Source organism: Triturus cristatus, chromosome 11 (genome assembly GCF_964204655.1).
Source record: "Triturus cristatus chromosome 11, aTriCri1.1, whole genome shotgun sequence".
NCBI classification, from domain to species: Eukaryota; Metazoa; Chordata; class Amphibia; order Caudata; family Salamandridae; genus Triturus; species Triturus cristatus.
In genome coordinates, this window is record NC_140594.1 from 504,214,154 (window position 1) to 504,286,242 (window position 72,089).

Sequence of the window (72,089 nt, forward strand, 5' to 3'; positions counted from 1 at the left end):
TAATATGTGGTTCTAGCCCAGTGAATCTTTTAGGTCAAGACCTATTGTGCAAGTTGAATTGCTCCATTTATTGTACTCAGACATTGGGCTAATCAAAGAAGTAGCTCCAAAACGAATTTCATTGAAAGTAAATGCAGAATTTCCTCAAACTCCACCATATAATCTGAGTACTGAGACCATCGCAAGTATTCACCCTTTGATCGAGTCATTGATTGAACAAGGAATCTTGATAGAAGTCACAAGAAACCCAGTAAATTCACCTACTATGGGAATTTGGAATGTATTTATTTAGTAGTTTTCTATAGCGCGAACATGCCCCTTGGGGGTATCAGAGCGCTTTACAGAATTTCACATGCGGAGCAGTAGAAACATTAATATCACTTTCAATGCAAAAACACTAACAAACTAATAAAACAGAGTATTTGTTAATAACAACATATTGTCATATTTCATGCCAGTGAAAATACCAGGCAGAGGAGAAAAGCACTGGAGTGAAGTCAGAACTGTGTGGGAGAGTGCGTTAGGTAGCTAGAATAATCGATCATGTGAGTGACTGGGGAGACAGGAGACATGTGATCTAGGTAAAAAATTTGCTCCAAGGAACTTTCTGACTTTTTTCTTGAATTAAATGACCAAGGAATTCCATCTAATTTCAGGAGGTAATGAGTTCCAGATTCTTGGGGCAATCCCACAGAAGGCACGGTTGCAGGTCTTCTTCTTGTGGAATCTCTAAGGTTTCAGACGAAAGGTGGTGGAGCTTCTGGATGCTCTGTAGCCACTAAAAAGTTTAGGTATCTGGGAAAGATAATTAGAGGTATTGAAGTGGAGGGCTTTATGTGTCATGCAGGCAATTTTTTGGTGGATACTTGCTTCATAAGGCAACAAGTTGAGGGATTTAAGATCCGGAGTGACGTGGCTGTATCTTTTTGAGCAAGTGATGAGTCTAGGGGCAGAGTTGAGCAAGGCCTTTAGAGGAGCAAGTTTGGATATGGGCAATCAATATAGGGTTGTGCTACCGTAATCCAATCTGGGGATCACTAAAGCTTGTACAGTATGTTTGAAATCGTTGAGGGGGAGGAATGGTTATACTTATCCTAAAGAACTAATTTGGTGATTTGCTGCTTTTGTGGAGGCACTGATGTGATTCTGCATGTTGAGATTCTTGTCAAGCTTAATATCCAATGCTTTTGTAGAGTTAATGATTTGTGGAGTGCATGATTAGTTGTTAGCCAATTTTGAGTTTCCATTAGTGTTTTGTTGAGGGAGCTGATGTCATCTAGGGAGGAGACTTTTAGGTATAGCTGGGTATCATCCACATACATGTGGTATTGGATGTTAGTTGAGCTCAGAAGTTCAGTTAGGGGTTCCATGAATAAGTTGAAAAGGGTAGGCAAAAGCGATGATCCCTGTGGTACCCCAAGAGAGATCAGCGGGGACTGAGATAGGGAGTGATTCCGCTTCACTCTTTGAGATCTGATAAGGAAGTAGGAGGAGAATCATTTAAGTACTAGACCGGTAAGGCCATTACAGTGTTCCAGAAAGTCTAGGAGATTTGCCTACTTCACTCTATCGAAATCCAATCATAGGTTGAGGAGGACTAAAAGACAAGCTTGACTCTGGTCCAGGTTTTTTAGTGCATCATCTACAATGTGTGTCATAGCAGATTCTGTGCTATGCCCAGAGTGGAAGCCGGATTGAATCTGGTCTAATAGGTTGTTAAACAAAAAAAGAGAACTACGACTGACTACTAGTTTGGCACTTAATATCCCAAAGTCTCTCATTAAGTATTTAGATCCTGTGCACAATGCTTCCGGAGTGCGTCGTAGAACAACCCCACTGGCAAGCAGTTACAGATAAGATAAACAACAAATGGAAGGTGCACCAGTCAGTAGATCGATCTGGTTGAAGAGCTGTGTGTGAACACATTTTTGCAGGAGTTTTGCCTGGGTATGTATATTGGAAATAGGTCAGTAGTTGTTAAGATCAGTTTGATCCCCTTTTGTTTTTTTCAGAAAGGGGGGGTAACTTGGCCTGACTTAAAGCAATCAGGGATGGAACCTTGAAGGAGGGAGGTGTTAATGATTTTGGTCCAGAGTGGGAGTATTGCGGGTATGAGTTTCTTGAAGAATTTCTAGGAAAGAGGGTCATTGAAATGGTTTGAGGGTTTCAGTCTGATAAAGATTTTACGAATTTTGTCTTCATCAAATGTTTTAAAAGAGTTCCATGGTTTCTGCCTTCCATAGACTGAAGGAAGCGAATTCCTCACCATTTGGCAGTGAATTGCCCCCCCCCCCCCGAGATTGAGTGGGTATGCAAATTGATTGTGTTTTAATTAGATCAAATAGTTTTTGGGATCGGTTACTGACTTGATCAAGTTGGCTTCTGAAGAAACTTACTTTAGCGGTTCTGATGTCTTTGTAGTAGCTATTCCTTAGAGATCTAAGGTGTTTAATAGATGGGTCAGATCTCCATTGACGTTCGGCTAGTCTTAAATTACGTCTTTGTGTGTTGAGATGAGACTACCATTGTACCAAGGTGTGGAAATTTTGGTGGGTATAATTTTTTGTTGGAGTGGAGCGATTGAGTCAACAACATATTCCATGGAGCCAGTGTAGTGATTCATAAGATTAAGGACATCTGAGAGCCCTTTCAGGGGGAGTCAAGATGTTGTGGCAGAGAGAAGACATTGCATTCTTTTTGATGTTGTGCATGTTCCTTTTCCAGATTTTGGACTTGGACCGTTGTGCTGTGTTGTTTTTCATGACATTCGAAATGTGGAATGTGATGCGATGGTGGTCAGTCCATTTCCATCTGAATTGAGTTTGGCTTTGCAATGATGAGATCTAATCTAGATCCTTTGTTGTGAGTGGGTTGGTCACAGAATTGAGTCAGGTTCAGATCTGCAAGAAAGGTTTTGAAACTGTTGATTGCTGGATTATTCATGTCATTCCAATGTTAATTAAAGGCTCCAAGGAAGATTTGAGCTCAATGTTGATCTGTGTTTGTTCCAATGGTTTCCATGATTTGTTCAATGAAATCTAGGTTGTCGCCTGGAGGGTGGTTTATCATGTGCAACTTGCAAAGGGGTCTGCTTTGAGATCTCAAGGCAAAGTATTAGAAGGTGGGCAAGATAAGAGATTGTGCGTGTATGACTGATAGGCTGAGGCTGTTTATGCAGGCGATGCCTCCACCTGCTCTGTGTGGTCGATTCAGTCTGGTAATACCATGCTTAGTGGGGACTAGAATGTCCCTGACCGGTGCAGAAGTGTCTTTTAGCCAGGTTTCCATTAGGATTAGGACATCAAGTTCATGTGCAAGGATCAGGTCAGCAATATCTCTTGCATGTTTTGAGACTGCATTTGATTAGCATGCATTTCATTTGGGTTTTGTGGGTAGCTGGGTTAGAGTGTGAGAGGTTAATTTGTCTGAGGTTATATTTGTTGACCGCTCTGTGGTTGAGTCTAGGAGCTCTGAAAGGGTTAGTCATGATGATCTGGATAGTTTCCTATCTGAGTTCTCAGGTTAAGAGGAGTTGTATGATAAAGGTAGGGTTTGGAGCTTGCTGTCTGATAAGGGAGCTTTACATCTAGTGGGTTGTGATGGTGCATTGGGGGAGCGGGCACAGGAAAGGGTGGGCTGTGGGTTGAGTTAACATTAGAAATAGGACGGGGAGAGTTTGAAGGAAGGATGCTGGGGCATGCTACCGGAGAGTCAACGGGTGTATTAGGAGGAGCACCATTTGCAGGAGATCGAGTTCTAGGAGGAGTATCATTAGGGGGAGAGTGAGATTGGAGTGTAGTGAGGAAATGGGAAAGAACAGCATTGTGCTGGATTTGCACAAAATTAACTAGATTGTGATACCATGTTGTCCAATCGTGCCAAATACAGCTGTGATACCATATCAGATTTCTTGTAAAGCTGAGTGGTTCTCTGTCATTGATTTGTGTCAAGCCTTCTTTTCCATCCTTTTGCACCCAGATAGCCAATTTTTATTTGCATTCCAGTTCAGAAACCATGTCTTGGCATGCCGAGTTCCACAAGGGTATACAGAGAGTCCTTCCATTTTCAATCAAATATTGAAAAGGAATTTGGAGTTAATGTTCCGATACAGTACTTAAGGATTATTGGTAGTGTCAGGTACACAAGCGGCTTGCACATTTGACACCATTGCATTACTTAATCATCTGGCAGTAAGTGGGAATAAGGTGTCACCAACAAAGATACATGTTTGCAGAAGAGAGGTCTATTATCTAGGACATCACACTGAGAAGTGAGTCAGGAAGGTGTCAGAAGATCGGATTACTGCCATTCTGAAGATGAATTCACCAAGAACTCAAAAAGAGGTTTTCATGTTTCTGGGAAAGATCAGTGTTAGAAATGGGGGTCTCTAGTTGGCACAGGTATGCACTTGCGACAAGCAGGGACTCTCAATTTTAAGTCAGGATAAGGGGATTGTGGAAATGTGGATTTTCCTGATCAGTTATGTCCCCTATCTTGGACCCCAACGGTTCTATATGCATGTTACAAGTACATGTATGTTCCCTCCAGTTCCAGTTTCTAAGACGCAAACATATGTGTGTCTACCGTCAACATGTTCTCTGTCAGATCCGCCATCAATGGGCTGGATATTCGATTCCTAAGTATGAAAGGCCACCGACTTTAGATGGCTAAATTACTCCATTTTTACAGTTCAGGCGAGTAGGCCCGATTCTGTCCTCAAAGCCTTTCCCTGCTCTCTGTCTCTGACAGCTTCAGCTTGAGCTCGCATCTGTATCCATGAACTTTGTCCTACTCCCTGTGCAGCTAACGGTGCCTGCCTCGGCCAGTTTTCGCCTGTCTGCCAAGAAGTTGTATTTCACCTTCGAATTATCTATTTTGCTCTTCAGCCGATGCATTCCTGCCTAGTAGTTTAAGTAAACATTCCTCCAGTTACCAAGCAAAAGGCCAGGCTTCTCTGTCTTCATGCAAGTGATTCATAGCCCTGTTGCTATGGAAAGTTTTCTGCCCCTCGCATCTCATATAGACACTTAGACGCTTGTACACGCACACAGTCAGTATAGAATAGATTCTGTCCGAGAGTCTCTTCCTTGTGGATAACATAGTTCTTTAAACATAGGATGTTAGATATGATTTGGGATTAGGATGACTTGACCCCAGACTTCTCGTCTCCACATGTAGAGCTAAATGTCAAGTCCCCTTCACCCCCTAGTTACACGTCAAATACACGTCATGCTGCCGCGCGCGCATCTATGCCAAGTATTATCTTATAGATCCACCTATGTCTGATAATTCTAACCAATCATGTTTCTTTTATTCCTTATTACGCCTAGTTTCGATTATGTCACTGTCACGTCATTTTTCTTATCAAATGTTACGCCTTCTACATTCGTTTCATTGTAATGTACTTATTATAAAAATACATGTCTGTTAATAAATTATTGTACTTCACTTCCTGAACCTTCGTGGTGACGGAACCTGAAGGCCGCGACTCGAGTCGGCCATTTTGAATGGAATAAAGCCCATTAGAGAACCTCTTATACCACGGATTCTGCCTCTTGTTATTTTGAGCTATTTTACTTTAATTTAAGATTCCGCATGAAATTCAGTCAGGTAATATTTATTTTATTTACCACATAATGGCGCCCGAACAGGGACACTTTCTCATCTCACGCGCCGGCGGTGCGTTGCAGGCCCGGTCTCCTGCCACAGCTGGACGGACCATAAACGCGTACCAGCAGGATTTCCTGTAAGCTCCCTCCGGTCAAGCGGGGGCGACTGAGGCTGCGATCAACCCAGACGAGGCGGTGAGAAGTGCGAAGTATCCCGACCAGAGCCTAGCTGAGAGAGCAAGATCCGAGGTATACAGAGGCCCACCAGGTTTTCCGAAATTCCGACGTCCAGAGGGTCCGATGTCCGCAGTTATCGAGTCCTGTCCATTCTCTGAGGCCTTCCGTTTCAAGGAGCTACTCGGTGAGTACCATCGCCGGGGAGGCATGTTGACGTGCACATAGGTTGTGCCGGTCAAGACGGATTTGGGTACACAAATCCGGTCTGCACTGTTTAGCAGTGTATATGTACTGTTTAGCAGTATATCAAGTATTCCGAAGTATTCAGTTATTGTCAAGAATTCAGCGTGGTGATTAGTTAAGCAGACTGTCATCATTGTCGACCATTATTAAATGTTTAATGTTTAATGTTTAAAGTATTCAGAAAATGTCTTGCATATTGTGGTATGAATGACTGTTCATTGTTCACTGTTCACTATTGTGTTTCTCGTATTAAGTAAGTTCAAGAGTAAGTATCAGATCAGTTGTTAATATGCCGCTCTTCTCGAAGTTAAGACAGATTACTACCAGAAAAGGGGTGCTTGAAGAAGCAGTTCCTATTCCTCCTAGAGACACTCCAGGACATTTCATGTACCATAAACATGGCTTAGATGCCATATTGTTTCTTGATCTATGGGTAGATTATACCAAAGGATTACCGGAAAGTCAAAGGTGGCCCATAGCGGGAACCTGGGATGCAGAGTGCATCATGAAAGTGGAGGAAGAGTTATGGAAAAGAAAGGTCAGACAGTCACAGAAAGACGCCGTCGAGTTATGGCGTAAAGAATCTCATAGACGAACAGAAAAAGCACGTAGACAAGAAGAGAGGAGTAAAGAAAGTTCAAATAAAGTTCAAGAAAATCTATTAATTGAGGAAGGTATCCGAGTGAAATCAGAACAAGTAAATAGACAAAGAAATGCTCTTATGAATGGTATGTATCCCCTTCTAGCCGAAGGACTACCTAAGGCTGTTACGGAGGTGCCAAAAGACTTGCCACCCCCGTTATTTCCAATTAAGGTACATCCAAAGGGGCATCCCAGAACCGCAGAAGATGTTTTCCTTTCCTCATATCTAGACGATGCAGCCCCCGAGTATGCTAACGCCACACCACATAGACCGTCTGGCGGAGGGGTTCAACGTCAGGATCAGGTATCTGTCCCCGTGCAACAGCAAGTCCCGATACAAGCATCGACAAGCACATCTGTTTCCGCATCTGTCTCCGCAGTCGACTCTACAGGGGTAACAACACCCATAGTTGCTGTATCACGTTCAACGAACCCTTTCACACCCGACGCCCCAGATGGGGCCACGGGAGGTGCTAGCAGTATTTTTACACCACCTAGAATAAATAAACTTGTTTTTCAAGAGTCAGCACATTCACGTACACCTAAGTTCGTAAATGAACGTACGCTTAAGGAACTTCTTGTAAATTGTAGATATGACCCGGTGGTTGGTAAAGAGGACGAAATGGTCCTGGCATCATTACGTATCAGACGAGCCGCAGAGTATTTAGCAAGGTTACCAGGGATGGCTACGCATCTAGATAACATATATCATTTTGTTCAAACAGGACGAGATCCAGGATGTATTAACAGAGCTATGGAATTCCAGAAAGTAGAAATACAGGGGGAACTGTTACGTTTCCTCATAAACTGTGTGATCAGAAATCAAGATCGTCCGGGGGTAGACATGAACGTAATGCTTACTCTTACAAGATGGAGTCAGAATATATCAGAAGGGAGACACGATAAGCAAAATTGTATAATAGCCATGTGCCGAAAAATACGTAAAGAAATAGAGCGTATTCATGAAGAGAGATTGGGAACAGACGAGTTTGAGCAAGATGAAGTGTCCGAATCAGGGGACTCTGCAAGACAGTCAGAGACCATAGCCTATGTAGGCAGAGGAAGATCTTGTGAAAATACTAGATGTTTTTCTGATCCAATACACTCTGTATGTCCAAATAATAGCAGAACGTATCCAACGCCTGTAATAAATCTGAAGTCTCCTGAACATTCGTTTCAAGCCGTAGATAAAATACTACGAGAACGAAGAGGTTACCACCTCCTCGATTCCATGGATGAGCAAGAATTAGCCAGATCAGCCGTTCACTGGATCGTTAGTCCTGAAAAATATGGTGATGAGACCGTAGCACACACGTTTCTCAACCTCAGTACAGATGAACAACGTTTAGCTGGAATCTATATGATTCAGCAACTCCTCATATTATATAAGAGCCAACATGCTGATCCTGGTCCTTTACCTGATATATTAACGGAACTACTCACGAACAGATGGAGAGGTTCTAGTAACAAGCTAATTAAAGAGATATTAGTGTCACGTAAGCAGTACGTCCTTTTTGTAAATCCAGATTCTCTCTACTTGCCCCCCAGAGAAAGAGCACCGTACTACATGGATAGACAAAATCCTCTACGAGAAGTGCACCCAATAAAAGGCGAAGACAATGAGTTTCACCGTGTATTTGTTTACACACCCATATCAAAAATGGAATTATTAGAAATGAAAAAAGTAGTACCTAGTCATGACAAAGACCCAGCAGGTTTCCACCGAGAAATTAAAGACATGTTACTGATGGGAGAGTACACCTTTCCTGATATTATGACGATTTTAAAAGTGCTTTTGCCTGCTGGCATATATGAAAAACTGAAAGAAAAAGAGTGGGAAGTGGGAGACCAAAAGATAGACTGGACAGCATTAGCAGAGGAAGAAAGGGGCCGAGCCGCAGGTTCGGGGCTCGGGGATAAAGTTAAACTATTACCAGGTTTACTAGTACAGGTACTGCCACGTTTATTAACTACAAAAAAGGAAGATTGGGGTGCAATCACAGCCTGCAAACAAAAGCAAGATGAAGACACAAGCGATTATTATGCTCGATTTGAAAAATGTTTTGGTATAAATAGTGGTATAAAAGCAAGTAGTGACTCATATCCACATTTATTTGTGACAAAATTAGTGGAAAATGCATTGCCTCCAGTGAAGAATAGAATATTGAAATTCGAGAGTACCTGGCAAAGTAACACTCCGTCGCAAATGCTACAAATGTTACAGTATCATCACAATAGAATTAGGGATGAACAAGAACACGAGCATAGACGCATGAAGGATACAAAAATGAAAATGCTAGTTTCTCAGACAGTACCAGCAGATGGTCACAAAAAGGGTGTGACACATTCTGGTGATTCTGCAGTTCCTGTAAAAGGAACCTGCAATTACTGTAAACAACTAGGCCATTATGTACATGATTGTCAAGTCCTGAAACGAAATATAGCTACAGGTATTGCAAAAGAGAGACCACGATTAGTTAGACAAGATCAGAATGAAAAAGGAGCTATGCAGCATGGACAGTCCGTGCCAGTTCAGCAACAGTCTATGCCAGCCTCACAGCAACCCATACAGTTTGTGCCAGCTGCACCACCGTTGCCTGCTACTGCCACACAAACCACAACACAACAAATGTATCAGACTGCACAGTATGAATACCCTGAGTATCAGCGTTACGCATGAACCAGCCTAGAGAGGGAAGTTGACTTACCGCTTATCGAGATTCCGGTAGATCAAGAAGGACCTTATGTACATAGTGAATTATTAGGTCAAGATAGAAAATTCTTACTCGATACAGGGGCAAGTCGAACAACAATAAAACGTAGTGAAGTTCCAGGGGCACCCCTCTCAGGCTCTAAAAATGTTTCCCTTGGTTTTTCAGGAAAACCTATTGTTAATGAAGTATCACAGCCTCTACCACTTACGATAGGACCTTTGACACGAACTACAGATTTATTGCTTACTAAATCATGCCCAGAAAATTTGTTAGGAATAAAAACTCTGAAAGCACTAGGAGCCATAATATGTTGTTCTCCGGAAGGAGTAAGGTTGTTTTTGCGTGATTTTAAAGGTCACTATGTGTCTAGAGACATGGATCCCCGACTACAGACTTTACCAGTACATCTATGGGCACAAGGCCCTACGGATGTTGGCTGCATGAACATTACACCCTATCGAGTTACATTGAAAACAGGAGTGGTACTACCACGAATGCGACAATACAAGTTACCGCATGATGCTGTAGTGGCTTTGTCGAAAATCATTGATGAGTTAATTGCCCAGGGAGTAGTTGTAGAAACAGACTCCAATGTATGTAATTCACCGATAATTCCGATTCTTAAACGAACTGATCCTACTGCTCCACCAGTGTACCGATTGGTTATTGATTTGCGTGAACTAAACAAGTGTATTGTACCACAATTCCCTGTGGTCCCTGATATATCATCATTGTTGACAGCAATTGATTCCGAAGCAACATTCTTTACTGTAATTGATCTCAAGAATGCCTTTTTCAGCGTCCCAATAGATCCGGAAAGCCAATACTTGTTCGGATTCAGTTTAAATGGGCGCAGCTTTAAATTCTCACGCGCTCCCCAAGGATTCACAGAAAGCCCCAGCATCTACAGCCAAGCACTGAAACGAGAACTTGACAGTATCCACATGCCAGTCAATACTGCACTGCTTCAATATGTCGATGATCTGCTGATCACCGCGAGAAGCGAGCCAGAATGTGAAAAAGCTTCTCTGACAGTTTTACATTTCCTAGCCGACAAGGGGCACAAGGTGTCCCCTTCTAAGCTGCAATTCTGTGTTCAGCGAGTTATTTATCTTGGTCACTCGCTGTCCAAGGAGGGAAGGCAGCTTACACCAGATCGCATCCAGTTAATTGCTAACATGTCAATACCCCAGACACAAAAGGAGGTGCGGGCTTTCATAGGCCTCACTTCATATTGTAGACAGTGGATCCCTCAGTACGCATTTCTAGCAAAACCACTCATTCAGTTAACCACACAGGAGGCAGCCACATCGACTGTTCTCCCTTGGACTCAGGAACATACACAAGCTTTTGAAAGCCTAAAGGAAGCTTTATGTCAAGCACCTGTTTTAGCAACACCATGTTATAGCAAACATTTTACACTCTTTGTTACAGAACGCGAAGGTACTGCCTTGTCAGTACTCACTCAGGATCAAGCAGGATCACGCAAGCCATGTGCTTATTTTTCCAGTACATTAGATCCCGTAGCTCAGGCTTTGCCTGCATGCCTGAAATCAGTGGCAGCGACAGCTTTAGCAATCAGACAAAGCGATGCCATAGTTTTAGGACACCCATTGACAGTACAAGTACCACATGCAGTAGAGGTTCTTGTGAACCGAACACAAACACAACACTTGACCATAGCAAGACTTACCAGTTATGAACTGACATTGTTTCAACCACACATAGAGATCCGACGGTGTAATACATTGAATCCTGCTACACTATTACCTGTAATTGGAACAGACCCACTAGCTCATGATTGTGTTGAAATCATTGAAATAAAGACGAAACCTAGACAAGACTTGACAGACGTTCCATTGTTAGATCCAGACCTGACGTTGTATGTAGACGGATCATGCATGAGAGCAAGTACAGGAGATTTAGTGGCCGCGTATGCAGTCACAACAGACACTGAAGTTATTGAAACAAACTGTATAGATACTCTGTCAGCCCAAGCAGCAGAACTTGTTGCTCTAACACAAGCCTGTATTCAAGCCACGGACAAGAAAGTCAACATATATACTGATTCACGTTATGCATTTGGAGTCGTACATGACTTCGGAGTGCTTTGGCGGGAGAGGGGTTATTTAACTTCTCATGGAACACATATTCAACACGGGTCCCTCATTCATGCTCTGTTAGACGCGATTCATTTACCGACTGCAATATCGATTATGAAATGCAAAGCACACACGAAGGTTACTGATATCATTTCTCAAGGCAATGATTTAGCTGACAGAACAGCCAAACAGACTGCTCAGAATCGCACATTAGACATGACAAAGCCAATAGTTCAGACACCAACACAGTGTATGACAATTAAGGATCCCGCACTTGACGTAATTGACATACAGACACATGCCACAGCAGAAGAAATAAAGAAGTGGACTGAACTAGGAGGGATCCAGACAGATCAAGGATGGATGACGAAAGAGAAATCCGTGTGGTTTCTCCCTGATTCCATGGTTCAAGCCATTATAGCTACAGTTCACAGTCCAGCACATTTAGGAGAGAAGGCTATGCTAGACAGCATTCAGCACATTTGGTTCAACAAACATTTACGAGCAGCAGCTAAACAAAAAGTTCGTACCTGTATGATATGTTGTCAGTTTAATCCAGGAAAGAGTGTTCCCGTAGAGCAGGGTGGATTTCAGCCTCCTGACCATCCTTTTGAAGTCCTCCAGATGGATTATATTCAGATGGAACGTTGTCGAGGATTCAAATATGTCCTCGTAGTTGTCTGCGCTCTCTCCCGTTGGACAGAGGCGTATCCCGTATCAGATTACACTGCCCCGACTACTGCCAAGCAGCTAGTTCGAGAATTCTTCCCACGGTACGGTTTACCACGTGTTGTATATTCAGATAACGGCCAGCCTTTCTCATCCGAATTAATGAAACATGTCTCACTTTTGTTGGGATATCAGTGGAAATTCCACTGTGTCCGACACCCCGAGGCAGCAGGTCTCGTGGAACGACATAATCAACTTTTGAAAATCAGACTGTCCAAAATATGTAGAGAGAAAGGTGTCGACTGGATAGTAGCATTACCAGTTGCACTCTTTTACATGAGAATGGTAGCACACTCTCGAACAGGGCTATCCCCGTATGAGGTGATCTTTGGTAGACCACCGAATATGTGGGGGACGCCTATACCCCGTAAAATAACTGATGTTGACTGTAATATGCTGACAGATTACCTGGCTTCCTTGATGTCTGCACTACAATCTTCTCGTTCACAGGTGGTCGCAGCTTTTCCTGACAACACTGAGGTGAAACCCCATGACGTGGTCCCCGGGGACTTTGTCCTGGTTCGGAATTTTGATAGGAAAAGCCAATTGGATCCTAGGTGGAAGTTGCCTAAGCAGGTCCTGCTGACGACCAGAACAGCTGTGAAGATCGAAGGACGGAAAGGATGGGTGCATTCCACCCATATAAAAAAATTTCATGGACTACCTTCAGATATAGACACTGTGCCCTGCACTCCCTCACAGACTGATTCAAAACTTCTTTTTGTTGAACTGAATGACTCTCAGTGCTATAAACAGAAACTCAGGTCCAGATCTAAACTGTCGGACGATTTGATTGTTTAAGTCCTCTCCAAGGTGAAGCGGTTGAATCTGTCCCGACATGTATCCCTTAGGTCTGAATCATGTAGAGTCCAGAATCATAATGAAACGACATGCTTATTGTAAATTACTGCGTAACCACTGTATTGTGACATTATTAATTTTGTTTTTATTGAATATTTTAGTAATTATTACGAGTATGATTTTGCACATATATCATCCTGTTTCTAAGCGTGTTTTCAATATAACTGATGAACATTCTTTTAGTGACCTACCGCCACATGAGTTGTCCTATAGACTTGCGCTGCGCAATAACACATTCATTAGTATGTTACATCATTCCCATCAGACTAGTAATGCGACCAATTGTTGGGTGTGTGGCAGACTTCCTCCCTATCAGAATAACAAAGGAGTTCTGCCATTCTTTCCACATCCGTTCACACACAATGGCTCCTGTGGAGCATGGTTTAGTTTATTAAATTCCATAGACCCAGACACAGCAGTTTATCAACAACATTGGATATGGGGAAATCTGAATCTAGTTTTATTCAAAGTCTGTCACCCTAATAATCTTATGATTTTGAATGTCAAATCCGAAGTTGAACTAATTCTGCCCACTATGTCAGTATTTCCAGTAAAGGGTGAATTATGTGTAAGAAAAGTTGGTTCCATACATATGGGCCATAGCCAATGTGTTACTACAGTAGAATATAGTGATCAAGGCAAATCTTCATTTAGAGCTTCTCGCCATTCTTACTTTATATGTGGTCAGACGGCATATATGCGTCTGCCTCTAGATTGGGATGGTACCTGTTATATAGCATTCCTTCTGCCACCTGTTTTCCTAGCTCCCCCTGATTATTATCGAAATGTTCATTTAGTACACAATAGAGAGCGAAGAGATCTCCCAGTTGTCGATTATACTGAGACGGCATGGGACAAGTATGTAGATTTCAATAAAGGTATCTTTCCCTATATAGGTACTATATCAAATAGTAAGCTGATACGCAGACTCACCAAGACTCTTGAAGCTGTAGTAAACGAGACTATAGCCGCCCTAGGCAATCTGACAGAGGAACAATCAGTGATGAGAATTGTTGTTCTCCAGAATCGTCTTGTCCTTGACGTCATCCTGGCCGATAGGGGCGGAGCTTGCAGGGTCATCGGATCCAGCTGCTGCATATTCATACCAGAAAATTCGCCATCTGTATATAAAGCTATAACACGCCTTCATAAGATTGTAAGCCAGATACACGAGAATCCAGGCACTTGGACGTGGTCCGGGTGGTTTTGGAGTGTGATATCAGCCTGGGGATGGAGAGTTCTATCCTTCCTAGGTATTGGCCTTCTTATGCTCTTCAGTTGTTGTCTATGCCTGCAATGTGGACCAGCGATTTGTGGTCTGTGTGCCACATCGTGTATTCCACATCAAGGTTTTGGCTCAAGATCCCGGAAGAAGAAAGAAGAAGAAATGATGCTCCACGAGCAAATCGATGGAATGATGAAGATTGATATCTCTTGAAGGGCAAGAAGGGGACAAGGAGGGAATGTGGAAATGTGGATTTTCCTGATCAGTTATGTCCCCTATCTTGGACCCCAACGGTTCTATATGCATGTTACAAGTACATGTATGTTCCCTCCAGTTCCAGTTTCTAAGACGCAAACATATGTGTGTCTACCGTCAACATGTTCTCTGTCAGATCCGCCATCAATGGGCTGGATATTCGATTCCTAAGTATGAAAGGCCACCGACTTTAGATGGCTAAATTACTCCATTTTTACAGTTCAGGCGAGTAGGCCCGATTCTGTCCTCAAAGCCTTTCCCTGCTCTCTGTCTCTGACAGCTTCAGCTTGAGCTCGCATCTGTATCCATGAACTTTGTCCTACTCCCTGTGCAGCTAACGGTGCCTGCCTCGGCCAGTTTTCGCCTGTCTGCCAAGAAGTTGTATTTCACCTTCGAATTATCTATTTTGCTCTTCAGCCGATGCATTCCTGCCTAGTAGTTTAAGTAAACATTCCTCCAGTTACCAAGCAAAAGGCCAGGCTTCTCTGTCTTCATGCAAGTGATTCATAGCCCTGTTGCTATGGAAAGTTTTCTGCCCCTCGCATCTCATATAGACACTTAGACGCTTGTACACGCACACAGTCAGTATAGAATAGATTCTGTCCGAGAGTCTCTTCCTTGTGGATAACATAGTTCTTTAAACATAGGATGTTAGATATGATTTGGGATTAGGATGACTTGACCCCAGACTTCTCGTCTCCACATGTAGAGCTAAATGTCAAGTCCCCTTCACCCCCTAGTTACACGTCAAATACACGTCATGCTGCCGCGCGCGCATCTATGCCAAGTATTATCTTATAGATCCACCTATGTCTGATAATTCTAACCAATCATGTTTCTTTTATTCCTTATTACGCCTAGTTTCGATTATGTCACTGTCACGTCATTTTTCTTATCAAATGTTACGCCTTCTACATTCGTTTCATTGTAATGTACTTATTATAAAAATACATGTCTGTTAATAAATTATTGTACTTCACTTCCTGAACCTTCGTGGTGACGGAACCTGAAGGCCGCGACTCGAGTCGGCCATTTTGAATGGAATAAAGCCCATTAGAGAACCTCTTATACCACGGATTCTGCCTCTTGTTATTTTGAGCTATTTTACTTTAATTTAAGATTCCGCATGAAATTCAGTCAGGTAATATTTATTTTATTTACCACAGGATCACCCTTTCAAATAACCCCTGCTCACCCTTTAGGTAGTGTGGCGCAAGCAGTCAAGACTATTCTCAGGGCGTCATAGGTTAAGCATTTGTGAACACATGCAGTAATACAAGGACACACCACAAATGGACACCAGTCAAGGTTATATCAAAAATAGGTTTCTTTATATAAGGCTTAGCACAAGACCAGAATAACGATTAAAATGACCACAGTATTATTTTAAAGTTCAATGTCCTTGCAAAAAGGCTTAAAATGCAAAAATAGGCTTCTTTTACTCAATTCTGGCTTTGTACGGTTCTTACCTGGGTGTACGACTCGTCCGCATTAAAAACAAAGAAAGTACGAGTCAAACAATCGGTGCAGACTCCGGGGTCCGGGACGTGCACACTGCGGTGCGAACAGAACAAAGTACCTTAAGTTCGTGGGGTCCGTGACGGGCAGTGCGGGACAAGTTGATGGGTCCGGGTCGTAGTTCGGCAGCGTACTCGGTCTGGTCCGGTCGCGGCGTCGGGACGCGGCGTTGGTACGGGACCATCAGGGATACGTGCGGATGATCCGGATCAGCTTGCAGAGTCCGTGGCGTCGGCGTTCGGGCCGTACCTTCGGTGCGTATCGGCGGCGACATTTCTCGGCGCCGTACAGTGTACGGGGAGGATCAGCGTACTGCGGCTTCTCGGCTCAGAGTACGGCTCGGTGCAGTACGTTAGCAGCGTACGGGCCGTACCTGCGGGACGATGGAGCTGGGGTCCGGCGTACAGGCTTCGGCAGCCAGGGATGTACGTCTCGAATCGGCGGGGAAGGTTAGGTGCAAGGCAGCTGGGAGGGATACGGTGCGTACTAACGCTTTTGGATCAGCGTAGACACATGGTGCCGGGCAGCAAAGACACGGCTTCGCGGCTGTCAGGGCTCACCTTCAGCTTCTTGCTGATTTTCTGTTGTCTTGCACAGGAACAGAAGTCGCTAGCTTCCCAACTCCCACTTCCAACCACTCAGCCCCAAGTTATACTTAGGGGGCTAACTGGTTAGTGAGGGGGAACGGGGAAAGTGGATAAAATAATAAATTTAAGAAGAGACTGGTTCTGGACCTTCTGGTTTTCTATCTGGATATCTTCTTCAGCCTTCGCACTGCCTACCGAAGACTCCTAAGGAAAACTGAACACACAACAATTTTATTCTTTCCCTTCCTCTACACTATTCTATCTCTTTTCTTCATTTCCCTTGTGATTTGCTACCTACCCATAATCCTGAACTCTGTGCTTCTCTTCCCGACCAACTCTGTTTTCTTCGTTCCTTGTTATGGATGTCTTTATTTATCTGTAAAACAGTTACCTTTTGATTATATCCTATTTAGTTCCTGAACGTTTATCTAATAACCTTTTTATATATATATATATATATATATATATGTAACCTACCAGCCGTTGGTTTTTACTGGGCTTTCTCTTTAATCTCGTAGTCTTTTCTTTTTCTGTTCTTAAAATCGTCTAACTCTTGTCTTCTAGATTATTTCTTCCTGAGTTTAAACCCTTTTATCTCTGTTCTCGTTTTCTCCTCAGGTTAATGCTGTGGTGGAATTGCTCTGGAAAATCTTTCTCCTCACAACTCTTTTCCCTGCGCGTTTACCGCTTTTATTTGGCTATGGTTCTGCACCTCTCTAACTCACTTCTCTATAATCGTTTTAGTTCTCTTTTTTCTTTTACAGGACCCGGTAATCTTATTAATGCAGATACGTTAAGTTTTAATTACTTTCAGCTGTATTGCATCTCTTGGCATTACTTGACATCATTTATATGCCTGAAAACCTTTCCAGTAATTCACTTAGCTTTCTGCTTGTTCGCTGTCAGGTGTAGCAGAATCTTCACTCGGAACTGAAGAGACGGGCGTCTCCAATCTCTACTCAGGTAAGTCTCTCAACACGAACTCCAAGCGTCTTCTTTTTTCTTCAGGTAAGTATTGTTTCTTTGACTAAGGGATTGGTCTCGAAGGGGTAAGACACTGAAAACTTCGTACTCTAAGGTAATACACTTCAAACTGGGAACACTCGGAAAACAGTCTTCTCTGAGGGAAAGTCTTTAGTGAAGTGCGCAATACTTCAGGTGTGCGCGCCTCACATCAGCCTTTCCGGATTGCAACAACTAGACCGCCGACCCCAGCGCCTTAGCGGCCATCTTGGAATTGCGGACATGCCACCAACTCGACCATTGATGCCTGGTCAATCCTGTAGCACCACTTGAGTTTAACCCCTTGCGCTTCACTTTGAAACTCGCATTAGGGATCCTGACAGTACCCCCCACCAAAGATGGTCCTCCCACTCTAGGTTTGGTTGGATTGGGCTGATAAAAAGTTTTATTAGTCGAGGAGCATGAACATCTGAATCTAATTCCCAGGACCGTTCCTCTGGACCATAACCTTTCCAATCAACCAGAAAATACAGTCTTCCTCTAACTAATTTTGTGTTCAGAATTTCTTTTACCTCAAACTCCACTCCTGTGTCTAGCTGAATAGGGTTTGGAATCGATTCTTTTCTCAAATTAGGAACTGCCTTCTTCAAGAGAGAAACGTGAAACACTGGGTGAATCTTGAATTTGGAGGGCAAGGTCAATGTATAGGTCACTGGATTCATCTGCTCCACAATTGGGTAAGAACCAATGAATCGGGGTTGGAATTTTCGGTTCCCTTTTAGTCTTAAATTTTTTGTATTCAACCAGACTTCATCTCCCATTTCTAAAGGGGGAGGTTTCTTTCTTTTCTTATCTGCATACTTCTTATACTTTTCCTTAGCCTGTTCTAGATTCTTTGATGCTAATTCATGTACAGAATTCAAATGAGTCACCAAATCCTTGACTGCTGGGACTGAGAGCTCCACATCTTGTACTGCGGAATTTGGATGTCTACCATAGTTTAAATAGAACGGAGAGTAACCAGTGGACACATTCTTCGCGTTATTATGAGTGAATTCAGCTGTCCACAAGTAGTCCGGCCATTCCCCATCCTGTTTCAGCGAAAACAATCGCAAATATTGCTCCAATTCTTGGTTCACTCTTTCCGTTTGTCCATCCGTCTCCGGATGGAAACTTTTGGAAAAACGAGTTTCTACTCCTAACCCTTTCATAAATGCCTTCCAGAAATGTGAGACAAATTGGATTCCCCGGTCTGATATTATGACCTTGGGTATTCCGTGCAGCCTTACAATCTGTGCACTAAAATGACTTAGTGCACAGATTCTTTCCCTTCCTCTACACTATTCTATCTCTTTTCTTCATTTCCCTTGTGATTTGCTACCTACCCATAATCCTGAACTCTGTGCTTCTCTTCCTGACCAACTCTGTTTTCTTCGTTCCTTGTTATGGATGTCTTTATTTATCTGTAAAACAGTTACCTTTTGATTATATCCTATTTAGTTCCTGAGCGTTTATCTAATAACCTTTATATATATATATATATATATATATTTATATATATATATATATATATATATATATATTCACTGAAAAAACCATAGGTTTCACACATGTTATAGTTAGCGGAAATTTTACTGATAAAAAACCAATGAAATTCCCCCGTTATAGTTAGTGCAGGCAACTATAACTCACGCGACCGCAATCCTCTGCTGATGCTAATACTGTATTTAGACACTTATTTGCCCATGTCTTCTTCCATACATTTTTAGCTATACATATATTACAAATATTTTTTTTTCATAAAGACACATATGTCATCAGCAGAAGATTGCGGTCGCGTGAGTTATAGTTGCCTGCACTAACTATAACGGGGGAATTTCATTGGTTTTTTATCAGTAAAATTTCCGCTAACTATAACATGTGTGAAACCTATGGTTTTTTCAGTGAATTTGCAAGGTTTTTTAAATGCTAATTCCTAACTATAACGTGTGTGAAACCTATGGTTTTTTCAGTGAATTTGTACGGTTTTTTAAATGCTAAGTTACTTTACGCCATTCGTGGCGTGCGCGCCCACTTAACGCAGTTCGTTCCGTGCGCGCACGGCGCGCTTCGCGCACCGTGCGCGCACAATGAGCACGCGGTGCGCTTCGCGCACCGCGCGCCCACTTTACGCAGTTAGTGCCGTGCACGCACGGTGGGCACGCGGTGCGCTACGCGCACCGGGTGCCCACGTTACGCTAGATGGGCCATGTACGCACGATGCGCTTCGCGCACCGTGCACACATGGAGGACATATGATGCACTTCGTTTTGAAAGGTAATATTTTAATTTTTCGTATATGTTATAAGCCATGCACAAATGGAGCCCTTCGGGCACCATTTGCACACGGGGTGGAGAGAGTGTGGATAATTTATTTTTTTATTATTATTTTTTTTATATTTTAGTTTAACTTATCGTTAATAAGCCATGCACTATTGGTGCCCTTCGGCCACCAATTGCACACGGGGTGGGGAGAGTATGGATAATTTTTTTTTTTTAATAATTTTTTACTGTACGCGTACGGTAAGCGTAATCGGCGAAATTAGCAAAAAAATAAAAATTCCGTTTTTGGCCTTGGGGGATCTTTGGGGACTCCCTCAACATTGCTATGTGTGTGGGAGCTGTCTAAACAGCCCCTTTACATGTTTTTGTGCTTTATATTTTAAACATCACTCTCAGTGCGAGAGAGAAAATGGCGGCCGCCGCTTCCTGGTTTCGGCCGATTCGAATGTTTACTAAGATCTAAGAGCCAATCAGAATCGCGCTTGCGCACGCCACCGTACGCGTACGGTAAGCGTACCGTAAGCGCACCGTAAGCTGGCTCAGATATATATATTGATTTAAAGGCTATTTTCTCAGAATCTACTGAACAGATTTACACCAAACCTACAAAAGGCACTTCCTTGACCTGAGGACTACCTCTCTGCCAAATTTCTAGTAATTCTGTTCAGCCGTTCGGGCTGTAGCCCTGTCTAAAGGTCCTATGGAAAAATGCATGGGAAAAACGCGTTTTGGGACCCCCCTTTTATCTCAGCCCCCGCTTGACGAATCTCCTCTAGACTTTCAGGGTAGGAGCGGAGCGTAGCGCCCCACCTATTATGAAAACTTCGCGAGGATTTGTCGACCGGCGCCAAAGTTATTCAAAATAGAATGTTGCGGATTTCCTATGGAAACGTGGTCCTAACTATAACTACCTACTGGCGACCGCCAGTAGGTAATATATATATATATATATATATATATATATTACCTACTGGCGATAGCCAGTAGGTAGTTATAGTTAGGACCACGTTTCCATAGGAAAACCTCAACATTCTATTTTGAATAACTTTGGCGCCGGTCGACGAATCCTCGCGAATTTCTCAAAATAGGTGGGGCGCTACGCTCCGCTCCTACCCTGAAAGTCTCGGGGGGATTCGTCAAGCGGGGGCTGAGATAAAAGGGGGTCCCAAAACGCGTTTTTCCCATGCATTTTTCCATAGGACCTTTAGAACGAGCTACAGCCCGAATGGCTGAACAGAATTACTCAAAATTTGGCAGAGAGGTAGTCCCTAGGTCAAGGAAGTGCCTTTTGTAGGTTTGGTGTAAATCTGTTCAGTAGATTCTGAGAAAATAGCCTTTAAATCAATATATATATCTGAGCCAGCTTACGGTACGCTTACCGTACGCTTACGGTAAGCGTACGGTGGCGTGCGCGAGCGCGATTCTGATTGGCTCTTAGATCTTAGTAAACATTCGAATTGGCCGAAACCAGGAAGCGGCGGCCGCCATTTTGTCTCTCGCACTGAGAGAGATTTTTAAAATCGGAAGCCCAAAAACATGTAAAGGGGCTGTTTTGACAACTCCCTCCCACATAGTCATGTGGAGGGAGTCCCCAAACATCCCCCAAGTGCAAAAACGGTTTTATTTTTTTTTCGGCAATTTCGCGGGGTACGCTTACCGTACGCTTACGGTAAGCGTTCGGTAAAAAAATAAAAATAAAAAAAACACTATCCACACTTACCCCACCCCCTGTGCTTTTGGTGGCCGAAGGCCACCAAATGTGCTGGGCTTATTACAATGGAAAAAAACACTATCCACACTTACCCCACCCCCTGTGCTTTTGGTGGCCGTAGGCCACCAAATGTACAGGGCTTATTATAAGGGAAAAAAACTTAGCATTTAAAAAACCGTACTAATTCACTGAAAAAACCATAGGTTTCACACACGTTATAGTTAGGAATTAGCATTTAAAAAACCTTGCAAATTCACTGAAAAAACCATAGGTTTCACACATGTTATAGTTAGTGGAAATGTTACTGATAAAAAACCAATGAAATTGCCCCGTTATAGTTAGCGCAGGCAACTATAACTCACGCGACCGCAATCCTCTGCTGATGACATATGTGTCTTTAGGAAAAAAAAATATTTGTAATATATGTATAGCTAAAAATGTATGGAAGAAGACATGGGCAAATAAGTGTCTAAATACAGTATTAGCATCAGCAGAGGATTGCGGTCGCGTGAGTTATAGTTGCCTGCGCTAACTATAACGGGGCAATTTCATTGGTTTTTTATCAGTAAAATTTCCACTAACTATAACATGTGTGAAACCTATGGTTTTTTCAGTGAATTTGCAAGGTTTTTTAAATGCTAATTCCTAACTATAACGTGTGTGAAACCTATGGTTTTTTCAGTGAATATATATATATATATATATATATATATATATATATATATATATATATATGTAACCTACCAGCAGTTGGTTTTTACTGGGGCTTTCTCTTTAATCTCGTAGTCTTTTCTTTTTCTGTTCTTAAAATCTTCTAACTCTTGTCTTCTAGATTATTTCTTCCTGTGTTTAAACACTTTTATCTCTGTTCTCGTTTTCTCCTCAGGTTAATGCTGTGGTGGAATTGCTCTGGAAAATCTTTCTCCTCACAACTCTTTTCCCTGTGCGTTTACCGCTTTTCTTTGGCTATGGTTCTGCACCTCTCTAACACACTTCTCTATAATCGTTTTAGTTCTCTTTTTTCTTTTACAGGACCCGGTAATCTCATTAATGCAGATACGTTAAGTTTTAATTACTTTTAGCAGTATTGCATCTCTTGGCATTACTTGACATCATTTATATGCCTGAAAACCTTTCCAGTAATTCACTTAGCTTTCTGCTTGTTCGCCGTCAGGTGTAGCAGAATCTTCACTCGGAACTGAAGAGACGGGCGTCTCCAATCTCTACTCAGGTAAGTCTCTCAACACGAACTCCAAGCATCTTCTTTTTTCTTCAGGTAAGTATTGTTTCTTTGACTAAGGGATTGGTCTCGAAGGGGTAAGACACTGAAAACTTCGTACTCTAAGGTAATACACTTCAAACTGGGAACACTCGGAAAACAGTCTTCTCTGAGGGAAAGTCTTTAGTGAAGTGTGCAATACTTCAGGCGTGCGCGCGTCACATCAGCCTCTCCGGATTGCAACAACTAGACCGCCGACCCCAGCGCCTTAGCGGCCATCTTGGAATTGCGGACATGCCACCAACTCGACCATTGATGCCTGGTCAATCCTGTAGCACCACTTGAGTTCAACCCCTTGCGCTTCACTTTGAAACTCGCATTAGGGATCCTGACAGCGGCGGATGTAGTACGAGGCGTACTGGGGCCAAATCCAGCGGGAAACAAGCACAGATCGTCAAAGCAACTCAATTTTTGAAGGCAGATGAGTCCAATGGTCCTGGGACTCAGTTCAGGGGGCAAGCTCTTCATTGAAAAACAAAGTGCAAAGTCTCTCCTAGTCTTTTCCTCTCCTTTCTCAGCAAGGCACCAACTGCAGGCCAATCCCCCAGGTTAGGGAAAGTTACTCCTCCTTCAGCTTCTTCCAGGTCCTTCTGGTCAGGCAGAGTTTCTTCGTGGTTCAATCAGGATCTGATTTCTTAGGAGCAGGGCTCCTACATTTATACTAAGTTTCTTTTGTCTTTACAGGCCAGGGGGGCCTTTTCATAATCCCAGTCCAGTTCTTTTCAGTGAGGAGCACTTTGTTGTTGGGATTCTGGCTTCTTCTTTCAGCAGGCAGGGCAGAGACATCAGACGCTCCCCAGGGGGTAGAGCCAGCATTGTGGTGGCAGAGCACTGCCCTATTCAGAGTCAAGGTGCACTCCTCCCACCCATCCTGGTGTAATCTTTCCATTCACCACCTGGCAGCCCCAGCCTGTCTCCTGGAACTTCCCAGCCCTGTCACTCAAGCTACATAAAAAGAAGATAGCCCTCCCCTCCAGAGGCGGACTGAAATGGTTAGGCACGCAAAGGCTAACTTTCTAAAAGTAGCATTTGCAAACACAGGATATTAAAATAAACTTTACTAAAAGATGTATTTTATTATTCTGAGTTCAGGCATACTAAACACGAATTTCTACCATGCTTCCTGAGCCTGCTAGGATTATAGAGTGTTATAATCTAGCAGCCCATTCTGGCCTATGGAGAGCAGGTAGTCTTACAATAGTGAAAAACGAAAATGGCTGTAATTCACTATTAGGACATGCCACACACCTCAGGGAATGTCCTACCTTATCCTTACAATGCACCCTGCCCTAGGGCCTACCATAGGGGTGACTAATATGAAGGTAAGGGAAAGGTTAGGGACTGGCAAGTGGGGACACTTGCCCAGTCAGCATGACAGTACCAGACTGCATGCAGGTTCTGCAATGGCAGACCTTAGACACATTTTACCATGCTGCTTTTGTGGGTGGCACAACCAGTGCTGCAAGCCCACTAGCAGCATTTGGATATACAAGCCCTTGGCACCCCTGGTGCACTCTACTAGGGACTAATAGTAAACCAAATAAGCCAAACATGGAAGTCAATTCACATAATACATTTTACCATAGGGAGAGCATATGCACCTTAGCACTGATCAGCAGTGGTAAGGTGCCCAGAGTCATAAAACAGCCAACACCAGGTCAGAAAAAATACAGGAGGAAGGCAAAAAGTTTAGGGATGACCCTGCAAAAAGGGCCAAGTCCAACAGCCAGCAACTGCTGTCAATGAATTCCAAATTCCTCGGGAGAAATGTGCATGCGCGGGCGCCCGCGCATGCGCAGTCGTGAGGAAGAAGCTATCAAGGAACCAGCAAGATGGAGCCGAGGAATACGGCAGCTCAGGTAAGTAATTTTCTTTATGTAATATTTCTGAGTAATTTTAAAATGAGGGCGGGAGGGAGGTGGGCGGCGTGTAGTGGGGCTACGCGAAGTGTGCAGGTGGGTGTAGATTTGCAGTTCAGTTCGAACGACAGGGGTGGATCTCTTTGGAACCAGATAGAGGGACACATTTTAATAATGAGGTGATACGAATGCTTTGTGCAGTATTCCAAATCAAACAGAAGCTAAACTGTGCATATTGACCAGAGGCATCTGGAGCGGTTGAACAAGTAAATGAAACACTAAAGTCAAATTAGACAAAGGTGTGTGCGTCCACATCCCTGAAATGGGCAGATGCTTTTTGTCTTGGTGTGGATGAGTTTGAAAAGTATCCCAGACAGAAGAACTGGACTGTCCCCACAAGAGATCATAATGGGGAGGGAAATAAGACAGGCGACAGTCCCAGCCAATCAGCTAGTGAATATAACTGATGATTTGGATCCCGATTACAGGGAATGATTGGCTGACGTTGTCCGTTCTGTGTCTTACTAGGTTGGGGAAGCTGCCAATTCATCACAACAGGAGCAGTGCCATGATCGGTGTCCCAGAGCCTGGGTACTAGTAAAGAAGCACATGCGCAAAACATGTTTCAAGCCTCATTGGCATGGGCCATATCAAGTGATTCTTGTTACTACAACTGCTGTAAAATGTGGTGGTCACTTACTGGCTACACACTGCCCATACTCGCCAAGTCCCATGTTCCCTTGAAAATGCGGTACCTGCAGGAGATGTGCCGGTAGTCACAGTGAGATGTCCAACTCAGGTCAGTCACAAAGTAGAGGGCATGCCAGCAACTGGGTCTCGAAGCACTGGTTCAGAAGAGGGTTTGAGAGAGTCAGTCTCGGGTTGGTAACAATGGTCACATGAAGAAGGAACTAACTAAGGGCAAAGTAATTACTTATCCATTGTGAACAGCGCCAGTAAACAGTGAGTAATAGGTGGAGACCACTGGCCCAGAAGCACTGGCAAATAGAGGCAAGTCTTAGCAGAAGGCAAAATACCCCCCACTGTAATCAAAGTCACAAGTCAAACTGAACTAAGAGATACAGATGATGATGAGACTATAGTGAGAAACTGGAAAAGAGCTAAGGTACCAAGTCAGAGATATGCTGCACCAGAGTGGACTTATTTAGCAACAGCAAATGATTGGTATAGAGAATATCATGCTTTTTGCTTCAAGAATCTGAACTTACAGCGCGCAACCAAGATGGCCGCGTAGGCTCACGGCTCTCGAGGGCCTCCGCAACCTCCCACGTCTATTCTGACTTAATCCTGGTTTACTCGACGGGCTTTTGCAGATGAACTAGCGCTGAGGTGCCACCCGTTTTCCAAATTCGGATCGGTCACCGGGACCCGGAATGGCTGTACTCCGAAGTTTGCGGCCTGCTCTTGCCTTGGTCCCGATCTCGAGCTGGTGAAGTGCCCGGGTACGAAGTGAACAACAGCGGCTGGCAGGGCTTGACCTGCCACGGACCCCGCACTTTCACTTTCGCTTTCAAGATTGCTCTCTGATATCGGCCGAGAGGCTCTGGTGTTTCAGAGGGGCGCGGACGGCGAAGTGTCTGGCCTGACTCTCGGATTATACGTGGGCCGACTGTCGGCGACGGCTGTGCTCAATTGGATTAGCCACTTGTCCCCCTTTTTCCTGGTGCGGGCGGGTGCCGGCCTTGGTGGCCTCCGGACGATGACGGGGAGACTAGACGGAGACAAGTCGAAACCCAAGTCAACCCAGAGGGGTGCCTATACTCAGGTCAATAACATGGATCGATATGCGCAGGCAAAGGGATCCCCTGGTGGCCCGCATAAATCGCCTGAGAGGTCTAAGGATGTCTCCGGCCCATCGTCGGAATTGACCCTGCTGGACATCATGGGCGCCATTGAGGAGATGAAGACCTCTGTGGGTCAGCAGTTTGATACCCTGGCTCAAAAACTGGACGCGGTCCTGATTGATGTGAACTTGGTCAGGGCAGACCTGTCCAAAACTAACGAGCGGGTCGACTCCTTGAGTCAAGCGGCGTCGAGTCTAACTGTGGACGTGGCCGCCCTGCAGACGGAGGTCCGTAGGTTGCGGCTAGCCAGTGATCTGACGGACCGTCGGCTTGAGGACTCTGAAAGCAGGGCTAGACGGAACAATGTCCGTATCATCGGAGTGCTGGAAAGATCGGAGGAATCTGCCGCGGATCTGTGTGTTGAGGATCTGGTGACCAATCATCTCGCGCCCAAGGGACTGAGTAAGTTCTTTGCGGTGGAGCGGGCCCACAGGATTCCGGGTGGTGCGCCCAAGGTGGGTGCTCCCCCGCTGCCTTTAATCGCCCGACTCTTTAACTTTCGGGATAGGGATGCTATCCTTCAGGCGTCGAGGGTTGCTGGGCCGCTGAAGTTTGAGAACTCCAATGTCAGCTTTTACCCGGACTTCACGCAAACGGTCCAGAAACAATGGATGGGATTTTTGGGTGTCAAACGGTGCTTGAGGGACATGGAGCTGAAATATGCGATGTTGTTCCCGGCGACGCTGCGGGTTGAGTTCCAGGGTCGTTCCCACTTCTTCGACCGGCCGGAGGCGGCTGGCAACTGGTTGGATGCCCTGCCTCGGGGACAAGATCGAGACAGTCGGATGGAGAAGAGCGGACGGGATTTGGTGAAGCAGGACTAGAACTTGGTTCCTGGTGATGGACTGAACTGGTGACGTTTTGTACCTTGGCGCAATTGAACCCTAGATTTGCACAATATGCCCTTCAAATGCCCGGGGGTTGTGGGGAGCTTATTGGGGTCCTTTCCTCCTTCTGGGGTTCTTTTTGTGGTATACGTTAGGGCGACAGGCACACTGCGAGTTGGGGGGGCTGTTTGGGCTTAAGCAGGGGTGCAGGGCGGGGGGAGTTGTTGTTTTGGGATTGTGGGGGAGGGGGGTTGTTGGGGATTGTTTGTTTGTTTCGCAAGGCAATGTGAAGTTCTTTGCTGACTTATCCGGGTTGTGCTTTCCGAGATGTGGGTATCATGCAGGGGAGTGGGATGGGGGGTAGGGGATTGAGAATCCTTTCGTGGAATGTGAATGGACTTGGGGACAGGATCAAGCGCGGGGTGGTGCTGCAGTTTTTGAAGCGGATTTCGCCTGACATTGTTTTTCTGCAGGAGACACACGTGATTGGGAACTCCTTCCATGCCCTAAATAGGAGGGGCTATCGCCTTGCCGCTCACTCTGGTTTCACTTCTGGCTCTAGGGGAGTGGGCATTTTGGTTAGGGCCTCTCTCCCATTGGAAGTTGATGAGGTGCTTCACGATGATAGGGGGCACTATGTGGCACTGGTGGGGAGATGGGAGGGTAGGACTATCTCGCTCGTCGCTGTGTATGTGCCACCGGGGTTACAGACGGCTACATTTGCTGATTTGGGGCGTTTGGTCCTGGGACTCCCTGGGGGGTTTTGGTGTTGGGGGGTGACTTTAATGCCGTTGTCTCCGGGTTGGAGGACCGTCGCCCCCCCAGGGATCTCCCTAGGGCTCAGGCCTGGTTGGGTGGCTTCTTGGACACTTTGGGACTTGTAGATTGCTGGAGATTGATGCACCCGGGTCAGGCGCAATACACCTTTCACTCAGGGGCCCATGGGAGTCTCTCGAGACTTGATTACATGCTTATGCCGGCGATCCAAGCCGGGATGATTGGGGAGGTGCGTCATTTAGCCCGAGGTATTTCTGATCATTCCCCTATATGGTTGCAACTGAAGGTTGTCCCTGAGGCGGAGGGGAGAGTGGCACCCATTAGCCCCTGGTATCTACGTAAGCCTAAGATCCGCGCGGAACTGGTCAAGTCAACTGATCACTACTTCAATGACAATGTGGGGTCGGTGCCGTCGGCCGTCTCCCTATGGGAGGCTTATAAGGTGGTGGTCAGGGGGCAGGCCTTTTCCCTTATCTCCCATGCTAAGAGGTGCGAGAGAGCAGAGGTGGTTCGCCTGGAAACTGAAATAGCTGAAATTGAGGAGGACTTGGAGCGGGGAGTTACTGATGAGAAAGTGCATGTTCTCAGCCTCAAACAATCAGATTACAGAGCGCTGGTCACGGAAGCCGCTAGAGGGATGAGTAGAGAGCCGCAAGGACGACTGTATGATGTGGGGGATAAGGCCGGAAAGCTGATTGCTTGGTTGGATAAGAAGGAGAGAGCGAGCGGGGTGGTGCCCGTTGTGGAGAGACTGGATGGAGTGTGTGTGACTGACTCGGTCGAAATCGTTGACTGCTTCGCGGCTCATTTCCGTGGGATATACTCTCCGGTTTCTGTGCGTTCGGAGGAGGATTCTCATCTGTTGCTTAGAGACATAGCATTGCCAACCCTGTCGGATGCGGATGCAGTATCGATGGAAGCGAAGTTGTCGTCGGATGAGATTGCTCTGGCCATTCGCTCGATCGCATCGGGTAAAGCTGTGGGTCCTAATGGTCTTCCCATAGAGCTCTATAAGTTGCGTCCCGATAAGATAGCGCCGCATCTTCGGGACATGTTTTTCGCGGCATGTGCGGCGGGCTTCCTCCCCCCCGACCAGCACCTCGCCACCATAGTTGTGATACATAAAGAGGGGAAACCGCGAGATAGCTGCGCCTCCTATAGGCCATTTCGCTGTTGAACGCAGAACCCAAAATTCTGGCCAAGGTATTGGCTAATCGACTGGTTCGGGTCGTGGGCGACTTGATTCATCAGGATCAGTCCGGTTTCATACCTCATCGGAATACCGCTCTAAATCTGAGGCGGTTGCACGGCGTGCTTGCTAGAGCGGAATTTATACGTGAGCCGGCCATCTTGGCATCTTTAGACGCTACTATGGCATTCGACACTTTGGAGTGGCCATATATTTGGGCCATGTTGGCGAAATTTGGGTTCGGCCCTGAGTTTATTGGTTGGGTTAAATTATTATATGCGGACCCTCTGGCTCAGGTGGTGGTGAATGGGAGGGTATCGGCTCCCTTCGCACTGGGGAGAGGTACGCGGCAGGGATGTCCATTATCACCCCTTCTCTTTGCACTTTCTTTGGAGCCTCTCGCCGCCTGGTTGCGTTGGGAGCCGTCGTTGAGAGGCATTAGATGGACGCCGGAGTTTGAAGATCGTGTCTCTCTCTATGCGGACGACATCCTCCTGTATCTCACCTCTCCTCGACAGTCGCTAATTGTATTGGTGGACGTGCTGAATTCTTTTGGTCGCAACTCTGGCCTGGTCATCAACTGGGCCAAGTCATGTGTTTACGTCCTCTCGGGCGAGGCCCCCCTCCTGCCACGGGATTGCCCTATCCAGATTGCTACCCTGGGGTTTAAATATTTGGGAATCTTTATTTCACTGAATCCCGCGGTCCGCTATGAACGAAACCTCCTCCCTCCCCTCCAGCGATTGAAGGCCGACGTCGCGAGGTGGCGACGACTCCCGCTCTCGCCACTCGGACGTGCGACATTGTTTAAAATGATGTCGCTACCTCGCTTCTTGTACGCTTTGCAAAACACGCTAGATGTCGTGCCAGCCCGTTATTTCCGGGAGTTGGAGGGTCTTCAGCGCCAATTATTTTGGGACGGGCGGCCGCGGATTGCTCTCGCCAAGTTGACGCTCCCTTGGTACGATGGGGGGGTCGCCCTCCCCGATATTAAACGATACTATTGGCCGTCCCAGTTGCCGTCGGTAAACCACGGAATATACGGTCCTGCTTTGAATCCGGCCTTCGAGATGGATACATTTTTGCTCCCGGGTGGGGACTATAATAGAGCGCTGTACTCGGTGACCCCAGACTCACGGTTGACAGGACCCACGCAGGTTGCGGTGCGTGTGTGGCATGCGGCGAACGCTGCGATGGGGTGGAGGGATCGCTTGACTCGGGCGACGCCGTTGTATGCCTCTGCGCGGTTGGGCTGTTTGTGGAGATCGAAAGGCTTTGAGAAATGGGATATGATTGGTATATGTAAGGTGGGTGATCTTTGGGCGAAGGGGTCTTTCAAAACGTTTGAAATGCTTAAAACGGAATATAAATTAAACGATAGAGAGTACTTCCGGTATGCTCAAGTCTACCATGCACTGAGTTCGGCTTTTCCGGACGTCGCTGCTATCCCCGAATACTCCCCACTGGAGGATAAAGTGTTGGATGGCTACGTGCCTGACAGCACTATTTCTCTGATTTATAAGAAACTCATTAATGATCGCGCGGACTTGCTGCTCCGTCTGCGGGAGGCGTGGACGGGCGATGGCTTGGAACTGGACGATGAGGATTGGGTATCGGCGGTGGCCTCCCCGAAAGAGGTGGCGATCCCGGCCCGCTTACGATTCGTACAGCTGAAAATCCTTCATAGATTGTATGTCACGGGGCCCGGTTTGCTGCGCATGGGTTACTCGATGGATGGATTGTGTAAGCGTGGATGTGGCCTGTCGGGTACCTTTCTCCATATCTTATGGGAGTGTTCGGAGGTTGTGCGATTTTGGAACGGTATCCACACCGTAATGGAGGAGGTCACGCACGTTGCTCTGTTGCCAGAGGCTAGGAGGTGTTTGTTGAATGTCTGGGAACCGAATGATTGCAATGCGGCACAGACACAGTGGGTGACCTTGGGGTACATGGTGGCTAAGCGTAACATTGCACAGCTGTGGGGCTCCCCGAGGCCGCCCACGATCGAGGTATGGAAGGAGAATATGGACTGGTGTATGTTCAGGGAAAAGACGGTGTATGTGGCGAGAGGCAAACCAGGGAAGTAGACTATGGTATGGGGTCCATGGAATTTATATCGAGGACGTATCTGCACCCCACCTCTGCCCTTAGAGATTGATATTGCTTTGTCCACCTGACCGCGCATTCTGCGGGATGGTGTGAAGTGTGTTCCATGCGTTGTTCTCCCGTTGCCCCCCTGTACCGCTTCCAGACACGAACTGTTTTTGACACTGTACGTGGTCCCCCGTCCTGGGAAGAGCACGCTGTTATTTAGGACTCTCATTGCCTTGAGTGTGTTTTATATTTGATAAAAAATGAAACTGTTTATTCTGCTTGCTATTGGCCTATGGCCACGGCCTGTTGCATGGGCTCACAAACTGCCGGGAGCTTAGCTTCTGGTCCATTTGAAGATGTGGCGTTGCACTGCGGGCCCTCGGGCTCTATAGCGGCCGGCCCTGGTGGTTGTAGGCCCTTGTCTGTATTTTACTGTGTACCAACGGTTTCGAATAAAAATATTTAAAAAAAATAAATAAAAAAATAAAATAATCTGAACTTACAAAAACCACCTTGAAGAACTGTTATGATAAGAGACATTTTTGCAAAGCGGAAGAAAAATTAGAAAATGGCTTATGAATAACTGAAGAGACAAAATACACCGATTGTGCCAAACCATTGAAACTTGTGAACTGTGACAGTGAAAGAAGCAAAGAAGATTTTGTTTCCTGAGCTTAAATATATAATTGCTGTAAAATCCTATGTTATAAAGCATTCCCAAAAATTTAACGGAAAATGTGAGTTCCTTTTGGTGAGATATGGAAAATCCAAACCCATTATCATTAATACGGAAACTTATATTTGCTTGCTTTTTAGCTGCTTTTTCTATAATTATCGTATTGGTACTGATTTTTCTAAACCTTCCTCATCATGTCTATGTGAAGCATGACATTAACCAGAATGTATGACATTACAACACATACATTTACAATGCATGCCTTTACAACGCAGTTTTTACATCGCAACATCCTTTACAATGCGTTCTTTTACATCGCATGCCATTACATCACATTTTCAGAAACTACCTTTATAATGCATTCCATTACATCGCATTATACCTTTACAACGCATACCATTACAATGCATGCCATTACATCGCATTTAAGGTAAGTGTTGGATAGTATAGGGGTAATAATTACTATTCTAACTCCAGTGAGCTTAACAGTAGGGTCAGTATTGGATAGTGTAGGGGTAAAAATAACTTTTCTAACTCCAGTGAGTTCAACAGTAGGGTAAGTGTTGGATAGTGTAAGGGTACTATGCGTTGTAATGGTATGCATTGTAATGACTTGCGATGTAATGTCTGCGTTGTAGTGACATGCGTTGTGATGACATGAGTTGTAGTGACAAGCAATGTGATGGCTGCTTTGTAATGACATGCGATGTAAAGGATGTTGCGATGTAATGACTGCTATGTAAATATAGTGTGATGTAATGACTGCGTTGTAAAGGGTGTTTCCCCACTAACCCTACCTCTGTTACTAAACCACAGAAAGAAAAGAATGATGGAATTGTAACTAATTACCTAACTGATAAGACTTTATACCATGATCAATCAATTAATGATTTTTCTTTAAATGTCTTTACTAAAGGGCACATGCATCAAACCTTTTTGCGATCGCAAACGGTGTAGCAATGCATCAACTGTATATTTGCGAAAACACAGGTTTTCGCAAATATAAAGAATCGCTAAAGATTCTGTGAATCATATTGCGATTCGGTATTTGCGTCTCCCAAATAGCATATCGCAAATAAAGAATCGCAAATAATATGCATGAAAATTTGCAAACTGCGATTTACCCGAAAATCGCAATTTTTACCTGGGATTTACCTGATGGTGAGGAGGATGAGGCTGCAGGCTGCTGCACACAGACGGAGGCGAATAAATGAGCGCATTTTCAGAGTCCGCATAACTTTGCTAGGACAGCAAGAGGATGAGATATACGATAAGTATAGGCTCAATGCAGCAATGATCCATGATCTAATCAATGAATTGGATACCATTCTGCAACGACAGACACGTAGGACCAATGCTATCCCAACGCATGTGCAGGTCCTATGTTGCCTACACCTTCTGGCATCAGGCAGTTTTCAGGGGGTCATTGCTGTAGCGGGAGGTGTGTCACAAAGCGCACTTTCAAGAATATTCAAAGCATTCCTTGATGCCATGATGGCCATGTTCGGGTCACACATCAATTTCCCTACCACCGCGCTTGACCTTGCGAAAACTAAACAGGAGTTCTACCAGATAGCTCGCTTCCCACATGTTTTGGGTTGTATTGATTGCACCCACGTGGCAATATGTCCCCCTGCAGCACAGGAATATTTATATAGCAATAGGAAATGTTACCATTCCCTCAATATTCAGGTTGTTTGCAATGCCAAAAACATAATAACTGACATAGCTGCGCAATTTCCCGGGAGTGCACATGATTCTTATATATTCAGGCAAAGTGGCATACACACCCATCTTGTCAGGGGAGAATTTGGAGAGGGACATCTGCTTGGTAAATATGTGTAATTGTTTCTCACAGTCATTGTACGTATGTCAATGTCAAACTGCCACTGACCCTTTGCTTCCATACATGTAGGTGACAGCGCATACGCCTAGCACAATTACCTCATGACGCCTTACCTCAATCCCACATCTGCCAATCAACAGAGGTCCAATGCAGCACATATTTCAACAAGGACCATCATAGAGCGCACATTTGGGCTGCTGAAGAGCTGATTCAGATGTCTCCATAAGACCGGCGGAGCACTTCAGTACAACCCTGAACAATGCTGCAAGATAGTAGCAGCATGTGCCATGCTGCACAATATTGCGACAAAGGGAGGAATGGAAATCGAGGTGTCTGACAGCGAATCGGAGGATGGGAACCAGCAAGTTCCACATCCCCGTGCAGCACAAGGGCCAAGCACAGCAGACGGGCGCAAGAGGAGATTAGACATCACACAAAATTATTTCTGAGGTGAGTAATGATGACACAGAAACTTTATATTGCAATTAAAGTAATCTTTAATTAAATAAGAATGACATGAGTGTTGAAGCACACTTTTAATGTGACCAGTGTAATGGACATAATTGGTTTGCTAAAGAAAATTTACTTGTAAGTCATTAAAAGGTCAGATCACAACAATGGTTACGTCACCATAGTGGAATGTAATTCTACATGGCAGTCTAGCGCTTTCTTCCACGAACACCCAGATGCCTGTCAGAGCCAGCATGGTCATCGCTATTGTTGGAAGTGGAGGGGGTACTGCTGCGTGTGTTGTGTCTTCTTGCAGTGTCAACTGGCATTGCCAAACTACTTAGGCTTGAGGCACCCTCACTACCCTGTTCCGGCGTGGAAATGTTGGCCGCAATTGTGGAAGCATTAAGCAAATCTACTGCATTGGTGACCTGGTCCAGTGCTTTAGCCACATCCCCGCTCCAATGGCACATTTCTGTTTGCATGGTCACAGACCTACGTGCCAGCAGTGCAGTTGTCGTGGCCAGCCTATTGTTAGATTTGGCAAACATTTTGAGGTGCTGCATTAGTTCGCGATGGTGTTTTTTGTGGGAAACATATCCCTCATGCATGACCTTGGTCAGTTGCTGCACACTATCGGACAGTACTGCAATGTTGCTTGCCATCTTGCCAATTTGTAATTGCACTGCACGTGTGTTTTTTGTCTGCAGGCTCTGCATACAGAGCATCTGTCCCTCAAGACCACCCCAGACATCATTTGTTTGCTCCTCCTGCTGTGTTCTCAGTGCTCTTCCTCTTCTACGCCGGAAACTGACGTTGCTTCTGTGGACCTGTGTTTGGGGTATTGGGATGGAAGTGGCCTGGCCATGGCTGGCACCTGGTGTTGCATCAGCCTCATCATCAGAATCCATGGTGACCAGTGATGGGACAGGTGCCCTGCGTGAGTTTGGGGCATGTGATGGATTTTTTTGCAACACGGGTGTGTCCATGTGTTCACCTGCGCTGGTGTCCTTCATGTTGTGGGAATCACTATCCTCGGCTTCTACACGTTGTGCATCTGAGAGGTGAGACAGTGCAAAATTGCATTAATTAATGTCTGTGATGTCATGTCACACTAAAATAATTTTTGTTTTGTTATTAAATTTATAATATATTACACTATTTAGAGTTTTTTTATCTCAGATTTGTGTGTTTGTCATTGTGACTGTTTCACCTGACTACATCTCCCATAATGCACCTCCCTTTATGAATACCTTGTGTAGTGGATGTTCAAAGTGTGCACTTGGGCTGTACTGAGGTCATGTTCCACCTTTACATTTTAGGACAACGGTAACATGTATTCATCTTACCTTCAGATGTGTTTGCTGCTCCTGACGTGTCAAGCTGGGTCACACCAACAACAGCTTCTGGCTGGATGGTGGATTCGACCAAGTCCTCCATGGGAGTGTTCCCAGTGTCTGTTGGTGTTCCCCCTCCTGTCTTCTTTGCCTCCTTGAGCCGGTCAGCAATGCGCACCTTAGCCCGACTGCGCAAGTCGTACCATTGTTTTTTCAGTTCTTCTATGGTGCGGTGTGTCACCTCCAATGTTTTGGATCCGGAGCCAGATTTTTCTTTTTTTCTGCTCTGCCACTTTCAATGATAATTTTCCAAACAGCTTATCATGGCTGTGGACTACTCCCTCAATGAGGGTGTCAATTTCTTTTTCAGAAAACATTATTTTCCGCTTCCTGCCTGTTTGGCTCTCCTCTGCTGTTTGTGAGGCTTCCATTTAGTTGAGTTTCAAGGTGTTTGTATTGTCTCTCTCCCACTCATGTTCAGCTCCCTGAGCCAGCTCCCTCCTCTCCCTGAGACTGTGCACTGAAAATGAGGCTGGAGCTGCTCACTTCCTGGTTCTGATGTCATTAAGAAGCATCAAAATGCGACTTCGGTAATTGCGATTTCGCTAATAGCGAAATCGCTATTAGCGAGTTTGCAATTGCCGGAATCTCTATTATATTAGCGATTATTTGCGATTATTTATTTTCTCGCTATTTTTTTGGTGCATCGTGTTTTGCGAGTCTTTATTTGCGATCCCTTAAAAATCGCAAATAAGGACTCGCAATTTTTCACTTTGATGCATGTGCCTGCTAACTCCTCTATGAATACGCGGACACTATGGATGCTAGGGATTGTTATGTATGCATGCAACAACCTATCTCAGTATCAGAGGGAGTGACTTACCATGACTTACCTCTTACTTATGGCACTTCTTGTAGTGAACTAACCAGTTTATTCTATTGCAAAGGGCAATTTCAATACTATTACTCAAACCATGATTTGAAATTTTCGGAAATACCTATTAATCTAAATATTGTATCAGATACATGAACTGCTGAAATAATGGGTGGATTTTTCCAACCTACTCAAAACATTGATACAGTATATGCGATTCTCAAATAGCGATTTTTTGAGAATCGCTATTTGAGAATAGCAAAACGGGATGTATCTAAAAATTCGCACAAATTTTGCGATTTCTTAAAATTCCTTAATTGCGATTAGCAAATTGCGAAATCGCAATTAAGGAATACCTTCCCACTCATTCCTATGGGCCAGGAGGCCCATAGCAATGAATGGGAAGTCTTTCTCAATTTGCGAATCGCTATTTGCTAATCGCAAATAGAGAATATTTTCAAAGGTGCAAGGGTGTCATGATGACACCCTGATGCACCCCTGAAAACAGCATGTGTGCACATATGGCGCACATACATGCCCTAAGGGCCTGTATGTGCACCACATGGCACTTTGAAAAATGCCAAAAGTTCATTTTTCAAAGAAATCGCAAATTACCACCAACTTGAAGTTGGTGGTAATTTGCGATTTCTTAAGGAGAAATCGCACAACTTGGGTGCGTGTTACATAGCATTTAAGGAATCGCAATTTGCGATTTCTTAAATGCTTATGCAAACTTAAGAAATCGCTAAATTAGCGATTCCTTAAGATTGCGATGCTGAAATGCCTCGTAAATCTCATTTTGCGTTTTTGTATTCGCAAACGCTGTTTTTTTGCGATTCGCAGCGTTTGCGAATACAAAATCGTTTGATACAGATGCCCCTAGGGGAATAAAGTGAAAGAAAGGAGAAATTGAATTAGAAGACAGACAACGTAGATGCTTTGATGAATTAAAAGCCTTAGAACAAACTAAGCTAAAATTACTGAAGACATCTGCCTTATAAATGTGATATCAGATAAAAATAAAAATAAGTGTGTGATAGCTCAATTCGGCACCAAATGGGGACTTGATAGAGCATAGATGTTACCTTTCATCTAGCTCTATGAATTCACCCTGGAAAAATTATTTGTGACATTTATTTTTTAACATGACAAATGGGTGTTAGGGTACCACGTTTAAGAAAAGGCATGAATGAAATTAGATTTACCAAAAGCATGCAGAATATTAGACGTAGGTTTGTGATGATATTTAACCACAAATAGGCTAAAGTAAGGTTTAACAAATATGTTTTTCTTTATGTATAATTAAAAGTAATAAACAAATGGTAACGTAGAAAACTCTATGATAGAATAGACTGTTTTTGTGTTAAGAAATGGTCATTAACATTAGAATGTGTAATGTGAGCACTTATATTTAATAGAAAAACAGATGCCATAATGTGCTATTGAAAAGTTTATTTTAAATGTGCTTTTGAATCCTGATATTAACCTATAACGTGAAAAAGAAAATTGCAAATTAGTATGCAAAATAATAATGAAGTGTAAAATACTTTTTTTAATGGTACTTTGTACTTACATAATGTAGATGTGAAACATTAATTTGCCTAATTGAAGGACTAATGCATTGTTTTCAATAATGTGAAATTCATATTTTAGCATAAATTCACCGTGCACAGGCCGTGTTTCATGAAGGCCTCAAAAACTTGCTTTTCTTTCCTAGTATGAATTTATTAACTGAATAGTCTAAAGCCTATGGGAACCTTTCGTAAAGTTTTTACTTATGCTCTAACAGTTAATGCCTGCGTCCACGTTTCTAGCTCGCTCGACTGGACTTGCAACAAAATTGTTAATCCCTAGAGCACATGCTTGGAGAAGAACTGGCAAAGGATGAAAACTTGAACTCGCCTACTTCCTGAAAGGTCATGACCAATCATATGAGTAAAGTATGGTAGTCTCAAGGAAATGCAAAGTAATGGATTACTTAATTCTTCCGGAGTAGTATACTTTTCAAGTACTACATCATCTCATCTTCCTTAAACTGACCAATGAGACAGAGTGGTCCAGCAAATTGGTGATTTCAAGGGATGTATACCAGGTATCGATGGAGTATAATTGCCCAAAGTACAGACAAGGGCAGTTCCTATCTTGTCCACTTGCTTAACCCATCTTGCGCTAAAGAGACTGATTATTTGTACTTCCCAGGAAAGAAACGCTAACTGTGACACAATAATGTATTTGCTGCCTGCTGGTATGCTTGTATAGTGAAACTTTTCCCGCTGCAATGTTTCCAACAACAGCTGTGGCATTGACGCTGCAGTACGGACAGGGGCAGACGATCCTGTCTATGAACTGGAACCTGTCATTTGACGATTACTGAACTTTCATCTATTGGATATGTATGAGGGGTATTTGATTTCTATAGACTCACTTCTTATGATACAATCTTCATCAGCTGAGGAAGATAGAGAACTCCCTTCAGATTGAATTTCACAGTTTGTTAATTCTTATTAAGTTCATAAATTAGATTGGTATGCAAATTATTTTAAATTCAAGAAAGATACAAACTGAGGTAAACTACTCTTCTGTTTCATGTATTTGGTGTGGCCAATTTGAGAGTTTTCAAGTTTAATGACCTGAAGGAGAGATTTAATCTGAAGAGAAAATCCATTCAGTAATGAATGAATGTTAACAATTATATTGTTCCAGGTCCTCAAATTCTAATTGTTTATCCCCTAAGTATTCTGGTCCCTTTCAGCACAGAACAAGCTCCATCGCAGGATCTAAAGGGATTGGTGTGGGAGCTGAGGTTATTCTGTGATATAAGATTAGACCAATTAAATAACTTATGAGGCCAACACATTTGCGCTATAATACAGATGCAGAATGAAAGTCTTTTCCCCTGCATCTGAATTCGTGCAAGAATCCCCCCTCCCCCGGAGAAGGACTTGCCAGAAATCCATATTCTTCTTAGATGCACTGGAAGCAATTGGTTTCCAGCAGGTCACTAGCTGCATTTGATTAAATTCGCACGCAGTGACCGCACCGACATCATCAAATTGCCAAATGCAAACCACAAAAAGGTTGAGATGAGGGAATAGATAAATGCAATGCTATTTCATGCAATGATTACCTTAATTAAGCATTGACTAAAATACAAAATTACATACAAATGTATAAACTATCTCTAGGCGGCATTGTGCGTAAAATGTATAGCACAGCCAACTCTCCATACCCACTGGAAGATTGGAAGTAGAAAAGTTAGAAAATGGAAAAAAAAAATTGTTATATATAAGTTAGAAATTGATGTGAATTTGATTTTTGTATAGTTTTGTTAACTGTTTTGTCTTATTTTGTGTTTGGCATGCGACACCATGCAGTTATACTTTAATGGAGTAAAGGATGATTACAGCTCAAAAATGATGAAACAAATTTGTATGTAATATGTGTTTTAGTCAATGATTAATTAAGGTAATCATTGCATGAAATTGCATTTCCTGTATCTCTTCCCGCAGCTCAACCTTTTTGTGGTTTGCATTATGTTATAGCCATAGTGATGTGTGGTGATTAGGCCTAACCCCCCATTTATTTTTGATCATCAGATCGCCAAGGCGGGGTGTTGTCCCTTGAGGGGGGTCAAAAGGGGCAGCCCATGGGGGGAGCACCAGCGCTTCCCCCGTGGGTGGGTTCTAAGACGGAAAGGCTCAGTCAAGCACCGTGGCTGAGGACAGAAGCTTTCTGTCTTTAGCGTCCAAGGAGTTAACTCACTTCCAGAATCTCCTTGCCATTTCATCTCACTTGTGCAATTTCCTGCTTTCTCCCTTGTGGCAGTTTTAGCATCTTTCTCTTCCTCCTTGTTTCCGGTTTGTATGTTTTCCCACTTTTGCTCTGTAATCTTTTGATGATTGAAAGCAAGTGCCCAAAAATGAATGCCCCACCGACAACCACCCGCTCACCTAGTAGAGAATCTAAGGACATGGTTTAGAGTTTTTCTAGATGGTTTACTCCGTCACAAATGTGACTGATATCCAGCTACCTTATTACAAGTATGTTGTATCTTCTTTCACTTGTGATAAGATGAGTGAGATACCTGTCATGTTTGTAATGGTGTACGCTCATCCGCCCAACTTGAAATCACCGCCTCATTTTAAGTTTTACATTTGCCCATATAGTATGACAGATATAAGGGAATTTGCTCCTTGGAACTAGATTGCTCGACCATCTCCCAAGGATATAACCTGGATTAGCATGGAATGGGTTGTCCCTATAGCTTTCTTGAACCAGAATGTGACGATTCACACAGCAGCACAGACAGCAGTAGCCCAGATTGGTACACCGGGGTCATGCATTTGTCACAGGCAACCGTTCTAGTAGTGGAAAAGACCACGCACCGTCAATCGGATATGGCCACTCATAGGCCAGCCACAGAGACACTAGGGTATCACAAGAAGAAGGAGAAACCAGAAGAGGCTCGGGACGAAGTACCAGACCGGGGACTGCAGGCGAGGAGGACAAAGACATCTACAGACGGATGGCCCAACCAACATCCTTGACATGGAGCAGTGGCCGATGACCTAGGACTCCTTCCAAGCTCCAGGTCAAGGCGATATGGATTGGACGAGTCATGGCGCCAGGTGAGTACAGGTTAAGGGTCCCCATAAGGTGATCTCTTGGACACAAGCATGGGGGCACTAGTGGGGCTTTGAGGGTGGGAAGGCACAAGATAAGAGCACAGGTGCACAAGTCCGGTCAGGATTCAGAAAGACGGGTGTAAACGTAGCAGAACGGGCAGGGCAAGGAGGGCCCCTGATATATGTCTCTCTGTAAACCAGCAGGACCAGCCAGAGAGGGACATAAACAGATAATAGACAAAACGCTTTTGCATGATACCCACAATGACTGGTTTAAAACACTGCACGGTGTGGTGACAGATAAACCTCCAAGGAAAATAAGTTGACTAACCATCTCTCCTATAAATGTTTTTCCTGAGGGACAACTCTGACATACCAGGAAGGAGAAGACGTCACTCCAGAGCATCCAATCCAGAAAGAAAAACCTGTTTATGAACTGGGACTTACCGGTATCTGTCTTCTGTATGTCTACCATATCTCTGTCAAAAGGGCTAATAAACCTTACCCTACATCAAACCTCTTTTGTCTGGGTCATCACTGTAACCCCATTACTCAGAGATAATATCAAATTATGCTCATGGAAATACTTTTTTCCATTTGAGTCCTCTCTTTCAGCCTATTCATAGGCTGTAACGGTGCACAAAGGCTTCTCTGTCTAGTGCCAACCTTTTGGACTTGAGGGCTGTACTCATGCTTAAGAAAAAAAGAGATGCCGGTCCTCTCTCAGTGTGGGCTTCAGAGAGAAAGAGCTTTCAAAATAGGCAGCTACTCAGTTAACCATTCATTGTGCTGTGTCAAACATTGCTTGAGCCTTCTAGCTGCTTTAATGGGCATGTACTGTCAGAAACAAAGTGTATGCACTTCTCTGGTGTAAAATGGAGAGTCCCTGGACTTCCAAAGCTTTTATTGAAAGAAGTACAAGTGCAGTACAGTAACAAACAAGTTTTCTGGGCAGTTAGTTACCTGCTCCTCCACTTTTCCATCCCACATGCTGTGTACAAGGGTGGTAAATCAATATCTGCCTCTTCCTGCTGACTAGACCTCTTAACTGCATTACCAACCAAACCCTATTTCCTTCATGGAGTGCCTCCTAAAGCGTAGTAATTAAGTACCCTTTCTTTATTCACCTCTGTATAGCACCTTGACTTTGCTGAATTCATGCGTGCAATGCAGCACACTCAAATGTTTTAGCCAAGTTTTATCATTTTTTTTCCCACCTGGGGTTTCACCCCACCTCCTTTCTCCTCATACGTCAGTCTTTTCTCCTCTTTGGCAGGTGTCAGCCTTCCAATCTAATATTATGTAAAGAAAAAGATTTTTAGAGTAAGAGTCCGATCAGGGTACATCCTTGGCTATTTGTTTAAGCAAGCCAGGTTGTTGGTTTGAGGTCTCACTCGCTCTCTTTCTTTGATTGGAGTAGTTTTTAGGGAGATTGTGTTTTTATAATAAGAATAACACTGAGAGAATGTTCTTTTTTGAAGTTATTGTTAATGTGATAGAGCTCTTGACTTTACACATATTCATGCCTCTATGGGTAACATTATTGCCCTATGCCAGCTATTTTCCACATGGGGAGATAATTTATAAAATAATCACAATTCAAATGTATCTCTAATATCTTATTGTAGACGTGTTCATTTAATGAGTTAAAAATGTTGCATGTCTAAGTTAGGGTAATAGCCAATTTTTTTAGACTGATTTGCACATTAACATAAGTAATAAGTCTTATAAAAAAGAGTGATATTTTTGTTCAAAGAGAAATGGTGGTACATACAATGTAGTAGTGTAAGAGGTGCAGTGAGTAGGTGAATACGTGTGGAATGAGTCATGGTTTTTCACAGGTGTTGTCCCTTACTCCCATCCATCTCTGGCTCTGGACATTATTGCCTGTCCCTCCTACCTCTTTCTCATGGCATTGCCACTCAGGATGTCATCTATGGTGGCATGAGTGGAGTTATTCTACTCAGAATTGTGGCTGCATTAATGTGCTGCCCCGTTGTTACCGCCATCACCAGTATTGGCAATCAAGTTTGAATGTGGGCACCAAGAAACATGTTACAGTATGCCCCATTTGATTGGCAGACTATAGAGAGATTTAATAATTTACTGCACGATTTGAGTATCCCATGATTTATGAATCTCTCGCAGTAATCAGTGGTCCCAGAATACGAAGGTCAACTGCAGGATTCAAAGATCCCACTGTCTATACAAGTTACATGTAGGACACACCCAAGTACTTCATTTTTCTTTCTGTAGATTAGAAGAAGCCTCTGCTTGGGCTTTGCACTTCACCACTACTCCTGTGCTTGTGGTTTGCTCTCCTGTGTTCCTGGCTCTCCAGCAGGGGCAATCTTCAAGCTACACTCTGAGTTCATATTCTCAGACGTATTCTGCTCTTGATCAATCTTTGAACTTCTCCTGCAGTGTCGCTTCAAAGAATTTCCTTCCATCCTTGGAACTCTTTAATCAATTTCATTGTATCCTTGGAACTCTGTAACACCTTCTAGTGCTATCTTCATTGGCCTCAAGGTAGTGATTAGAGTTAAAGAGTTAAATGTATTTGTTTGGATTGTGAAACTACTATTGGATTTATTTAACTGCCCTTTGCACTAAAGCGCTGTCTTTTGTCCTCGCTTTCTATGCTGTGCTGTAAAAACAGTTTCCTGGGCCTTCACAGAGTTATATGCAAATATTGAATGAACATTAGTTTACCTTCGGTGCCTCAACTTGTGGAGCTTCGCCGACGGTATGTAGGACATTGGAGAAAGACCAATCTCATAACGAATCCCTTGGCTTTAGCAAGATGCAGGTACTGTGCCATTGATATTTTGAGTGTTTACTATAAGGTTGTCAGAATCTCCATAATATTACCGTTTTTGTGCAATCCATCCAAAGGAAAAGCCTGCATACAATTGAAACTGTGTCTTTTCTCTCACATCCTAATCCCCCATCCACACACTTCAGTGTCAAGCACAGACTTAGATGTGTTTGGTGCTGCTGATGGGGAAGGATCTGGTGGGTTCCTTGTTATTACGGCAGCCACATTCGGATCTACATGTTAGTTGACACTTGAGTCTTACAGAGAAGAGAGGCATACCTATTTTGGAACAGAGACAACAGTTCATATATTTTAATGTTGATAATATGAATCCAAAGTTTTGACCCCATAAATCTAGAATTGGATTTTGTCATCTTCAGGACAGGTAGCTGAAGCTGCTTAGAGATGCAATTATTTTATAATGAGGACTATCATATAGACAAAAACAGCCCATCGATATTCGAATTACAATGGAATTTTGATATCTGTGATGTCATATGAGGCTTAATTCCCAGATTAACAATTATATCTGAGAAGGGAATAGGGATGTATACCTATGCCTGACAACACCTCCTTAGTCTTCCATGGGAGGTGGGAAGGGACAAAGAAGGGAGAAAGACGCGCTAACCTCCTTATGGTTGTTTGCCAGAGGAGTGGTAACCTAATTATGCTGTTCTAGACTTTTAACACTTTTAAAAAATACTTTATTGCATTGTGAATTCCTGCTGTGTTGCTCTCAGATAGCGCTTTCTGATGACAGCCGCGCTGCTCTGGGGGAACGCTTTTTCTTTTAAAATTGTCCTTTTAAAATTGCAAACTTCACCGGCACCTACACACCCTCACTTCCTTTTACCCTAACGGCACTCCGCCGCTGCTAAGCGGTCTAGTGCTCCGGGACACTCAGCTGCTGCACAGCAGGGCTAATTGGTGGCGGGGAGGACCTGACCTATTATCTGCCACGCTGGAACAAGCGCGCAGCGGGTGCGCCGCTGGCGCTCCTTCGTCGGGCCAATGGTAAGCCCATCTGCGCCCGGCTGCGCCCGGCCGGGACCAGGGGCCAGAACCCCTGGCTCCCCGCTGATCTACTCGGCAACAGATTTGCTGACCCTTGCCACAAGTGGCCACGTCCTAAATGTCAACTCTATAGCCAATCTGCAGGCAGAAGACCTATTGAGGAGAAATAGGGTTGAGGTTATACCTAGGTGTCCACACACACTTGCCCAGGAAAATACTCCTTTTACCGTAGCACCAGGTCTGAAGGTAGCGGTTCTTAACACACGTTCCTTACAGAAGCACCACCTTGAGGTCTTCTCATTATTGCAAGATGGCGATATAGATATTCTGGCCCTCACGGAAGCCTGGTTAGGGGATTTGTCAGCCCCAGACATCATTGCAGCCCTTCCAGTGGACTTTGATGCCCTCTGGCAAAATAGACCTGGGGACACTAGAGGGGTGAGGTGGCCATCTTCTTTAAAAAAAAAGCTTAATGGTTACTAAGATAACAGCAGAAAATTGTGATAATGCAGACATTTTAGGGGTTAAAATCTCCTTTAAATCATCCTGCATCCTACTCTTGGTAGTTTATCGCCCCCCGCGGACCACCCCCAGCTTTAATGACCTCTTCCTGGAGCTTATTACAGATCTATGCTCTAGATATAAACGTCTCCTAGTAGTCGGCGATTTTAACTATCGCTGGGATAAAGCCATCGGCTTGCCAATTTGAGACCGCTATGCTCTCAATGGACCTCCACCAACTGGTCAATAACCCCACCCATGAAAAGGGCCATACCCTTGACCTCATTTGGACATCACAGCCTTGGGCGGCCATAACAGTTATTAGCCCCTGTGCTTGGTCCGATCATTTGCTCCTTAGATGTTGGGTCCCGAGTGACAGTCAGCTGCTGCAATCTCCACCGGTGTGGAGAAAGGTGAGAAACTGGAGAAAAATCGAGGCAGATCATCTAGTAGTTACCCTGCGCTCACTCCCGCACCCAAGGTATAAGATAGTGAATATTGACCAGGAGAGTGAAGCCTTGTTGGCTAATTTATGCAAAGCCATAGACATAGTAGCTCCAGAACAGAAGGAGAAAGTCAGAGATAAAGAAAAGGGGGCCCCATGGTTTAATGAACCACTGAGGGGGAAAAAAAAAACCTCCGCCAAGCTGAGAGGCGGTGGCGCAAAAGCTATGACTCAGCGGAATTGAACAAAGCCCTTCTCACCTCCTAAAAATTAGCCATTATGACTAGGAAAGCAGTGTATTATGACGGAAGGATTGTTGAGGCAACTAACATACAGAAAGAGACTTTCATAATTCTGAAAGAACTAAGCCAAAAGGCTGAGAAAAAATCCACAGTCGCATCCCTCGATTGTGATGTCTTCCAGGCATTCTTTCATCAGAAAGTCAGAGATATAATTTCAGAAATTGCTAATACCCCGACTAACCTCGGTTCCTCGTTCCAGACACAGCCCCAGCCCTCCTCTGGTAGCCAACTCACAAACTTCTCTAAAATTGATTCAGCCTCCTTATCTTTACTAATGAATTGCACCAACTCAGGCTCCCGGGCAGACCCCTGCCCTCCAAAGATTTTTCAAATGGCCCTTCCAGGGCTGGAAAAACAGATTCTTGCATTACTAAACAACTCCCTGGAAACTGTCTCCCTACCGACCAACCTAAAATAAGCCAGGGTCACCCCCCTGCTGAAGAAGCCTGTTGCAAATGCCTCTACTCTCAAGAATTATAGACCCATCTCTCAGCTCCCCTTCCTGGCAAAAGTGTTAGAACAACATGTACTAAAGACACTCTCACTTGGGGACCACCAGGTATTCCAAGCTAGACAGGTGGGCTTCAGAGCCCACCATAGTACTGAGCTAGTGATGCTGTCTGTTCTTGGCAAGCTCAGAGTTATGGCTTACAAAAAACAGCCGAGTGCCCGGATTTTATTAGATCTATCAGCGGCATTCGATACGGTCAGCCATAAAAAGATGCTGACTCGTCTCTCCGACCTAGGCATCAGTGGGCTAGCGCATTGATGGCTAAAATCATTTTTATCTGACCGGACTCAGAGGGTTCAGCTGGGTGAGCATACATCGGATAAGGGCACTCTTGCCTATGGTGTACCCCAGGGTTCCACACTATCCCCACTCCTTTTTAATATTTACTTGCAACCCCTAGTGGAGACCCTGGCTCACATGGATTGCCGTGTCTTCAATTACGCTGATGATACTCAACTCCTCATTCCGATCAGCAACTCCTGTCAGGCCCAGGAGTCGGCCAAAAAGTTGCTCAGATTTACAGTGAACTGGATGACGGCCAATTCGCTGAAAATAAACCATAATAAGACCAAAGTGCTCATAATTCCAACAATTAATAGCCCTTGGTGTGACCTTTTTTGGCCACCAGAACTGGGTGTTGTCCCTGTACCAGTCCTGGCTGTAAAAAGCCTGTGTATAAAAATCGGCTCCGAGCTGTCCATGTCCAGCCAGGTCACCGCAGTGGTAGGAAGCTGTATAGGACTGCTGAGGCAGCTACGGAAACTTGCCCCTCTTCTGTCAATGTCCTCATTACAGACAACTGTCTCTGCCACTGTCATCTCTAGGTTAGACTATGGGAATGCCTTTTACATCGGCCTCCCCCAGAAACTTATCAAGAGACTGCAGGTGGTGCAAAATGATGCGGCCAGGCTCATTCTCAGACTTCCTAGAAAGACCCGCGCTACCCCTCTGCTACATAAATTGCACTGGCTCCCCATCAAACAGAGAGCTCAATTCAAAAGCTTATTCATTGCCCACAAGGCAATTTATGGCCAAGTACCAGTGTATATAAAAGAACATCTAGAGAAATATGTTCCTGGCCGGACACTGCGATCATCTGCAGCCTGCCATTTAGCTCTCCCCCGATACATCTCTAAATCCAAAGGGGTAGAGCATTCTCTGTCCTGCTTCCACAAATTTGGAATAACCTACCTGAGTACCTCCGCAGGGAACCGGTTCTCCTCACTTTTAGGAAACAACTTAAAACGCTCCTATTTAGAGAAGCGCTAGCCAAAGTGTAATTTCTGGTTTGCTGCTTGTGTTTCCAGCTGCCGTCAGTGACTTTGGTCACTTTCTCTATAAGCGCTTAGAGACCTGAAGGTGATTTTGTGCTATATAAAATACATATAACATAACATAACATAACATAATGTACAGAAAAAAATACATACAGGATAAGCAATGAGTAAAAGTCACCATTGTGTGTCAGTAATAATACAAAATGTACTACAAGACACACAAATTGAAGTAGGTTATCATGCAGAAAACAGATGAAAACAAAATTACATTTTGAGACAAACAGAGGAACCATGTACAGAAAAGGGCATTATGCTTACTTTTCATTTTTACATTTATATATTCATAGTAACAGTGCTCGATCACTATTAGACTGTTGAATGAAGGGGTGAGTACAACATGAGATATATTGCACCAAGAGGGGCTGCTAAAAACTTGAGAGTCAAATGTGGGAGATTTCACACCTGATGTTACAAAGTCAAGCGTTTATGAAGTCAAAAAAGAGGGATTAAGAACTGCAATATGCGAGGTTGTGACCCGAATGAGTGTGGATGGAAAATAGCTGCTGGAACAGACAGTAAAGCGACACCGATGTGTACACAATCAGGCACATGCATCAAGCTAGGATTTTGAGAGTCCTTAATTGCGAATATTAAGGATTCGCAATTAAGGACTCGCAAAATCCTATGCATGTAGGAATCACTATAATAATAGCGATTCCTATGTATTCCTTATTTGCGACTCGCAAATAGCGACTCGCAAATAAGGAATAGCTCCCCATTCATTCCTATGGGCCAGTTGGCCCATAGGAATGAATGGAAAATTGCAAGCCCAATTTGCGAGTACCAATTGGTACTCGCAAATTGCTCATGCAATTTCAAGGGAGCAAGGGTGTCAAAAGGACACCCTGTTGCACCCCTGAAATTGATCTGTGCACAAATGTTGTGCACACACATGTCCCAAGGACATGTGTGTGTGTAACTTACAACTTTTGAAAAATGCACTTTAGTGCATTTGTCTAAGTTTTTGCAAATTACCATGAAGTTCAACTTCATGGTAATTTGCGCCCCCTAGTAGCAAAATCGCTACTTCAAAGTGGTTCTTGCATTGCATTTAAGGAATCGCAAAATGCGATTCCTTAAATGCAATCGCAATTTGAGAACTCGCAATTAGTTGCGAATTCTCAAATTGCGAGGGCCTTGACCCTGGATGCATCGCAAAAGCTAATTTTGCGATCGCAAACAGACAATTTTTGCGAATCGCACTGTTTGCGATCACAAAAAGCTTTGATGCATGTGCCAGTAAAGTTCATGGGTGTCATCAAGATGGTGCCTTTCGAGTGGGTGAGTAAAAAAACAATGGTAAGCAGATATTTCCCATCCACACTCATAAGAATTGACAACTGATTCATATTATCAAAATGTATATATTTGAACTATTGTTTCTGTTCAAACGTAAGTGTGTCTCTTGCTGTTTATATTTTAATGTTCACTCTGAACATACTTCGCTACTCACTGTACCACTTGCATTCAGTGGCGGCTCCTCAGCTATGGCAAGGAGCATCGCCCCCCCAACCAGCTGTCTCAAAATGTCTGCAAAGGAAAAATAAAATGATAATAAACACGTTTTAATATTGGTTTATTTTTGCTTTCCTGCCGAGTCTTTGGAGGTGGAGTCTCAGGCCGGCCAAACTGCCAAGCGCACTGAAGCTGCCTCCAACCCGAGCTGCATTGTCGGGTTGGAGACAGCAGGCACAGGCTGCCAGGCTCATTGGGAGCACAAATTCAGAGCACTCAGGCCAATCCTGATTCTGCTTCCAGCAGCATGAGAGCATCGCCAGGATTGGCAGCACTGGGGTCTGAGAGCCTGTGCCTGTGGAGAAGAGGAGCAGACGAGCGCGATGCTTCATTCACCATTCCACGTGCTCAGATACACGCCTCTCGCTTTTCCCCGCGGTTTTTTCTTTATAAATTTAAATCGCCTCTCCGCCACTCGCCAGGTCACACCATCTACCAGAGCTTACGGCTGCTCTTCAATCATCCGCACAGGTACGTCCGGTTTATGTATTTCCTATCCAGAGCCACGTATTGCGCTGCCTTGCTCAGCCTTCTAGCGTCGTCAGTTCCGATCGCCTCTCATATTTGCTTACTTTCCCCCTTTTTTTTTTTTTCTGCTATACTTATCTTCCACTCTCTTACGGATACGTTCTGCTTCGTTTTCTGTCATGCTCACTGGCCTGATTCTTTGCGGTAGCAGAGGCAGTCTGCTCATCTCTGCTCCTTGCTTTCTGCCCACTGCTTCTTACTTTTCTATCATCTAAACTTAGCAGAGGCAGTCTGCTCATCTCTGCTCGCTGCTTTCTGCCCACTGCTTCTTACTTATGTATCATCTTAACTCGTCGCGCGCTTTTATGGTACACCGTGCTTTTCCTTATACTTACACGCCACGTACTCCCATGGCTTCGACCTCACTCTCACACATTAGATATACCGCACCGCTTTGGAACCTACATGCTACACACTAGTAGGCCCCGATCGCACAGGCAGCACAGGCACGATAGTTATCCCCATGCAGTGCCATTACTCTTGCACTTTGCCGCCCATGTATGCGACTGCCCTCAGCCTATTCGCGCATACTGTTACAATATACACCCGGCGGCCCCCCTTCACACAAAAGCCGCTCACCACACCCTATGCCGTGTTATACACAATGCCTCTTGTTACAGGCAAGTCACGACTCACCGCTACACCAGCGTCGGTCACAGACTTCTTTCCGACATTCCAACTCTACCTTGGCTTGCATACGTTAGACCCATTACGGTCAGATTGCGTGCGCGCCTACCGGCCGCCCTGCTCCACTAGCGCCCATTTTATATATTTTATTTTATGCACAATGCCCCACATAACAGGCAGGTCAAGTCAAGTCAAATAACTTTATTTCGAATCCAAAAAGGAATCATAAAAGTATACACATATAATAAAAACAGCACACACATATTAAAAGAGATACCCAAAAATCCAAAATACAATAAGGATTTTTTAGCAGTGCATTAAAAATAACATTTGACAGGTAAATCCATTATAAAATATTATCACTCGCTGACTTCAGTAACGGTTTCTAATGGCAAGGGCCGATCTAATAAAGCTCAATACAGCATTACAAATACTTGGGGTGGACAAGGATAATAAATGTTCATAGGCCTCTCTGTAAAAACTGGAACCAAAAGATACCAAGACTGGTTTAAGAAATCTATTTCTTGGAGCTTTATACAGTGCAGAGAATAAAATACAATGGATGGTGCTTTGCGAAACTCTGTTATTACAAGGGCATAGAGGCAAACTCTTGAACCACCCCCCTTGCTTTGGGAATGCAAGTAGAAAATGTAAGGTGCTAATGCGAAACCTTGTCAAACAGGCAGGTCACTATCTACCGATTCATCAACATCGATCACGGACTTCGTTACGACATTTTTTAAACTCTGCCTCGAGTTGTATACTTTAAACCCATTACGGTTACATTGTCAGCGCGCCTACCGGCCGCCCTACATTACCAGAGCCTATTTTATATATTTCATGTTGGACTCACACCCGCTACTTCCAGCTTCACACATTGGGAACAATACGCGCCTAAACTTAACCGCGCGTCATTATCATTCATCACTCTTTCCCATATCCTCACATTTCTAGCCCCGCATCTGTTACGGCCAACTTCTACCTTGTATTACATACTGTTAGGCATTTTTTCGACCTTATTACCTTCTTCTTGCACACTAAACGCACCCAGTTTCAGTTCACAGTTCAACTACAATGGGCTGTGTTAATCTTATCAGTAGACACAGCCCTCCTTTACTCCCATCAGGCCACACGCTATAGGGCCCTATATAGTGTTTTTTGGGGCCCTCCCGCGATTTTATATCCAGATCCTACACCGGCGCGCTTCCTCACCACACTACCCTGCCAGCCACTGAACAACAATTGAAACCACGCTAAGATGATGTTTTTCTCCACCAGATCTTGCAGCACAATAGCCCTTATCAAGGAGGCCCTCGTAGCTGATCTGCTTTATGTTTACCAAGACTCAGACACCACGTACACTTTTGGTATGTACCACACCTATTATAAGTATACGCATAGGTAGACAAGTGCCCCCTCTCTCACTCCTGATCAGCCCACCATAACCAGTCACTAATGTTGAACTGCCCGCCATACGTGGCACTCTGTATCAAGCCAGTGGGTGGGCAACTGCAGGTCGGATCATGTTCTTTGAGTCCATCTAGACCCATTTCTCAAGGTACTATCATTAGGGACAACTACGTCCGTCTGCTTTACAACAAACTGCAATTGTAATATAATCTGTATGTATTCATGAAGCTTCCCTTTTTTCTTTCTCTCCTTTATGTTTTTTCATAAATAGTGTCTATATAACAAATGATACAATGTTTCATAAATGTATTATGCCTACAAACCTGAGCACAAATGTAGCTTAACCATTTTTACCAGAAGGCTCCCTCAGTTACCTAATAACTATACATACTTTGTATCCACAATACTCACTTCATGTCCTTTTTCCCCTCCCCTTTACCTCACTTCCCCCTCCCCTTTTTTTTCTTTTTCTTTTTAACCACTCTCCTGACCCGGACAAATCGAACCCCAACCTCACCACATCCCTTTTCCATGCTCACCTGTATGCCACCCAAGTCCTGTGTCATGTATTATATACATGATTGTTTTTATACACATCCTTATGTACTCTATATTGTAATTTACATCATTGCTATGAACGAAACGCGTTGGCTGACAATTTCCTACATTTGAATTTTCACAATAAAAGACTGTCTTCCATAAGACTGTGATTCTTACTGAAACTTCTTCCTTCATATATATAAGGTGGTGCACCACTCCGTTCTTGGGCTCAGTATCTCTCTACGTTCCAGTTGGCTCCAAACAACGGCAGTTGATGGAGTAGCTTGTGCACACCAAAATAAATTGACTATTGATCATCACACTAAGGGAACACTACAGGTGAAGTGCGGTCAGTGTGTCTGCCGTTGTCCGCCTCCGCAATCTGCTGTGAGGCATCTCACTGTTTTCAGTGTGTTTCGCACGTATTCCAGCAGTGCCAAGAGAGGGGTGCGCGGCTTTCTCTTTCCTGTCTTCTATATGCCTAAAGACCCCCATCCAGAAGTTGGCAAAAGATCAGCACTCCCAGGGCAGGTGCAAGAAGTTCGCCTGTATCGTGCCACAGCGCCGACATTTTATGTCAGGTTGAAGCCCCCTGCGGTGTAGTTGTATCGGGGTGCGGCATAAGCGATGTAATATTTAAAGTGTATAAGTCTGAGGCGATAATTGGGTGACCAGTTGTCTAGCTGTCCACAGCAAAACGCCCATTGTTCATCGGAGATAGTATCCCCAATGTCTATGTCCCAGGTGGGATGTGCGCTAGGTGTGGTAATCGGTGATTCGCGTTGAGCAATAGTGTATATATGTGTAACTAGTTTATGCGCAGAGGGTTCTTTAAGCATGTTTTCTAGCACTTTTAGTGTTGGCGGGCATCTGGAAATGGGGCAAATCGTGCACGACACGCAGCCCTTAACTGGAAGTATAGCAGGAGGTCTAGTGGGGAGGGCTGCGGTGTGGTGTCTAAACGTTGTCGTGGAGGAATTGGCCATCCGGAAAAAGCTAATTGAATGTATTTAATCTCTTCTGCTGCACACGCTTCCACACACTACTGTCTAATACCAGGGGCATCAATAGGTTGCTGGCAAGTGGCATGGATGGCGCGTATAGTACATATCAATCTCCTGTCTGGGTCGCTTGTACTCTTGGTTTAGTGCAGTTGTCTGGGCAAAGAGACCACTCTGTCGATTTCTATGGCTATGTGTGGTTGAAAGGGTATGGGGTGTTGCCAGAAGTGGAGGTATTGTGCCTGAGCACTATATGCGTATAGCACAAAGTCAGGAGCTGCCAGGCCTCCCTGTGCTAATGGCAATTGTGAGAAGTTGGCCTGGCATAAGCTGGTCACTAGTTATAGTGGCCACCTTGCACCAGTCCAATTCGACTCTTATGGTGGAACTAAAGACAGCAATATCATCTGAGCAATACGTTTCCATACATGTCAGAACTTTGTTCACCAACCTCTGAAAAGTGTCAGGTGCATTTTTCAAACCAAAGGGCATCACCACAAAGGGGTAGTGCCCACCAGGGGTTGAAAATGCTGTTTTGGCCTTGGCATCATCAGCTAACTTGATTTGCCAGTAGCCAGCTGTTAGGTGAAATGTACTCAGATATTTGGCTGAGGCCAAAGTCTCAATGAGCTCATCTGCCCTGGGAATTGGATAGGCATCAGTCCTGGTGACTGCATTGAGGCCTCTGTAGTCTACACAAAACCTCATTTCTTTCTTACCACCCTGGGTATGAGGTTTAGGCACAAGGACTACTGGACTAGCCCAAGGGCTATCTGAAGGCTCAATTACACCTAGTTCCAACATTTTCTGGACTTCAGTCCTGATACAGTCCCTGATATGGTCAGGTTGCCTGTAGATTTTACTCTTGACAGGCAGACTGTCTCCAGTGTCCACCTCATGGGTGCACCAGGAAGTCTGACTAGGGGTCAGGCTAAACATATGTCTGAACTGCTGCAGAACTTGTCTGCATTCAGTTTGCTGATGGTCAGTGAGGCTGCTTGCCAAAGCAACACCATCTACTGACCCATCATCAGGGTTCTCTGTGAGAGCAGGTCAGGGAGAGGGTCACTCAGGTCAGGGAGAGGGTCACTCTCCTCCTCCTGTTCCTCATCAGTTGCCATGAGCAAGCCCTATCAACATATGGTTTCAATCTGTTGACATGGATCACCCTAAGGGGGCTTCTGGGAGTTCCAAGATCCACCAAGTAGGTGACCTCTCCCTTTTTCACAACAATGGTATGGGGGCCACTCCACTTGTCTTGGAGAGCTGCTGGGGCCACAGGCTCCAACACCCACACTGTCTGTCCTGGCTGATAGACAGTCAGTACAGCCTTTTGGTCATGCCAAGCTTTTTGTAGTTCTTGGCTTGCCTCCAGGTTTTTGGTTGCCTTCTTCATGTATTCAGCCATCCGGGAGCAAGTACATAGTCCATCACATCCTGTTTGGGAGGCTTGAGGGGTAACTCCCAGCCCTCCTTCACCAAACATAATGGACCTCTTACAGGATGCCCAAACAGAAGTTCAAAAGGGCTGTAACCAACCCCCTTCTGTGGAACCTCTCTGTATGCAAACAGAAGGCAGGGAAGTAAAAGGTCCCATTTTCGCCTAAGCTTTTCTGGGAGGCCTTTAATCATTCCCTTTAGAGTTTTGTTGAACCTTTCAACTAACCCATTGCATTGTGGGTGATAGGGAGTAGTGAACTTGTAGTTTACTCCACACTCCTCCTACATTGCTTTCAGATACCCTGACATGAAGTTGGTACCTCTGTCAGATATAACCTCCTTAGGGAAACCCACTCTGGAGAAAACTCCAATGAGGGCTCTTGCCACCACAGGGGCTGTGGTGGTCCTGAGGGGAATTGCTTCTGGGTACCTGGTGGCATGATCCACTACCATCAGGATAAACCTGTGCCCAGATGCTGTTGGAGGGTCAAGGGGACCAACAATGTCAATCCCTACCCTTTCAAAGGGTACCCCCGCCACAGGTAGTGGTATTGGGGGGCCTTTGTTGTGCCACCTGACTTGCCACTGGCTTGGCAAGTGACACAGGAGCGACAAATATCCTTGGTGTCCTCTGACATGTGTGGCCAATGAAAATGTGGAACAAGCCTATCCCAGGTCTTGTTTTTGCCCAGGTGTCCTGCCAATGGGATATCATGTGCTAGGCTCAAGAGGAACCCCCTAAACATCTGAGGTATTACCATCCTCCTGGTGGCTCCAGGGGTAGGATCTCTACCCTCAGAATATAGGAGTCCCTCATCCCAATAAACTTTATGGGACCCACTAGCACTCCCAGCAGCCTCAGCACCAGCCTGCTGTCTGAGGGGTTCAAGAGAGGGGCAGCACTGTTGCTCCTTACTCAGATCTTCCCTGGAAGGTTCCCCTGCCCCCAAGAACTCAACCTGATCAGGCTCAAGCCCCTCTGGGTCAGTTCCTTTAAGGGATAAAAAAGTAGATTTCGGACCTATATTATGTTAGCATGATGCATCTATACGTACATTCCCTGTTTGATATATTTTCTTTCCTTGGAGGAAACTCGTTTATTTCCTCCCTGTATATCTATTGCTAAAAGAGTAGGCCGAGAACCATACGGACGCCATCTTCTGAACATATGCTCGAGCACGGGCCGTGATCACGTGTTGATCACGTGAAGTTGTCAGGCCCCAGCTCATCTGAAGTTACTGGTAGCAGCTGAAGGTAGGCTGTTTACTTGACTGTTCTAAGACTTAAGGTCGCATCTGGCTTTGGGGGTGATAAGCGCATTCCTGGAGGCGCCGTGTCTACACTACCAGGCACCAAGACGAAAGGGAGTCATCCCTCCTGACCTCATCAGTAATAGATAGTCAAGCCTTTGTACTGGTCTGATGTGTGCCATATATGGTCCTTTCCTGGGGCTCGAGGGCCAACTGGTGTTTTTCCTTTTAGAGTGATTGTATGTGTTGAACCGAAAGGTGAGCAGTCTATATATCGACTTTTTAATATCGAGGGACAGAAATATCGAGTCAAAAATATCGAATGTACAAAATATCGAAATAGATAATATCGATGTGAAAAATATCGTTTTTTTTTTTTACTTATATGTCGATGTAAGTAATATCGTTAGTAATAATATCGACATGTGAAAATATCGTCATTGTATGTTTAGTAAATATTTTGAAGTTGTTTTTATAAATAGTTAAAATGTATATAATATGAGAAATATTTATATTGTTTTAGGGGCGGGATGTTGGGTTATAGGGGATAAGGGTGGGGAGTGTTTTAAAAAAGTTAATTAATTTTTTTAATATATTGTAAAATTTAATTCTAAATTTTTTTTTAAAATGTGAAATGTATATTTAATTTTAGGAGCGGGATGTTGGTTTATAGGGGATAAGGGTGGGAAGTGTTTTAAAAATGTTTATATATTGTTTAATTTAAAAAAAAAAAAAATTTGAAATTGTAAATTAAATTTAGAATTTTAAAAATAATTTTAGGAGCGGGATGTTGGTTTATAGGGGATAAGGGTGGGAAGTGTTTTACAAATCTTTATATATTTGTTAATATAAAAAAAAAAATATTTAGAAATTGTAAATTAAATTTAGAATTGTAAAAAAAATTTTAGGAGCGGGATGTTGGTTCATAGGGGATAAGGGTGGGAAGTGTTTTAAAAATGTTTATATATTGTTTAATTTTTAAAAAAATTTATTTAGAAATTGTAAATTAAATTTCGAATTTTACAAATATTATTAGGAGCGGGATGTTGGTTTATAGGGGATAAGGGTGGGAAGTGTTTTACAAATGTTTATATAATGTTTAATTTTTTTTAAAAATTATTTAGAAATTGTAAATTAAATTTCTAAATTTACAAATAAATTTAGGAGCTGGATGTTGGTTGATAGGGGATAAGGGTGGGAAGTGTTTTAAAAATGTTTATATATTTGTTAATTTTTAATAAAAATTATTTTGAAATTGTAAATTAAATTTAGAATTTTACAAATAATTTTAGGAGCGGAATGTTGGGTTATAGGGGATAAGGTTGGGAAGTTAATTTAAAATGTTTATATATTTTTAAATTTGAAAAAATAATTATTTAGAAAATTTAAATATAATTTAGAATTTTACTAATCCCATAATTAAATATAGATTTCAGTCAGAATAGTAAATTAATTAAGTTCAGTGTCCAGCACTTATCTTAATTAAATATAGACTGGAGTGGGAATAGTAAATTAATTCAGTTCAGTGTCCAGCACATACTGTAATTAAATATAGGTTGGAGTGAGAATAGTAAATTTATTAAGTTCAGTGTCCAGCACTTATCTTCATTTAATATAGACTGGAGTGGGAATAGTAAATTATTTTAGTTCAGTGTCCAGCACTTATCTTAATTTAATATAGACTGGAGTGGGAATAGTAAATTATTTTAGTTCAGTGTCCAGCACCTACGCTAATTTAATATAGGTTGGAGTGAGAATAGTAAATTAATTAAGTTCAGTGTCCAGCAGTTATCTTAATTAAATATAGACTGGAGTGGGAATAGTAAATTAATTAAGTTCAGTGTCCAGCACCTACTCTAATTTAATATAGGTTGGAGTGAGAATAGTAAATTAATTATGTTCAGTGTCCAGCACTTATCTTAATTAAATATAGACTGGAGTGGGAATAGTTAATTAATTAAGTTCAGTGTCCAGCACCTACTCTAATGTAATATAGACTGGAGTGGGAATAGTAAATTAATTAAGTTCAGTGTCCAGCACCTACTCTAATTTAATATAGGTTGGAGTGAGAATAGTAAATTAATTATGTTCAGTGTCCAGCACTTATCTTAATTAAATATAGACTAGAGTGGGAATAGTAAATTAATTAAGTTCAGTGTCCAGCATCTACCCTAATTAAATATAGATTGGAGTGAGAATAGTAAATTAATTAAGTTCAGTGTCCAGCACTTATTTTAATTAAATATAGATTGGAGTGGGAATAGTAAATTAATTAAGTTCTGTGTCCAGCACTTATCTTAATTAAATATAGACTGGAGTGGGAATAGTTAATTAATTAAGTTCAGTGTCCAGCACCTACTCTAATGTAATATAGACTGGAGTGGGAATAGTTAATTAATTAAGTTCAGTGTCCAGCACCTACTCTAATGTAATATAGGTTGGAGTGAGAATAGTAAATTAATTAAGTTCAGTGTCCAGCACTTATCTTAATTAAATATAGACTGGAGTGGGAATAGTAAATTAATTCAGTTCAGTGTCCAGCACATACTCTAATTAAATATAGGTTGGAGTGAGAATAGTAAATTTATTAAGTTCAGTGTCCAGCACTTATCTTCATTTAATATAGACTGGAGTGGGAATAGTTAATTATTTTACTTTAGTGTCCAGCACTTATCTTAATTTAATATAGACTGGAGTGGGAATAGTAAATTATTTTAGTTCAGTGTCCAGCACCTACCCTAATTTAATATAGGTTGGAGTGAGAATAGTAAATTAATTAAGTTCAGTGTCCAGCAGTTATCTTAATTAAATATAGACTGGAGTGGGAATAGTAAATTATTTAAGTTCAGTGTCCAGCACCTACTCTAATTTAATATAGGTTGGAGTGAGAATAGTAAATTCATTATGTTCAGTGTCCAGCATTTATCTTAATTAAATATAGACTAGAGTGGGAATAGTAAATTAATTAAGTTCAGTGTCCAGCATCTATTCTAATTAAATATAGATTGGAGTGAGAATAGTAAATTAATTAAGTTCAGTGTCCAGCACTTATCTTAATTAAATATAGATTGGAGTGGGAATAGTAAATTAATTAAGTTTTGTGTCCAGCACATACTGCCAACTCAGTGAATTGTGGTGAACCAGAAACTCACCTCAGAACTCAGAACCCAGAACCCAGTCTCCGGCTAGTATTAGTGTCCCATTCGTTATCCGAGATTAGGCTCAGAGATCCCAATGAAAAGACAACCCAGAACAAGCGACTCAGTATACTCTCAGGAATGGTGGGAATCGGAAATACCTGTTCGTATATTATTCTCACATCAGTCCACAACAAGAATCAACAGAGACACGGTGAAAATAAAAAGAGTTTATTTTTATAGACCACGTGTCCTAAGATGCAGTAGTTTGGCTAATACAAGCAGACAAATGATTAAAATCAAAACCATCAGCATCGTTACAATATCATAGAATATAAAAGGGGTGATCATATTATAATGACAGTGGATAATACCACCTTCCCTTTACTAAGAAGCTAATATTATTATTATGCTAATAGAAGGTCTCTTAGGCTTCAATAGGGGACCCCATACCTCAAAGATCAGCTTAGTGAAATCACATCACAGGAGCATCAGGAGTCTTCTCGCAGGAAGGCTCATCTTCGGTCTGAATAATAATCATGATGTCTGTGTTATTAAAAGCACCAACTTTCAGGTATTTACAGCTGCCTGTGTGTTATGTCTAAATAGTAGGTCGATCAATCTAGAGTAGAAAACATGCATTGTCTAACAAACCAGACTGTTTTGTCACGCCATGTACAGACCAAGGTCGCTGCGCAGAGCTCGGGATGGTAACAACAGATTGCTTCCGTGTGAGGCAAAGCTCGAGTCAGCAGTTTGTTTAAGCAATAACATGTAAACGCAGTGTCGTGCGCAAAAGCGGCAAGATGGCTTTCTAACATCTAACGCGGTTATGCTAACTTAACAATGTATGTACGTATTAAGGGAGTCCTCACTACATGCCCCCTTGATCTAAGCACTATACAGTAGGCAAGAAAAAAGAGAATGCAAAGTTCAGTTTCGACAGAGCAGAACAAGGCGTATTCAATTAATAAACAATTTATAGTTCAGGCAAAAGCCAAAAACATGAAAACCGAAAAGGGGAGAAAAAAAACACAAACGTGTGATGGGAAAAATTAAAAAATGTTGCTGTGGACAGCAGTCCAAAGGCACGGGAGAAAAAACATAGAGGACCACAGTTTACTCAATCCATGAACGTATATGCAGCATACGTGGCCACTGCTTCCAACAAGAAATAGTTTGCAGAGCCACGAAAAGTTTTAGCCATCCAATTAATCAAAGAAAAGGAACATACATGTTCTTCAATGAGCGGAGCCTCTAGCACAATCAGAGGGCAACCCAATTGTTCCTCCAGATAGCTCATATTCAAGAAATCATAGGCTGCTCTTGCGATGTCCCAATTACCCAGGATACCATGCGCCGCACCACAGGCCATAATCCGAACACCAGAACAGGCAAACTCGTGAGACACTAAGGGCCTCATCAGTCGATCATAATCCGGCACCGGAGACACCGTGTTGGTTAAGCACAAATTCAAAGGGACAATCTAGGCAGTGAAAGACTGGCTGTACGCAGGTGAAGTAGGAATACCGGAAGGATAATCCATACGCCAGGCTCAAAGTCGCCAATGGCAGCGTACCATAATATTCAAGCATCCTGTCACGGAGAAGATGCAGACGGGACAGGTTGTCGTGTGGCACAGAAAGAGCAGCCATTTCGCAGTATGAAAAGTAAAAGCAGCACTCCTGCCACAAGCGCCAGAATCAGCGGGACACCTCCAAAGATGCTCGAGAAAATAGAATGAAAAAATGCCGGAATCACACCAAAAATAGTTTGGAAAGAGGTCACGAGGCCCGAGCCCACAAGCTTAAAAAAATGAGCCAGGCCCGTCGTGGACGAGGCATTGAAAATTGTTTGGATCAAAGCACCAAAATGTAGGGGGAGGTCAGTATTCAAAAGCGCCTGTACCTCAGTACGCGTATTTGCAACGTGAAGGACAAATGTTTCACCGGAGGAAGTCAATGGCACCTCCTTTTGGGACAATAGCGCCCTTATTCTGCTCATCTTGTTGAACTCTGCCTTCAAGGTCGGAATCGAAGGCCAGATGGAAACATCCAGCCGCCCATGCGGGGGTGGAAATAGAACATTATTGCAGCAGACAACTCTCTGCTATACAGTCACTATGTAAGGGATTCCCACTAACATCCCGCAGCAAGCTTCATTGTTCAAAATTAAATAACTACCGTTTGCAAGCAGCGTGAAAGATGGCGTAATCACTGGCACTGGGATACCTTTCAGGACGCAGGCCAAATTTGGAGCTTGTACATTGCATGCACCGTGTAATTGAATGTGTCTACATACTACAGAATGATCAGGTGTCGTTGTACATTCCTCACCTGTCAGATAAACCTCAGTACCGTCCCTTGTACATCTATACATAAAAGGGAGGGACCAAACCTCATGTATGAAAGCGGTGCCCAGCTGTTCATATCTACCCAGAGCATAGTGTTTCATACAGGACGTAAACTTGAAAAGCGCGAACGGTAGAGTGATCAACCCATGTAATAACCACACGCCTGTATCCAATTCCGCTACAGAGAAAGCTAAAGGTTCTAATTTTTCAATATGTAACAATGAATATGCAGCATCTTTCATGGACATTAACTGCTGTTTTTCAGTAAGGTTAAAGGGAAGAAATAAAGATGTTGTATTAAAATAGTCCCAGGGGACCTTCCCTGCCTTTAACGTTTGTAATGTCCATGTTATTGGTTGTTTTCTGTATGTAGCCTTTCTATTGGATGGTTTGATTTTTTTTTAGTTAATTGGTTTCCTTTTATGGAAAATGCTAAGTAAGAGTATATTTAGTTTAAAAGGAGGAGAGTTTTAAATCATTATATATAAAAAGATTGTTTATAATGTGTAGTGAATGTTTTTTAAATGTGTTCGAAATGCCAATGTGATAATTATTTCAGTGTTTTTTTATTATGTTGTTAAATATTGAGATAGCTATAAATGTTATGTTTATGTTTAAGTAGAATCTCATTTGAAAAATGTATGTTTTGGGAAAATATTGTCTTTATGTTGTTTAAAATATTGTTTTTATTAGTGTTAGAATTGTCGATATATTTTAAAAAAATGATATTCTTGATGTCTATATTTTGGTTATCGATATTTGTGACATGTGTCATATTTATTTACTCATGTCGATATTTAGTATTGCGATATTTATGTGTGCGATTTTTGTGTGATCGATATAATTGTATTACGATATTGTAGTGTCGTTATTAGTGTCGTTTTTTAAATAAGTATACAATGTCGATATTTTTGATGTCGATATATTTGATGCGATATTTGTGTAGTTCGATAATGTGTCTGTCGATAATATGTCAGAGATCCGAACCGAAAAGTATATACCTTCATGTTTGAATACGAGCCAACAGTCTTCTCGGTGCACCTGATGGGTGAGGTTCGGAGAGGCTCCTCTATAGAGTATTTTGTTTAATAAACGATTGAACCTTCTTCACTGCCAACTGACTAATTATTTGGTAATGGTATTGGGACTATTGGTAGGTATAGTCCTTTAGTTTATTTTTATGGTACATCAGTTGGTGACTCCGCCGGGACTCCGTGACTGGGTCGTCCTCCCCGTAAACGGGTGGTAAGGACAAGGAGTAATTCTGGTTGAGCGGGTGGACGGAAAAAGGATCCTTTGAAATTTAGCCATCTTTGGTGTGAACTTACTCCGCTCTCACGATCAGAGTATCCCCCCCTTCACCGGAGTCCTACGGGCATAACCCAGGAGCTGACCGTGTTGGTCTTCAGGAGTTGGCAGTGGAGAACACGCAATTGTACCTGTGTGCACCAGGTGAGTGGAATTGTTTTGATGTTCTTGGCATGCACTGTTGAGCAGTGCTTTTGAAGCAGTTAACTGTGTAGGTATTTGGTGGTCAGTGTACCACAGAGAATCTTGGGGGTATGACATGGGCAGCATTGTGGTGGCTCCAATATAGATGCTTCACGGACCTTTTTATTAATAATAGAGACGCCGATCGGACGCCCGGTGTGGCACGTGTGGTGCGCGCCCGGCCGGACTGCTCTCAGAAAAGCCTGTGACTGTACCTGGGTAGCCTTGGGAACACATCTGAAGCGGTGCTAATGAAGCAGGCTTAGTCAGAATAGTCCCAAGAGTGAACCAGGAAGGCTGCGGGATGGTCTGTAGGTCAGTCTGTTTTTATACCTGTCTGACGGTCTCTTGGTAGTCTTTGGACTGCTTGATTTTGGTATCTGTCGGTCTTGGAATCTGAATTTGATTGATTCTCCACGAACAGGAGTCGACGGGCTCTGTTCTTTGTTTGAAAAGACGTCAATTTGAATATTTTTGTATGTATATACATATTATTGTTTTGTATATGTTTGAATGAGCGTGAGGTTGTATAATTTGCGAATGTTTGAACATGCCATGTTTGGAAGTTTATTTTTATGATCGAATGAGGAACGCGTGACGACAATAACCATGCCGTGTTTTAGCAAATTGAGTTGTTTTGGATGTAAAGCATGGTATTACACCTCTCTTGTTTAATACACTATGGCATAAATATACTAAAGGTAATGTGGAATTACAATGACCTTTAACTGGGTCTTTTGATGACAAAAAGATACATTTTCTGCAGGATTGATTACTTTCTAAACGTAGTCGACATTCAATGTTTGACTCCCTAAGCCTGTGGCAGAAGGAAGCAAAGCGTAGACGTATGTGGGAGGAGAAAGTATGTAGGATGAAAGGAAATCAGACGATTACGCATAAAGCTATAGCTTATGATAAAGCACAAACTGAACAAGGGATTGATTGTGCAGATAGACAATTTAGATTGCAAGTGGATAAGACCTATGTGGCTAGGGCTGAAGTGGAAGATGAGATAGAGGATTTATTGGATACTCGTCCGCCTCCATCTTATGCTCCTCAGCGTATATATCCTGTTGTTTCCCCGACTCTAGTACAGGCCCCTTCAGCTTCCGCCCCTGTTATCTCCTCTTCCCTTGCCTCTCCGGGAACGTCCTCTGTTTTGTCTCCTTCAGTGTCTGAGACGGCTATTTATGTACTAAAATAAAGGGAGGGACTAGCTCTATGACCACTCCTCTGGGAGGGTCAGGGGAGTGGGTGGTTACACCCACTTCCCTTTGTCCAGTTTCACGCCAGAGCAGGGGCAGGTAGCCCCTGAACCCTTTTTGAGCTGGCATATGCACAGAGAAGCCTACTGCTCGCCCAGTGCAGGACTTCAAAGCACTCTAGGAGTGCACCCACCCAGCCCCAATACACTAAATCCTGTCTGGAAGGTGGTGACACCTCCCTGTGACAGGATGCCTATTGTTGGGCCTCCTCCACTGCGAATTTCAGTCAGCAGCAGGAGGGCAGCCCAGTGTCTGTGCTGGTAGCATCCATTTTGTGATGCCAGGGCTCTTTCAGATTTCTACAGTGTTTCCACAGGGGGTACATGTTGTCCCCTCTAGAAGGGTGGGATCATACTCCCACACCAGTTACTGGTGCGGGGGTATGATTCCAATTTGTTTGACACCAAACACGACATGTTTTGATGCAGTCATTCAAAAGTTAGCTTTTAACGGGAGGTTATAAGGCACTTAAGAGTATATGGTTTAACCGCATCCACAAACAGCCACAGAGAATAGAGAAAAATTAAGCCACGTTAAGACGATTTCCTCTGTGCATAAATATATATTCAAAGTCCACAATATGCTCCACGTTTTCGGTTTGACATTGTGTGACTTTGGTGTCATGTTTCCTTTTGGATCAATAACGTACTAACACGGTGATATGCGTGGGTACTACTGTGAGCTTACTATTAAGATGGGCTATAAGGTTACACGGAAAATCGGCTTCAATTAGCCCAAAGGTTAAATCCGAGTAGGTAGTTCTGTTTATAAAAAGAAAAATCTCACTTGAAGGGCAAACAAATTTAAATTTCGAGTAGTCAACTACATGATGACTATGAGTTTTATATTTGTTGAATTCCCCAGATAAAACTTTTTTCGCGTGCTGGTTTTGGGGATGGATTACACTGAGACCAATCCAAAATGGCGCGACTAGTATTGTATACCCAGTCCTCTTTCTATCTCTATGTGCATGAACGCGTGGTATATGTGGAGACGCTAGAAACAGATGCATACGTCTTGTTCGGGCTCAGGAGACGAGACGCCGATACCGGTCCATTGAACAGGTATGATAGCAAAATTAAGCCATCCGCCGATATTTAGATGCCTAACATGGGTTTTTAATCCAGTGTGTTATTCACACACGGGGTAACGTGATTTCGAGTAATATAATGAAAATTTGGGTAACAAAGATTCAAAACGGCAATATGGGGACTTTGGAGTTTTTATGCAGCTACACATGTGTCGTGTTCAACCCAATTTGCTCAATTATCAGGGGAGGTTGTGAATACAGGGACTCCCCTCTTTTATTAACACATTTTTAAAGTTATACTTCTTTTTTTTTTCTTTACTACCCCCAGGTGTATCATGACTTGTGGGCCATTTTTATCATATGGATGGGCTCAAAACTGTGAGATGCGTTCCTTTGTCTGACTAAGTAAGGATCGATACAGAGCTCCAAAGGTCATAAGTGTCTACACATGGGATATCAATCAAGGATGCCCAGGACTTCCGATTGAAGTCGTAGTAGGTGAGGAACTAAGACTGGGGCCCCGTTATCGTTTGAATTTTGATGTGTCACTTTCACACGTGATTATGTACTTTGTCATAATGTTTTAAACATCGGTGGTAATGCACTGTATGTGTTACCAAAAAAAACCTTTTGGGATGAATTAATTTATTTCTTTTTGAGATTCAAGGATGTATCCTCATCTCTGAAGGTGCCTATATCAGGGGATGGTAGAAATGGAGCTTTCCCCCAGTATTACTTTTTTATAATTATCACCTCGGGTAGTTTTAAGAATGGAGCTAATTTATTGCAGAGACGGATATCTCTATCTTTTCAAATTGAAATCTTTTTTATTGTTGATAGGTGTACTATGACCTGATGACTTCGGTTTTTATGGATTATTTGGAAACCTGTTAATACTATTACTTGGTACACCAATAGAGCATTTATACAGAGGTGCAAAGGACGTAGTTGTCTATAGACTGAGCAAACGACTAAGGAGGTTCCCAACTTCCGCCTGATTACATGGTAGGTGAGAAATTATTTTTAGTGAGTTTTTGGTTCCTTGTGTCACTTCGTACACGGTGTGTCATTATGTGTGACAATATAGGACTCACTACTATATGGACACGGTGGTTTGTGGTGGTGGTTCTAAGTTAATTTTCTACTTGTCATTAACAAGTGATTTCTGTCTGAGATAATTTCTTTTTAACAACTTTTGGACACAAGCCCCCCCTCTTTTGATTGGTGCTTTAGAAACAGTGATACATTGTTGATGTTTTGACACCAGTAATTGTTGATGATTTTTATTGTAAATAATGCCTTCTTAATTATTACATTCTGTGAATATGTTTGTTTATAAGTGTGTGATTGTATATTTGTCTATATTTGTCTACAGCCTTGAAAAAGTCCTGATGGACGAAACACGTGTCGGCTGATTTTTGTACATATACGTGGCATGATAAGAAGGAACAATAAAGAACAAAATTAAAAGAAAATTGTGGAGCATATTGTGGACTTTGAATATATATTTATGCACGGAGGAAATTGTCTTAACGTGGCTTAATTTTTGTCTATGTGTGCCTCGACGGATGGGTAACTAGTGTGTAGACTTTAGTAGGGCATCCTGGTGGTTTCCCCACGGGTCTGTTGTTTCTTCCAAAGCAGAGGGAGATTCCTTGTCTGAGAGCACCTTACTTTCTCAAAAGAATCTTTGTTGCAAATATGATGGTACTTTGATGTTATAATGGATGTGCATGTGAATTTCTGGCAAACTGCTGCTTAGTTTTGTGTGCCAATGAGCCACAGAGAATAGACTCTGCCATCTGCAGAGGGGCCCTGCTCATGCAGAGGCACCCCCTCACATTGTAAACCAAGCACCCTGCCCTCAGGATTGATAGGGCCTGCCTTAGGGGTGACTGATAGGTTTGTATGTGTGTAAGGTGAGATATGGGAGCCTATACCTCAGTGCAGTAGCAGGCCTGTGGTGTCAGAATTAGTCTGCTTCCCAGGGGTGGCATAATACATGCTTCAGCCCCTGGTAGGCCTGTGAAGTACCTATGCCCTTGGTACCTAAGGTACCATATACTAGGGGCTCATAAGGTACCACAGTATCCAATCACTAGTGCATATAATATGCACTCCAAGTTGTTTAGAGAGAACAGAGAGACTGGGGCCCTGATTAGCAGGGACCCAGCCAGACTATAGCCAGAAACCTGAGTTAACATCAGAAAAAAAGTGGGGGCAACATAAGTGCAGATCCTACTCTCCTACAGCAATGTAATGAGATCCCATGACGCCGTGGGTTGTTTACCCGCCCAGACCAGCTCAGTCATGCTGGACTTGAGACGCTTAAAAAATTGTGAAGTGATGGGTATGGGAATGTTTGCAAAAACGTCTAGTATTTTAGGGAGGATTATCATTTTTGTTATCGCTATGCAACCTGTGAGGGATAGGGGTAGGTGTTTCCATCTTTGGATTCTCTCCTAGATCCAATCCATCACCCTCCCATAGTTTGCCGACCAAATTTTCTGTAGGTCTCTGCTAATCCATATACCCAGGTAACAAACCAGGCCATCCGCCCAGGCTATTGGGAATTCAGTGTCGAAGGCTACAGTGTTATCTGTCAGTGGAAGGATAGTGGACTTTGCTCAGTTTACACAAATGCCACTCAAGCCCCCATATCTTTCCAGTTCTCTGGTTAGTGGTGCAAAGTTAGACGCTGGGTCTGTGACATAAAGAGTAAGATAAGCCGCGTACATGGATACTATTAGGCCTGTGGTGGTAAACCCAATGCCCCTATTTGCATGATGTGGTGTTAGCCATGCTGCCAGCGGCTCCATGGCAATGGCAAAAAATAGGGGAGATAGTGGGCAACCCCGCCTGGTGCTAAGACATATTGGGATTGGGTCTGATATTAGCCCATTTACCTGTAGCCTGGCGGTAGGAGAAGTATATAGGAGCCTGATGAGTTGTGCAAAGAAGGGACTTATTCCAAATTGCGCAAGCAACATGAATAGAAACCTCCACTCCAGCTAATCAAATGCTTTTGAGGTGTCTAATAGCGTTGCAACTTCTGAGACCTGTAGGGCAAGTTAGTGTAAATGCAATGCAAAGTGGAGCGGCCAGGGACAAATCCAGATTGGTCTGGTTATATTATGAGGGGAAGTAACAGCTGTAATCTGTTCGATAATAGTTTGACAAAAATGTTATTATCAATATTGATCAAGGATAAAGGGTAGTATGAATCACATGAGGTTGGGTCTTTGCCCGGGTTAAGTATTGTTACGACAGTGGCTTCCCGCATTGATGGTGGGAGCGTCCCCTCTTGTAACACCCTATTATATACCCCCAATAATCTAGGGGCCAGCAGGACTGCCTATTCTTTATAATAAAGTGGCAATTAGACCATCCGCTCCAGGGGCCTTGCCACCAGGAAAGCTCTGGATGACTTTTTGTATGTCTTCAACCGTAAATGGCTCATCCAGATATTCTCGGTGAGCACCACTAAGCCACAATAGCTCAATTGAATCTAGATAGACTATTATTTCTGATTCTGATGGATTAGCCCTTGACGTGTACAAGTGGGCATAATAATTCTTCATTGTATCTAGAATGTCCGTGGGCATGTGAACCGCATTGGCGTCCAGTGGATTGAGCCTGGTAATGTATTCAGAGCCTCAAGGTGGTTTGACCAGGTTTGCTAGGGTTCTACCAGGCCTATCCCCCTCCCCGTATGTGCGGGCTTGTGCATATTTGTAGAGGAATTTTATTTCCCTTTCAGCCTCCTCCTGGTATTCGGTTAACCTCCTGCGAATTTCGGCCAGTGTGTCAGAAGATTGGGGTTGTGAATATTGCTGTTCAAATCCTCGGATTTCATTTTCCAACCTCACAAGACGGCTGCGGATATCTCTCAGTTCTACGGCCTGCAGGGCTATACACTCTCCTCGAATTACAACTATAAAGGCCTCCCACATCATACATTCCGACTCCACCGAGCCAATGTTATGTTTGAAGTAATCATTTATTTTTGTGATTTTTGTGCCATGTGATGGGCTGCCTATATGGTTTGGGAATTTGAAGCCAGAGCACCACGGGTCCATGGTCCGATAATTTGCGCGGGTGGTGTGTCTCCTCCATGGCCCATGAGTGGATGTCTCTGGACACAAACCAAAAATCTAATCTGGACCAGGCTCTATGTTGGTTGGACACACAAGTGCCCTCCCTGATATTTGGGTGCAGTGATCGCCATACATCAACTAAATGCTGGTCTTCCATTATGAGGCGGAGTGTGGTGGCAGAATGCGGGTGGTGCGGCTTAGGTGCCCCCACCCTGTCATCGTGATCCGATAAAACAACATTGAAGTCTCCCCCCCACACAGTGTGGTGTTGTGTCGCATGGCCTGGACTTTCTGCCATAACTGATTGAAGAATGCAGAGTCATCAGTGTTTGGCCCATAGGTATTAACTAGAGTAATGTGTTGACCAAATATCTCTCCTCTTAGAATAATGTATCTACAATCTGGGTCTATGGTAACTTTCTCTGTTATCCACAGGAGACCTCTGCGGATTAGGGTTGCTACCCCCCTTGAGTAATTGGAATAGGCTGAGGCATATGTTTCTCCCCATCTGTTGGCCTTCAGTCTAATCAGGGATGTGTCTGTTAGGTGTGTTTCTTGTATGAAACAAATAACAGCCCTGTATCTTGCCAAGTATGATTGTACTAATCTCGCTTTTCTGTGATCATTCAGACCACGCACTTTCCATGTAATACAATTTAAACCTTTTGTGCCAGCCATCTCAGGTGTTTAGCAGGGTGTGATATTAGGTGCATGACTATATGCAGGGCCCATATTAGGTGCATCCTGGTGCATGCAAGAACTTTTTTGTCTGAGCGCTGTGTGCTGCTGTGACGGCTGTTAGTGTTTGTGGCCTCTGTAAATTTATGTGCTGTGACTTTATCAATTGGACTGCCTGCAACATTAAACAACAACAATTAGAACATTCCCCTTCCACACCAACCCCCCAATCAGGTTGACTAGATTCCCCACCCATTCCCACCCAATAAGTATGGAATAATGAAATAGCACAGAAGGCTATATGGGAATTATCCCATGGGGAGCGAGGTGTCGCCGGCATATACCCCTGCTGTGTAAGGCTGGGTGGCCGAGCCAGTTTCAGGCATATAATGAGAGACCCCCCAGTAAACACTCACAGTGTGACACCTAATGTGAAAAGATGGAGCAATCCCCAGTACGAGTACACTCGGTCATTGTCACTCAGTGGATCTACCGGCGTGTCACCATTCACATGTTTTGGACTTGTGCTTGCGCTCGCTATTGTTCGCGAATCTCATCACAGTGCGATTATCTGTGAAGATCAAAGGCTTACCGTCCATCTGTACTCTTAGCTTAGCAGGGTAGAATAGGGCGTATTTTTTTCTGGCTTGCTGTACTAGTTTCTTCGCCAGGACGAATTTGCGGCGCGCTGCCTGCTCCAGTTGAGTAAAGTTAGGCTATAGAGACACGGTGTTGCCTTGGTACGGAACTGTGCCTTGCTCGTGAGACTTTCGCAAAACAGTGTCTAGGTCTATATAGTTCAGGAGGAGACAAAGATTTGGCGTGGTGTAGCCCCGATTGGTGGTTTTGGTCCCAGGGTGCGATGCGCCCGCTCTACGAGGAACATGCTGGATAGGTGTTTTCCAAACAGGTCTTTTAACATTGATTCGACATATTGCTCCATGTTTGGAATATTTGTTGTCTCTGGAATACCCATGATTTTTACATTGTTTCAGCGTGATCTGGATTCCAGGTCTTTGTTCTTCGCTTTTATCAAATTTAAAACTTTATCCATGTGTAACAATTATTTGTGCGATTCCGCTTGGCGGTCATCAGAGTCCGATATCCTTGCTTCGACGGCGTCTAGCCGGGTCTTGTGTTTCTCAACTCTTTGTGTCACCTGATCCATGCGCGCAGCCAGAGAATCAAGTTTAGAGTCAATCGCTTTGAGGCTTGCTTTTACTTCTTTCAGCATGAACTTTAACTTGTCTTCTTGCGTGGAAGCCATTTTATCTCCGCAGAGTTCGCCAGCAGGAGCCATTCCTCCCTCCATTTGCTGCGCTGCACGTTTTTCAATTGACAATTTGGCTGCTTATTTTCTGATGTATTGTTGATGCACTGTTTGTGCTGACGCATGCACCTCTCTGCAATATGGTCTGCCGATATCTGAGAGGCATCCCAGGT